Source organism: Danio rerio, chromosome 8, assembly GCF_049306965.1.
Source record: "Danio rerio strain Tuebingen ecotype United States chromosome 8, GRCz12tu, whole genome shotgun sequence".
Classification (NCBI taxonomy): Eukaryota; Metazoa; Chordata; class Actinopteri; order Cypriniformes; family Danionidae; genus Danio; species Danio rerio.
The window spans coordinates 48,734,908-48,806,996 of record NC_133183.1 but is presented as its reverse complement, the minus strand read 5'-3'; the positions used below and the strand labels follow the sequence as shown (position 1 = coordinate 48,806,996).

At 36.6% G+C, this 72,089-nt stretch overlaps 1 protein-coding gene and 1 long non-coding RNA gene across 4 annotated transcripts; one reads left to right on the top strand and one right to left on the bottom strand.

The window, feature by feature from the left end:
* Positions 1–36,818: 36,818 nt before the first annotated feature.
* On the top strand, positions 36,819–38,294 carry aplnra (apelin receptor a). The gene is given in 1 exon segment (NM_001075105.1): positions 36,819–38,294. A coding segment is annotated over 1 exon segment (1,089 nt). The 5' UTR covers positions 36,819–36,976; the 3' UTR covers positions 38,066–38,294.
* A 1,106-nt stretch (positions 38,295–39,400) lies between these two features.
* LOC141375899 (uncharacterized) lies at positions 39,401–66,896 on the bottom strand. Of its 3 annotated transcripts, XR_012384704.1 has the most exons (6): positions 66,677–66,853; positions 56,233–56,338; positions 53,125–53,210; positions 50,561–50,679; positions 45,836–46,094; positions 39,506–42,229 (listed from the first exon to the last, which is right to left on the bottom strand). It is a non-coding gene; the product is annotated as an uncharacterized lncRNA (long non-coding RNA). The 3 variants fall into 3 exon arrangements; XR_012384705.1 differs by lacking the exon at positions 50,561–50,679 and having other exon boundaries at positions 39,401–42,229; positions 66,677–66,896; XR_012384703.1 differs by lacking the exons at positions 50,561–50,679; positions 66,677–66,853 and adding an exon at positions 57,522–57,830 and having other exon boundaries at positions 39,401–42,229.
* Between the last annotated feature and the right edge of the window lie 5,193 nt (positions 66,897–72,089).

The following is a 72,089-nucleotide window of genomic DNA, read 5'->3' as shown; positions in this document are numbered from 1 at the left end:
TTTTCCTCAATATAAAGTAGCCTACACACAGTCTTGCATCCTCTCCTTGTAAGTTCAGACTTCACAAGTTTAATATGGAAAACATATTTCCGAGGACACGTCGGGTGAATCTTCGAAGGTAACAGTGTATTTTATAATCTCATTCACATCATCCTGGCTGCGTTGTTTTACTATCTTAACAATAAAATGGAAACATAAAAGGAACTGTCAAATTTCATTTTGATATTAACTTAACAAACAATAATGGTAAAGCGTTGTCTGGCTACATATTTATATGTCTGTCGTCTTAACTGTATGCATATTTATAACAAAACTATAACATTACTGACTCCTTTCATTTTTAGTAAAAAATACGAAACATACCCTTTTAATACCGTTTTATTAATCAATAATGGCCATTGCAAAAGTATAACGTACAATAAGTTTATTCAATCTAGGAAATAAAGGCAATCAATCAGTTGAATGTGCAGAATCAGTGAATGTGATTACATAATATGTTAACTTATCACTGTGCTCAACTAAAACACGTTACCTTAGAACAAGTAATACATTCAAGGCAAGGCAAGTTTATTTATATAGCACATTTCATAAACAGTGGCAATTCAAAGTGCTTTACATAAACTGGAATAAAAGAGACAAGTATGAGAAAAATAGAAACAAATATTAAAAATTATTTTAAAAAAATGATAAAAACCGAAAACAGGTTATAAAACAATGAAAAAGAAGAGAAAAACATAATAGTGCGATCTGTCGGAAGTAGCACAGTGCTCATACAGTAAAGGGGTGTAGTAGCTGAAAGATGATTCACCCTGCTTTGACTGAACTCTTAGAATTTCTAGTTTAAATGATCCTAAAGATCTGAGTGATCTGTTAGGTTTGTATTCAGTGAGCATATCTGTAATGTATTGAGGTCCTAGGCCATTTAGTGATTTATAGACCAGTAATAATACTTTGAAATCTATTCTGAATATGACTGGGAGCCAGTGTAAAGACCTGAGGACAGGTGTGATGTGCTCTGATTTTCTAGTTCTGGTCAGAATACTGGCCGCAGCATTCTGGATGAACTGTAACTGTCTGATTGTTTTTTTGGGAGGCCCGTGATGAGGCTGCTACAGTAATCCACCCTGCTGCTGATAAAAGCATGAACAAGTTTCTCTAAGTCTTCACTAGGAACAAAGCATCTGATTCTTACAATGTTTTTGAGATGATAGTATGCTGATTTACTAACTGCTTTGACATGACTACTGAAAAGACCAAAGTCGGGGAATAAGTCGTTAAATATAGACAAGATTAATTAAATTTCACGTTTAATATTATTAGTGAGATTAGATTCAGGGGTAGATTCTTGGTTAACTGTCAGGCGTGCGAAGCTCTCACCTGGGAACCTCAAAAGCACCTGCTGACTGCCTGGAGCTCAGACGCGCATATGCTGCAGCTCATGCCAGATTGTGTGTATGGTCATGTGATGTGCTTTTTCCGCAGTGTAGTGTGGACGGAGAACTGTTCAGAAATGCTGAGTGAAATACCAGTGTAAAAGTGGATCTTTGTTTTTCTAAAATGCTGTTTTAAATGTATTAGGGTAAACGGGGCCTTAGGGAGTAGGTAATTGGTTAAGGAGGCAAAGTGGGGCGTGGTCCTGCTGCCGAACTTTTGTAAACCATTTTAACTCCATCAGGGCTCAGGGCTCGACTGCCCGGTGACCCGGGGCCAGCGTGTGAGGCGCATGGGACAGTAGACAGGATTGTTACTGGCCTGATCCGTGGTGCCTTGTCACAAAAGTTCAATTTGCTTGCGACTATTTGTCAATTACGTATCAATACAGTTTTAGAATAGAGAAACAGATTGTGCTTTTAAGCCTTTAAATGCTATCAATGTTATGTTGTAAACACCATATTTCTTTTTGGTTTCTCTTATCTGATTGGATGTTGTGAGCATGTCGTTTTTTTGTAACCTGATAAAAACCAGCACAGCAAAGTGACAGCAACATCAAATTATGATGCAAAAAAATGTCTTGGAAGCAGACATTTATTTGGGTACAGTGCAACGATTTGCTCATTATACATTTATTAACATTTTAAAAATATTTAAATTCTATATTCAAATACATTTTTGACACAATATTAAAACTTGTGGCTAAGAAATATGATTTATTCGTTTTGAGTTAACTTTTTTTTTTTTTTTTTTGGTGGGGCCAGTGAAAATATTGGCAGGGCAAGTAAAAATCTGAACTGCTGGCCCAATCGGGCAAGTAGAAAAAATCCTTAGCGTTGAACCCTGGTCCATATTCATATCTATATAAATTAAATCTGTATCTAAACATCAAAAACGCGTTGACTAATAACACGTTTATGAATTAAATTTGATTACATAGCCAATATTTAAAGATAAATGGTTTCAAAAATGTTTTTTTTTAGCTGAAAATGGAATTGTGTACCAAATAGCTCACTAAAAAAGGATGTATTTACAATGATTTACATGATGTGTGTCTGTCTATGTGTGTGCATGTGTGTGTGTGTGTATGTGTATGTTGATAGATGTATTGCAGCTGTCAGCACTTAGAAGCTGCTTTACTATTGGTGTATGTTTGTGTGGAAATCTTTTTCCTTCCCTGACTGCTGTTCAGCATTTTAAAAGACTGAGTTTCTTCAAATCTGTCTTCTGGTGACCCCAGCCTCTATTGCTAATACTGACTGCTGCTCTGCGGGTCACTGCAATACATCTAAAGAAAGAAGCCGGAGCAAATATTTCCCACAGTGAGCGGTGTGGTGCTTGTTATTTGTGGTATATGAGAGTCACACATGGCTTTGACATTGGCTTTGAGCCATGCATGTGCCATCGTTAAAGGGCAGTTTGTCCGTGTAAACCAGCAGCAGGCAGACACAAACATGAGGGTCTGTCTAAAGTGCTCCAAATGAGGAACCTCTGCTTGTTTTAGAGCACCAAAGAGTCTAATTATAGCTTGTTAGAGACCACAGCTTGGCCTTCTGTAGTGTGGATACGCCAGTGCTCCCAAAACGTGTTCGTTTACTTAAGATGCTCTTAAAGGAGCACTCCACTTTTTATGGAAACAGGCTTATGTTACATCTCCCATAGTTATAGTATAGTTTTACTATGTTTAAATCCATTCAGGAGGCATGGTGGCTCAGTGGTTAACACTATTGCCTCACAGTAAGAAGGTTACTGGTTCAAGTCCTGGCTGGGCCAGTTTGCGATTATGTGTGCTCCGGTTTCCCCCACAGTCCAAAGACATCCGCTATAAGTGAACTGGGTAAACAAAATTGGCCATAGTGTGTGTATGAGTGTGCCTGGGTTCCCCAGTTAAGGCTGGACGGGCATCTACTTATGCTTGGTGGTTAAATAATGGCTCGTTTTCACTGAGTGGTGTGGTACAGTTCAGTTTGGTATGCTTTTATGGCCGTTTCCACTGTCAAAAGGCGTACCAAACTGAACTGTAACACTTTTTTTCAAAAAGGTACCCTTGGTAGTGGAAACGCAAGCCTGATAAAGTTGACCTGTACCAACCCTAACCAGACTGTAGCAGTCCATGAAAGCGAGTCATAAGGGACTAAGCTGATGGCCTGGCGCAAAAAGGCTGCCGTCGCATGATCCAGGTGAATGCTGCACACTGGTGGAGGATGAGGAGATTCCCCCTATGTGTGTAAAGCGCTTTGAGTGCCCAGAAAAGCACTATATAAATGTAAGGAATTATTATTATTAATTATTATTATTACTAAGATAAATTGATTAAGTTAACTTAACACTTTTGACAAATTTATGTGGATTGAACATAAAAAAATTACGTTGTCCCAATGAAATATCAAGAATTGTGTTGTTTCAGCTCATTTTAAATAAGTAGTTTGAACGAGCAATTAATTTTTTTTTTTTTTTTTTTTAGTGTAAATAAGCAATTGTTACTGGTCTAAATATTAAAACATCAATTTATCTGCTTACATTAAGCATAACATTAAGTGCCACTGTTTTAGGAGTTCCTAATTTTGGTCTCCTGGAATAGGTTTACATTAATCTAAGATTTAAAAACATTAAAACTCAACTACTCTATTCTGATTGATCAGATGTTCCAGTCTGTTGTGGTTAGTTGCCTGCTTACAATCAGAAATGAAACATCCATTACCATATCTGAATTTCAGCTTAGTAAATTTCCATTTGTAAACACAGTGATATGAACAGTAACAATGCTATTAGTTTTACCATATCAATCTGAGTTCAAGACCTTATCCTCTGAAAGTGATTGCAAAAAGAAATTGCTTTCAAAGCACAGAACATGCCATCTTTGTGAAATGAACTATTTCAAATACAACTATAGTGTTTGAGGCATATGTTGTTTGCTGCAGCCAATAAAGATCATACGCTTTCATTGTGCAAAATCTGTAAGCATGCATAACCAACATAACATGCATCACATGTCTGAATTAATAATGAATCAAAGTGAAATTTTGTTTGATTTTGCTGTTGTTACGTCCCGACCAGTCTAGGGTTGGTGGGAACAATAACAAGTGTAAAAAAAACAAAGAAATAAACTCAAATACTCAATTTAGGGTTTTCCCCTTCTCCTGTCCCAACTCACAATAATCACAACGCTGATCAAGTAGTAACAATATTTATTATTTTTTTAGACAACAAAGATAGAAGCATCTCTTCGGAAGGGAATCCAGGCCAAAATAATAAACAAAATAACAGCTAACTTGCGGGGAAATAATTCTAACTTACCTGCTCAAATAAAAGTACCCCAAATAAAATTACAGCAAACTTCCCTGTGACGTAACACTGTGAATCAATGTTAGTCATGCATACTCAACATGATTTATTAGAGATTTGTCAATATTAAATAATGTTTTAACTACATATGCTATCATGTGCCATGCTGAGAAGATATACAGGTCTTACAAAAGGTTGCAACCCATTCTCACCCCAAAGGCGTCAAAATCTGAAACATGGTCAAGCACCTTGCATAAGAACACCGAAGGCCAAGCAATGTTAAACTCACCGTTGAATGGAAGTCATGTTGATCGAAGTATGTTCTTATTTACAGTTGTCTTGACCCTGTTTACAGACGCTTTTTATGAACAAAACAAAAATCACATATTTTTAAATAAGAAAACTAATAATAGGCGTAAATCAGGTTTAAAAAATTGCGGTAACATCTATTGGTAATTATACAAGGCTTTGAGCATCTTCATATGACATCTCAGGGCAACCCATTGAAAGCAATGGAATTCCTTTTGCTGGAACAAATAAGCAGGCATCTTCATTCTCACATTGAGATCTCTTTCTCAGATAACTGACCAACAAAAAAATATATTAAAATTGAGATACAAAGATGTGCTTTCATTTTCTCAGTCTCACTCGCGGCAAGCATTAGTGTTTTTTGAGATTGAAATAAAAATAAGGGATGATGGGGTGGAGTGGTGCTGGAAATGTGTGTACCTTTAAAAAAATCCTGCAGGCACCCTTAGGTTCAGTCATGTACTATAATTCACTGCTGCATGTGGGTAAAGCAAACGCTGGTTGTGTGGGCCAGAAAAAACTTGTTATGTGGGTGGTAACTCAGTAAGCTTAAAAATGCCCCTCTTACCGCTAGGTTGCTATGTTAGTTTGCTATAAGTGCACATTTTTAAAACAAAGTAAAATACAATACCTTAGATGTTTTATGCAATGTTTTAATTTTAACCATAAAATAAATTTACAACTTTGTGTGGAACTTGTCCAGCGGAATCTGACTTTAACATTGATCAAACATAACTGAAAAAGTTAATTAAGTCAAAGTCCCTTTGAAGCAAGTCATTTCACTCGGCGACCATCTTTGAAACGCCTGTCGGGCACTATGCTCGGGCATTTTGTCTGAATGGAGAAACATTAAATTCTCCAAAACTGTTTGCCAAGCTTACAATTACATTACATATTTGTAACCACCAATAAAATTAAACAACTATCTCATAAGTTTCGTTTCTTAACCTTCAAATCAAACAAAATCTGCATATTTTCAGGTTGCCCAAGCTAACGCTCAGACGCACTCAAAAATAACAAGATCACGACACCAATCTCATTCTATACAACATTATCCTCTGAATAATGATCGTCTGATCGCACTGCTCTTTTGAAGTAATCCACAACTTGGTCTTGATGTTGAATTTCCTCCAGAAATGACAGCGACTCTTTGTTTACAAGTTTGTGGCCGTTTGATTAGTTGCTGTTATGTGATGTGCGTTTGACAGGATGGACTCAACCTTACGTTTGTTTCATACAGATTACTAAACCAAAAAACTTTTGTTTTCAAGTGTAATCGGTTCATTTAAAAGTCCAGATTTCAAGCTTTATGTGGATATATTTTTTATGTCTGTAAAGCAAGTGATCACTGAGATTTCAGTGCATTTGCTGACCACAGAAACTGTCGTAAAAGCACACAGCTGGTCTGAGCTCCTCCCCCAAGAAAACATCAGTCTATAGCAATTGATGATTGGCTCCTGTTCTAGTAAACAGGCTTAATTCGCCATATTGACCATTAAACTTTTCCCCATTCAAACTATACGAGTGACACGCCTTGTGTATTCTAGATTCTTTGATTAAGTCTAACAAGTGCAATTTAAACACATCTAGCATAAATATAACATAAAATATCTAGATCTATACAAGTGTGTGAGTTTTCATGAAAGAAAATTGCATCAAAACACAAGGTGGGTTTTCATTCTTACCTGAAGCAAATTTTTTCGAAGTTTCAAAGTGGTTAGAACAGTGGCCTTACAGCAAAAAGGTTGCTGGTTCGAGTCCCAGCTGAGCCAGTTGCCAATTAATGACTCAGTTAAGGAATAATTGATTCTACGTTGACTTTAATAAGTGCTTCTATCACTAGGGGTGGTATGGTGTTTAACAGCTAAAGAAAGAAAGAAGAAAAATGCAAGCTTACAAAGAGGAACAGGGATTAAAAAGCTGAGAAGGAAAAGCCCAGAGTGGCAGGAAGGAGATTTGTGTCAGTTCTTGATTGGCTCTGATTAAAGGACTGGCATAAAGACAAAGATGTTTGGAGAGAAAAAAAAACACGCGCACGAGCACATGAACACACAAACACAGCTACTGGATGTCAATGCCTGCACAGACTCACGGATTGTTTGTTGTGTTTTACTGACTGCTGACCGAGAGCCGGCAGCTCCAGGACAAACACACACGTGCAGAGAGACCCGACGACTGCCAATAATTCACATATTCGCACGCGCCTGCTAACAATAAGGGCTGAACCTGTCAAACTCCACAACAGGATGATGATTGTACTTTTAACTGGAGCAAAACAAAGGCTCATTAGAACTGTGAAAACACAATAACAAAACATGCTCATTTATCATGGGATGGATGTGTCAAAAATAAGATTGTACACTCAAAAAATACTTAGGTCAAACAAATAATTATGCATTCTGATTGCATATAAAAAATGTTTATCCATTTGGATTACATACGTTTCACATAATTGAACTATGTGATTGATATATGTTAGATAAACATAAATAAGAACAAATAAGAACAAGATTTATGCAATAACATCAGTCAATCCTGTTTTATCAATCAATCCCAATATGTTTTAAAGGCTTCTTATTCTCTCATTCATCTATTTTGCAGAGTGTTAGATTGTTTTAATTTTGCCCCTGAATATGTAGTAAACCAATCTCATAGAATTTAACTAAATGTATCTGGCTTTTTCTACAGCTAGTTATATTTATACCATATTTTAGCTGATTAAATCTAATAGTATTCAATTAATTCAAAGGAATCTGTCAACATACATTTAGAAAAGTGCTGCCATTAAATTACAATCCACAAGAGAGGGCAAATTGTTCAGCAGGATAGCGCTCCTTCTCATACTTCAGCCTCCACATCAAAGTTCCTGAAAGCAAAGAAGCTCAAGGTGCTCCAGGAATGGCCAGCCCAGTCACCAGACATGAATGGTATTGAGCATGTCTGGGGTAAGATAAAGAAGGAGGCATTGAAGTTGAATCTAAAGAATCTTGATGAACTCTGGGAGTCCTGCATGAACGCTTTCTTTGCCATTCCAGATGACTTTATTAATAAGTTATTTGAGTCATTGCAGAGATGTATGGATACAGTCGTCTAAGCTTATGGGAGTTATGCACAATATACATTATTTTTCCACTGCATCATGACTTTATATTCTTTACTGTACGATATTACTGTTAAGTGACAAGAGTTTTGTCTCAGCAAAGTCAGACCTTACTGACTTAATTAAATCATTAAAAATCAAGGCCTGATAATATTTTATATTGGTAACAGAGGCCTTTGACTTTCATATAAGCTACTTCTGATACATGATCAGCATGTATCAATTGAAAATGATCAACTAGAGGTCAAATTATTATTTGTTGTTCCTAAAACTTGGATAGGCAACAAGACTTTTGTCAGGTAGTGAATGTTTTTAATCCAAAAACTGAAATTTTGTGATCTGTCCATTTAAGACCATGTAAATTCAAAAAAGCTAAAAAAAAGAAGGACCAAATGTTTGCAAAAATGTCAGTGATTTGCCTCGATCCTTAACATAAAATACAATTTAAATTCAATAGAGTAAAATAATACTAAATCAAATAAGAGTGAGCAAATGAAGACAAAATATAATTTATTCACTATTTGCTTATTTAAATAAAATAATTAATAAAAAAATATGATTAAATAATAGAAAATAATAGAAAATAGAAAATTAAACGCAATGCCAAAAATTAAGAAACAAAAAAAGTTAAAACATAAATGCAAGGATAACCAGCTTAGTCTCACAAGGAAACATTACTGTTTTATGCATGGTCAGAAAGATGTTTAAAAATTAAAAACATCATATGAATTCATACAAAAACATGATTTTTTAAAATAAAACAAAAATCAAGATTAAAAGACTAAAATGTATGTTAACTGTTAGTAAAAGAGTATGTTTTTTAAAACTGAGAATGATGCGTAAAATGTTTAATAACATGGTTTACAGTGGTTTTGTGAATTATTTTCAAATAGTGAGGCAACAGCATTTGTATAGTACTAGGGGTTGGGATTTTAATATTTGTTTATTTAAATTTAGAAGTCTAGTGGGGAAAAAATGTTTTTATATACAGGTGCGATCATGTGGAACAAATTACCAAAATGGATCAAGGAAATTAAACACTTAAGAAGGTTCAAAAAAGCGATTAAGAGATGGTTGTTTGATGAGGATAATTAGTTTTAATGGTGGATGATGATGTTTTATTTTAAATGTTATTGTAATGTGAAAAGGGTTGCAGCTGGAAGGGCATCCGCTGCATAAAACATATGCTGGATTAGTTGGCGGTTCATTCCACTGTGGTGACCCCTGATTAATTGAATGAGTAAGCTGAAAAGAGAATGAATAAATGTATTTGTAAATCATTCTGTTCCTGTTTTAAAATGTGGAGGTACTGTTTGTTTTATGCTTTAACTGTTTTCTGCAGTCATACCTTGGTTTTTATTTATTTTTTTATTTTTTTACAGCGAGGACCACAATCGAAACAATCCCAGGGCTTTATTGTGTTGTTATCCTCAACAGTTTTATTAATGTATGGGATACTTGTATTTTTGTACAGTTTCTCTAAAATCTGTCAAATTAAAATTCTATTAAATTCAATTGAACATTTTTATTTCCAGCCACACAAATTTATTTTTAAGCACATTTATATTTCATTTACATTATTTATTTATGTATTTATTTATTATATAGAAGAAGAAGAAGAAGAAGAAGAAGAAGAAGAAGAAGAAAAAGAAGAAAACTGAAATGATACTTTTATTTAAATTAAAAACATAAAATCTTGAAAAAAAGGACACAAAAAAGGGGGTGAGTAAATGATGACTGGTGATGGGTTACTGATTGCTTTTTATTTGATTGATCTGTCCCTTTAAATATAGCCTAAAATAATGTAAAAGTGTAACTTTGGCTTCTTTTTTCCCAGGCTCGCAAAAATACATTTGCTCATTTTGTTCAGTCCAGATCATTTGGTCCATTTGTAGAGCAGGAGTTTGTCTAAAACACACAGCCCGCTTTACAGCTACAGTAAAGTCTCTATATAGAAACACAGCTCTGTGGTGAAACGGGGTATGAGATGTTTGAAATGCACCTGTCCCTCAAACCGCGACACCTCTGCCTCTCTCAGTGGGACACCACTCGGGGGGGTCCCAGAGAGCACATGCACATAAGCACACAATTAGTTCAAGAGGGCCTGCTCAATAACAGCCACATTTGGGTCACTGTAAACCATATGGCAAAGAGGTTTTGACAGAGTGTAAAAACAATCCTGGCCCGTAACAGAAACAGCCCTTCAGGGGCTCATGAATAGCACACACATACATATTTAGAAGATTTTCGGTGGGAACAGTCCAAAGCACCTCTCCCTCTTGGGGAAACTTGTCTGGCAAGTCAGAAAACTTAGGCTGGAAATATAAGGGAATGTTCTTGTTATTCTGTTTGCGTAAGGCCCGTGGTTTATTTCTGATGAATGCACGAGTCTATAACTCAATATATAACATATATTTTAAGCCGAGGTTTGCATGTTTTACCAATTACACTAACCCAACTGCTGAACTGTTTTGACATTTTATGATTCGTTCCTCATTTGCACGTATTTCATTGTCAGTGAGTTGTGCGAAGCAAATTATACATGTGACATTTGGTGAAATTATGACTCAGTATGTATGACTGGTATTCATTTATTTAGTAATATGCCGTCACCATTTTTCATATTTTTTATTTTTTATTTATTTTTTATTAAATATAGTCATGTTGTTTTATGGGTTAACTATTTTCAACTTTTATTAGGGCTGAACGATATTGGAAAAATCTAACATTGCAATTTTTTTTATTCTGCGATATATATGATTACAATTTCAGTAGATGACTTGAATAACTTTGGAAATTATTTATAATTTTGGATAGTTCTTTTTTTTCACTTTTCAAAGTTACAAACAGTACAATTTCTTATGGCTGAATGCTTTTAAAACCCCCCTTCAGTCACAGGCCTTACTTGTGAAATGATCAATTATAACCCAGGGGGATATCGATGCTGAAACAATATATTGTGCAGCCTTATCTATCTATCTATCTATCTATCTATCTATCTATCTATCTATCTATCTATCTATCTATCTATCTATCTATCTATCTATCTATCTATCTATCTATCTATCTATCTATCTATCTATCTATCTATCTATCTATCTATCTATCTATCTATCTATCTATCTATCTATCTATCTATCTATCTATCTATCTATCTATCTATCTATCTATCTATCTATCTATCTATCTATCTATCTATCTATCTATCTATCTATCTATCTATCTATCTATCTATCTATCTATCTATCTATCTATCTATCTATCTATCTATCTATCTATCTATCTATCTATCTATCTATCTATCTATCTATCTATCTATCTATCTATCTATCTATCTATCTATCTATCTATCTATCTATCTATCTATCTATCTATCTATCTATCTATCTATCTATCTATCTATCTATCTATCTATCTATCTATCTATCTATCTATCTATCTATCTATCTATCTATCTATCTATCTATCTATCTATCTATCTATCTATCTATCTATCTATCTATCTATCTATCTATCTATCTATCTATCTATCTATCTATCTATCTATCTATCTATCTATCTATCTATCTATCTATCTATCTATCTATCTATCCAGCTGAAGTCAGAATTAATAGCCCCCTGAATTATTAGCCCCCCTGTTTATTTTTCTTTCTGGAGAGAAAATTGTTTCAACACATTTCTAAACACATTTCTAATAGTTTTATTAACTCTTAAAAATATTTGACTAGATATTTTTCAAGACACTTCTATACAGCTTAAAGTGACATTTAAAGGCTTAACAAAAGTTTATTAGGTTAGCTTGGCAGGTTAGGGTAGTTAGGCAAATTATTCTGTAACGATGGTTTGTTCTGTAGACTATCAAAAACAAAATTACTTAAAGTGACTTAAAACAGCTTACATAACTTCTAAAATGAAGTTACAACATGATTAACTTAGTTTAATAAGTTACAATGAACTAAAATGCTGTCATGACTATTTGATCAGATATTTGTTTACAGTGTATTTGTTGACCCCTATTCTGAATACCACGTCTGAGGTGGTTAAATATTTCTTAAAAGATTATCAGTAAATTAAAAGTAGATGTTTTGGTCACAACTTAGTAGTAGGTACAATTATTAGTGTTAATAAAGCAGTAACTAAATGGCATTTGTCTCAATAAACTGCTAATTTGCTGCTCTTAGATAATTATTAATGTGGTTTGTGTATTAGATTAGGGATGTAGAATAATATTGCACTTCATAAGTACAGATAAACTGTCAGTATCTTACAGTTTTTCTCAGTCGCTTAGGAGCATTTCTCACAACACCAGTGCATTTCTGCACAACAGTTGCATGCATTGCATGCAGTTGATGCATTTCTCAAAGCAATTAGTACAAACTGCAAAACCTAGTTGATAACATGCAAAAGTGTCACTTGCTCAAAATGGATAGTTCATTCCTCATAGCAAGTATTCATGTCAATCAAAGTGTCAGTGTCATCAAAATGAAAAGTCCTGACACCATTGTTTATGAACAAAATAGTCAAATGACTTTATCCTGTTTCATTATGAGTTTACTCTGGACATTTTTTCACTGCAGATTTTGATGACACTTCCTGAAAATTCTCAAGACATCACTATATACTATTTGCCTAGCCATTTACTGTAAAAACTACTGTAAAGATAGACATCTCTGCATTTAGTAAGAGTAATCTACTGTAAGTACAAGACACTGAATATGTATGTTTCAAATTTTACTGCATTTGCTCTTTACAGTTCTAATTTATTCACAGCATTGTGCAAAATAATAAATACACCCTTATTTACAACTAACATTAACTCCCTTTGGGTAGAGCTGTGCACAACTGTAAACAATATTGCAGTACATATCGAAACTGAACAAACAACACACACAGGTCTGTAAATCATTCATCAAATTGTTCAATTTTTAAGACATTTTCAGGAGAAAAAAAAGATACATTTTTTTTTATAAAATTTGCTCAACAGATTTTGACAACTAGTTCAACATTTTTGTATGTAATGACTCAAATAATGAAATGAGGACTATTAGTTTTATATGGAATGACTATTCAGCTTTGACAAGTTTAGTTAATTTTGAGTCACATGACATAATGATTATGTTACAGTAATACCTAATAGTCTGAATTGGTACTTGAACTAAAGTGTTACTAATATTAAACTGAACATTGGACTTCTGATGAAGGTTCAAAATATATCTATATCAATGGGTGCACTATAGACATGATATGCACGTTCGTCAGAGGTCTAATATTTAGTGGTTCAGGCACAACTGCACCATTTGTTGAGAATGACATATTGGTGATATATGTTTTATAACACTGATCATTATAACAAGCAATAACTCCAGCCCAACATGATGACAGGCTCTTTTGCTACTTGTGAAAAATGGTCCTCACTACTCTGTTTACTCTAGAACCGTGCTCTGTCTTTTTCTCACACATATTTCGTCTTGTGGGTGAAACCACTGTGAGTGTGTGTTTGAGGTAAAGCTGTGTAAAGCTTTTGTTTTCTACAGGATTTGGGTCCAGATGTATTCGAATTCCTCTCAGGCCCCCAGGAAAGAGGTAACCAGATAGGTGGTAAGCTTTATCCCCTAGTTTTTTTTAAATGTGCAGTGGTGTGAATGCACATCGTGTGTGTGTGTGTGTGTGTGTGTGTGTGTGTGTGTGTGTGTGTGTGTGTGTGTGTGTGTGTGTGTGTGTGTGTGTGTGTGTGTGTGTGATTGAGTATTTCTGTTTTTCATTCTCCTGTAATCCTCCTCATTATCCATTCCTGCCTCTCATCACCTCTATCTTCCGCCTCTGTTTTTCCTCCAATCCTTGTTTTTTCTTGCCATGTTTTCCCGCCCGTTTCCTCCTCTCTCTCTTCGTCCTTCCAGCTCTTCCTGATCCACTGCCCAAGGGCTCCACATAAATGCTAGTTACACAAATAATGATTAAAGAAGCCACTTCCTGTTAATTCAGAGATGTGTTGCGTAGCAGCATGTGGAGAGTAAAAACAGCAGCACTGGCTCGTCTTTTGGTTCTTAAGCAGTTTAAATAGTGTGGTCTGCTTGTGGTCTGAGAGGCATTACGACCATTTAAAAAGCTCAGAAATCATACTTAACATAACAATTTTTTATACAATGTCTTCCAACAAATCCAGTAATAGAATTTACTTGTTAACACAGAATGTTGTGGAATTTGACAATATTTTTAGGCTATAGGGGAGAGCGGGCACGAAAGTAACAAAGCAATTGTCTCAAAGCTCTGACAACATTTGCTTTCCAGGCTATAACAGCACATTCAACATGCAACCCTTGATGGAGCTCCCAAATATCAGCTGATTACTAGACCATGTCCCACAGTTAGCTCCAAATTTCAGTTTTTAAGTGCAGAAACTAAATGATTGTAGCGTTTTTTTTTTCCTTGTTACAAGTTGTGTTTCTCTTTTCACATGTCATCGTAAATTCGGGAGGGAGGTATGGGATGTCTAGGTGAGGTGTCTGAATAACACAGTTAAGTAACTGTACTATGCTCTGGGTTTTGGGCAGCCGCCGCGATCGGAAACTATACCAAAGTCTGCGATCCAGGGGTGTTAAACTGTACCAAAAAGCTGAAGACCGGTTTAGGCGGGATTGGGGGTGGTGGAGGAATGAAGGGAGTTTTCTGGGAGAAATAACAAAAGGGGGGGTTCTGAAATACGGAAGACTCCCGGGAAATTGGAGTGATGGCAGGAATGTGTGTCACACTAATAATCAATTTACAGGTTACTTAGTGCAATAACACATCATTAGGTTTGAAAAGTCTGAGATTTTTAGTGTAAAATCAGGTTTAAATGTCAAGAGTTCCTGTGGGAATGAAAGTAACACTGTTATTTATGTCCCACTGCTAACAGCCATGCCTTATTTTTCACTTCCACATTAGTGTGCAGTATTTTGACTCATATGTTTTATAAGATTAATCCATATTGCCAATAATAATACAAAAATATTTAAAATTATAGAAAATTGCAACATTTTGACGGTAGTGAAATTTAAAATGAAAATGCTGTTTAATTTTTTATTTTATTTTTTTTGCAAAAAAAAAGAACAAAATATGTTGGTAGTTAACATTAACAAGATCACAGTCAGATATCTGTGAAATAAACAATTAAGCCAGTAAATCTAGAAAATATTGTTGTCCACCCCTGAGTTACTTTCGTCCCTGCTGATGGGATCAAACGTAACAATGTGCAACTTTTGTTTAAAGTGAAGTTAAATTGGAATTGTTCTAGATTGATACAAAATAACCTCTGATTTTGATGGAGCACTGTTGTGAGTTAGTGACCACAACAAAAATATGTTTCTCCTAAAAACTTTATCTTTCAAAAAAAGTTTTTTTATGGAAAATGTTACTTTTGTCCATGCTCTCCCATATACAAATAAGTAGCACTGTATACCTAATCAACAGTTTTTTATTTAACAGTTGGATGTGCCAAAACTTTCTTCAGTTAGAGAAAACAAAGAGAAAACTGAAGTAATTGCGTTTGGGAACAGAGATGTGGTTCTCAAGGTTGATTCGTACTTTGGCACTAAGGGTCAAACGACAAAAAATAAGGTCAAGAATCTTTGTGTGACTCTGGAGTCAGATCTGAGTTTCAATAGTCACGTCAAAGCAGTAAGTAAATCAGCATAATATTATCTCAAAAACATTGCAAGAGTCAGATGCTTTGTTTCCAGTGAAGACTTAGAGAAACTTTTTCATGCTTTTATCAGCAGCAGGGTGGATTACTGTAATGGACTCCTTACTGGCCTTCCCAAAAAGACAGTCAGACAGTTTCAGCTCATCCAGAACGCTGCGGCCAGGATTCTGACCAGAACCAAGAAATCAGAGCACATCACACCTGTCCTCAGTACCCTGGCTCCCAGTTTCGTTCAGAATAGATTTTAAAATATTATCACTTGTCTATAAATCACTAAATGCCCTAGGACCTCAATACATTACAGATATGCTCACTGAATACAAACCTAACAGATCACTCAGATCTTTAGGATCATATAAACTAGAAGTTCCAAGAGTTCAGTCAAAGCAGGGTGAATCAGCTTTCAGCAACTATGCCCCTCACTGCTGGAATCAGCTTCCAGAAATGATCAGATGTGCTCCAACATTAGTCACATTCAAATCAAGACTGAAAACACATCTGTTTAGCTGTGCCTTTACTGAATGAGCACTGTGCTGCGTCTGATAGACCGCACTATTATGCTTTTCTTTTCTTTTTTATTATCTTATAACCTCTTTTAGCACATTTTTATCTGTTTTATCTATTTTTTTATTCTTATTTTTATAACTATTATTTGTTTTATTTTCTTACACTTGTCTCTTTTATTCCTGTTTATGTAAAGCACCTTGAATTGCCACTGTGTATGAAATGTGCCACATAAATAAACTAGCCTTGCCTCGCATTAAATCATCATGAGGATTACTGTCCATGAAAACACACAAAAAATATGTTGTGAAAAACTATTTCTGTGTGCCTGTGTATTCACAGCTGATCTCACAACGAAACCTAACCATTTTGTGTATTGTCAACACAGTCTCACGGCAATACATAACATTTTGATTTAGTGGTTAATTTGTATGAATTTGTACGATCTCATTCATACAATTTAGTTTGATTTGTTTATCCCCCAATGACGGTTTGGTGTAAGGGTAGGGTTGGGTGTTATGCCTCCTTTTTAAAATCTTACATTTTCATAAGCTGAATTCTAAACTGTCACTAAACTGACAAAACGTAACCTAAAATAGTTACATTTCCTTGTGAGATCAGGCTGGTATTGTTGGTTAATTTGCACAAATTCATATGATTTTATGTCCCAAACACTAACCCTAGTTCTCATTAAGGATGAGCAAATGATGCTAAAATGTAGATTGTTCAAATGAATACGAATTACCCAATAAATTATTAATTGCCATGAGATTGCATTGGAATTTCTGATTGCAATGATAATTTTTGTTAATAAAAACACAAATGAATGCATGAATGAGTCTCATAGTGTTTTCAGGATCTGTTGCCTCTCTATACAGTATGTCAAACTCAGTTCCTGGAGGGCCGCAGCTCTGCACAGTTTAGTTCCAACCATAATGAAACACACCCGATCCAACTAATTGAGTCCTTCAGGCTTGTTTGAGACCTACAGGTATTGCCGGGGTCACATTAGAGCTTGTGTGGATGAAATTCTGTTGTATGACTCTGTGAAAAGCGGGGTGATTAAACAAAATGATTAGACATTTAAAAAAAGCAAGCAATCGGTCTATATTTCAAATTTCTGTCATGTTTTGATCTTCTATTGGTCTCACGCAGTCAAGTGATGCAATTTCTCAGGTCAGATTTGACCAATCTTGATCTTTCCTATGCAGCAAACTGTGAAACTTGTTGCACGAGCTTGTGTTTCCGGTCTGTCGCATTCGCATGCGTGTGAATAGAAGTCTATAGGTAGAAAAGTGTGTTGAAGCAGTGTTGGAAATAAAACGGTGCAGAGCTGCGGCACTCCAGGAACTAAGTTTGACACCTCTACTCGATATGAAGACATGTACTTACTGTATGAACTTTATGACGGCAACAACATTTTAGTTTTATGTGTGAAAAACTATTGTTATGTCATATACACGCATAATCTCAAATTTTATCGGATTCCAAGATTTCACACTTGAAAACTTTAGCTTCTTAAAAATTTAAGTTAAAACAAATTAAACTCTATAAGTCATTTCAATTTGAGATGAATCATTTTGTAAAAAAAATAAAAAATAAATGCTTAATTTTAAGTTTAAGGTAGGTATTTATTAATCATATCCTTATGTACAGTTTATATTTTATTAAAACTCTTTATACAATGTAAAAATATTATAAAAGTATTTAAATAAATGGATGGATGGATGGATGGATGGATGGATGGATGGATGGATGGATGGATGGATGGATGGATGGATGGATGGATGGATTGATAGATGGATGGAAAAAACTGAATACAGATAAAACCCTACTAAAAAGTTTCAGTTCCATTTGAGTTCCATGGTATGAAAAATAAAATAACAATATAAAATACAATAAAAGTCAATGGGAACTAAACTGGTTAGCATTGTGGACAATAAATATTGTATTTTATGTGTGGTAGACAAACAATGATGGTGGTTATAGGGTTCTGTTAGGCAAAAGAAAAGAGCATTAAAATTTTCTGAAGAAAAAAAATGTGTGTGTGTGTGTGTGTGGAGGGATACATCTGTGCGTTTTTGATTTTAATTGCAGCGCACATATAAATAAGGACCAAAGATAGCACTATGGCCTATTAAACTATTCGAAACACTTTATGTATTGATCATACATTATCAGGAAAATCTTCCATAAACACAATTCTAATTCATTTCGGAGGAGACCCCACCACACACATAATCATCCATTAGCCAGATCTCTGAGCTCTTCCTGCTTCATTAGCTGCTTTATCCATTAAGAGAACGAAGGGCAAAAAAGAGAGAGAGGAGAGTCAGAGGTCACTAAACCCTCAGAGCAAGCAGGGAAACACCTTGCAAATCCACATTGTTCCCCATTCCCATTTAGACAGAGGAAGAATGAGATGTTCAAGATGTAGAATGATATATAGTTTAATTGCTTAAAAAATATATATACTATACAATAGAAAGGCGTACCCAAGAGGATTGCTTTCATAACTCAGAAGACTAATGGTGTTATACATATTAATACTGTCAAATGATTAATCACATAACAATTTATATTTACATAATATATACCGTGTATATTCATGTACATATGGTGCTCAGCAAAATTTAGAACACACAATTTTGAAAATGAATATTTTTATAAATTTCTTAGTGGATATAGATGGTGTAGTTTAGTGCATTTAAACAAAACAGATATGTTTATTAAAATAATATTTTAGTCACCAAACATATTTAGAAATTGAAAGATTAAATTAGTACTGATAGTGCTATTAAATTCAAGCAAAATATTGCAAAAACAAAGTAAAACCTACAAAATTTCAACTACATTTTTTTTTCCCTTTTTTTAAATTGTTTTTCATATTTTTCTATAAGATATAAATTTTGGCTGTACTAGTTTTTGGACCATTGTCCTAAGTTATTTTGTTAGATAAGCTCCAGATTTGGCTTCAGTACTGACTAATCTAATGTATATGCACAAACACAATATTTTATAGCTTCCTATTAAAAATATGAATTTAAAAGAGAGATTTGTGAGGGGTGTACTTATATATGCTGAGCGCTGTGTGTATAAACACACACACATACTGTACGTAAAACATAAAAGATACATAAAATAAAAAATTAACAAATATCTAAATATGTATTAATATTTAAAATAACATATTTATTTGCATAAAAACAAACAATAAGAACAAAATTATATTTTGTTGATACAAACTTTGATTTATGAATATGATTAATCACGATAAATAGTTTGAAAGCACTAAAATACTAAGCACAGTTTGTGTATATATCTATACATGCCAAAACCCCACCACATACCTCATGTGGTCATATATATATATATATATATATATATATATATATATATATATATATATATATATATATATATATATATATATATATATATATATATATATATATACAGTGTAAAAGCTATAGAATCAAAATTATTTAATCATTTTGCTATATGTCACAAACTTCAGCAGGAAACAATATCAATGAATCAAATGTCACATTGATTTTAGGCAAATTCTCAATAAACAAGTGTTAATATAAAGTGCCTGATGTAAAAAAGTTGGAAACAAAATAAAGATCATTTTATTATTATTATTATTTGATTATAATTATGAGTCGTTCAGTGAACCATTCATAAAGACTATAGCTTTCTTCCTAAATGAGCTATCCATTTTAAACAAATTGGGTAAGTGATGATAATATTGGGTAAAAAATTGAATATTTACTCATTAGGCTCACTCATCACATTTCATCCCATATTGGCCGTATTTAACTCACATTCACCTCATATTAAATATAAGAATTTATATTCTTATATCCCCCCCCCAAAAAAAAGATAAACATTTAAAGGGGTGGTCCAGGGTGTATTTTTAAGGCTTGGCAGACTGATCTCACGAGGAAACTTAAGTATTTTACGTTTTGTCAGTATAGTGGCTAATTTATACAAATTCAAACAAGTTCAGTTGTACAAAAAGGTCTAATTTTTAGGGCATGGCACCCAACCCCACCCCTAACCCTAACCATCATTGGGTGATGAGCAAATCATACTAAATTGTACAAATTAGATCTTATGAATTCATATGAATTAGCCACTAAATCAAAAAGTTACAAATTGCCTTGAGATTGAGTTGGGCTTGGTTGTGCTTATAAGATGCAAAGCAATGTGTGCTCATGCTTCATTTGTAGAAAATCATGTTATTTTTTCATTACAGCTACTCAGCTAACATGCAAAAGACTGTCATATTTCCTAGTTCCTTTGAAAGCTTGCCCTAAAGAGGCTCTGATCGGTCAGCTAACAAAATATGCTGTGAAAAAATACTGTTGTGATTCCACAGATTCGTCGGTTGAAGGAGTTTTTTGCTGAATCCAGAACTGAATTGTGAGAGATTCTGGAAGCACTTCTTTGTCAAATGCTATATATATATATATATATATATATATATATATATATATATATATATATATATATATATATATATATATATATATATATATATATACATTAAGGGTGGAGCCGAACCCGAATAGCGTGTTTTTACGAATACTTGATTCGAACAAATACTTGAAAAATTATTTGTATTCGGGAGCAAAAAAATCACTATATCAAAAAGCAGCGTTTCCTCATGAGACCACAGTGCATGCCCGCATGAGTGAAGTGAGTGAGTGAGAGAGAGAGAGAGAGAGAGAGAGAGAGAGAGACGCGCTCAGTCAGTAGTGGGAGGGCGGGCGGAGATAAAAGGTGTCTGACACAAGCTTCTCCACAGCAACAGACAGAAAGCTTGGCTGAGCGAAAAAAATACTTCACTGCATCACTATTTTTGTTAAATAGATTTTTGTACCTTAATTGGGTTCCAAAGGCAGTTTATAAACTTGTAAGTTAGCGGAATTAAAGCGGGGTTTGTTCGGGATATTCTATTACGCTGCATTATTGACATCTGCAACCGGGTGCTCTGTTTACGCAACTTTAGCTCTGTTAGTGCGGTAATTTAGACAATAGACTGTTGACAGAGTAACGTTAACGTTTGTTTATAAAGGTTAAAACGATGCTTTTGCAGTTGTGTCGAATAGTATGCACTTATGGGAGTTATATGGTACGTCTAAATTACTGTCTTTTGCAGGCAGCAAGATATATGCTATAGGATAGTTAACCTTAGCATAGCTTCCCGTCACTTTTTATTAACTTGAAACTCCTCAAATACATTTGGGCACCATGAAAAAAATGAGACTGCTGCTGAGCCATTTCTTGGTCCTCCACCAGTCAAAAGAAAAAAAAAACCTTCATGTTCTGTGTGGAAGCATTTTACAGTCAGTGGTGCTGCAGATAAAACAAAGTGATACTGTATAATGTTTACAAAAGTGAAATCAGCAGAGGCATTAAACATCTGTCAACATCTTCTATCCATAATCATTCATTCATTTCTTTTCGGCTAAATCCCTTTATCAATCTGGGGTTGCCACAGTGGAATGAACCACCAATTTATCCAGCATATGTTTTACGCAGTGGCTGCCCTTCCAGCTGCTACCCATCACTGGGAAACATCCATACACTCTCTTTCACACACATACAATAGGGACAATTTAGCTTACCCAATTCACCTGTATTGCATGTGTTTGGACTGTGGGGGAAACCGGAGCACCCGGAGGAAACCCACGCCAACATGGGGAGAACCCAGTCGGGGCTCGAACAAGCAACCTTCTTGCTGTCAGGCGACAGTGCTACTCACTTCTATGTAATGTATTATCACATGCACTAAAAGCATCTTCTCCTGATACTGTCTGTGAACCCCCCACAAGCATCAATACCCTCAATCAGCACAGCTATGCTCTGCTAAATCCTCCACAAGCACCAAACCATCAACACAGCCACATTCTGCCCCAGCAAGTCAGTTTTAAACATAAAAAATAAAAAAATAAAAAAACCTTTTTGTGTCTTTTTTGTGGCAGGCAGATGACAAAAGCAGGGCTGTATCTTTTAGTATTATATAGAATACTTTTGTTCTGCCAGATCTCCCAGGCAGGGTTTTATTTAGATTTATTTATTTAATTTTATTTTTTGGAATTCTGTCCATTGGAAAAAAGTTCTTTCAGAAGAAGAACAGTTTTTTAAAGTATTATTTGTTTTTATTCTGTCTATTCAGTGTCCTTCAACAAGAACGGTGGTGGTGGGGTTCATAATATTCACAATGGTATTTTATTAGTTTTACGTAGTTTTACCATGGTTTAACCATGGATGAGATAATAGCTTCTATGTTATTATCTTTTCAATGACATTTCTTGTCACATGTTCAAAAACAACAGCCAATATTGCATATCTATAATTTATATAATGGGTATAATTAAACAATACTTTCACTATAACGTAGATTAAAAGTGTAATAGAAAAAATATATATTTTTGCGCCATTTTGAATTTTACTCGAATACAAATACAAATACTTTTCCCCCCTCAACAAATACAAATACAAATACAAATACCGGCTGCTTCGCACATCCCTAATATATATATATATATATATATATATATATATATATATATATATATATATATATATATATATATATATATATATATATGTGTGTGTGTTGGATGGCATTTTAGCTTTCTCTCTTACATAACAGAACTACAGCGTCTCTAGCCCTGCCCCTTTGCTGCATGGGGAGTGTGCGCGTGGTAAATGCACATAATTATCTCACTAGCCTGGATGTATTATTTTGTAGTCCTCAAACTTTGTTCATTGTAGGCTTAGCTAAGCTAACTCTGTAAATGAATTATGAATTGAACTTCGACCGTCTAACATTCAGGGATGTTGTTTATGTTCACACTGCTGCATTACACATCAACTAAAGTTAAAAGTACAATATCTTAGAGGACCACCCCTTTAATAAAGCATGCTTTAATAAAGGCGACAATTTGACCTGAAGTTACAGGGTGCAAATTTCTCCTTTATGGAAAAACTGCATTAGTGTATGTGTGCTTTCCAGCCTCTCACATGGAGTGTTTCTCTGTATAATGGTGTTATTAGCAGTACCACCCTGCACTGTACACATCAATATACAGTAGAAACCGGAGTCATCATTTAAATAGCTTCCTTCATAACAATAGTCTTATCTGATCCAGTGCTCCACATTTGCACAGGTGTGTCCATTTAAAAGGAAGTCTGCCTGCTCTGTATATGTGTGTGTGTGTGTGTGTGTGTGTGTGTGTGTGTGTGTGTGTGTGTGTGTGTGTGTGTGTGTGTGTGTGTGTGTGTGTGTTCATGCACCAGCATGTGTGTCCATTGAAGATGAGCTATTTATGAGCCACAAAATTTATGGACGATTCTCAGGAAATAGAGCCATTTGTGTCTTTTGTGCGTTTCTGTGACCTACAACTGATATATTTAGCAGGTTACTGCACTCATGCTCATGATGTGAACTCTTTAGGTGTATAGAGTGAAAAAATAAAGCATAATTTAACTGTTTTATATTAGGTACATGGAATAACATTGTCATTTTTGATGACTGCAATTATATTGGTGGTTCAATTTGATAACATTTTGGTATTAATGATCAAAAAGTAGGCGAAGCAGTGGCGCAGTAGTTAGTGCTGTCACCTCACAGCAAGAAGGTCGCTGGGTCGCTGGTTCGATCCCCTGCTTAGTTGGCGTTTCTGTGTGGAGTTTGCATATTCTCCCAGGGTTTCCTCCGGGTGGTCCGTTTTCCCCCACTGTCCAAAGACATGCGGTACAGGTGAATTGGGTAGGCTAAATTGTCCGTAGTGTATGAGAATGTGTGTGTGGATGTTTCCCAGAGATGGGTTGCGGCTGGAAGGGCATCCGCTGCAAAAAAACTTGCTGGATAAGTTGGTGGTTCATTCTGCTGTGGCAACCCCGAATTAATAAAGGGACTAAGCCGACAAGAAAATGAATGAATGAATGAATGAATGAACAAAATGTAAAAAATAAAATCAAGAATTGTAAAAAAAACTATAAGTTCAAATCTACATCACCCTCATTACCATCCACAGCACAGCCTAACATTTCTTGGTTATGTCTTAAGTTCTTGCAAATGAGAATTTAATTTCTGCAGTTTTGAGAGAATATGACATTTCTGAAATGCAAGGTCAGAACAGCGAGAAACAAAAGTCAGAATTCCATTGTTTAAAGTCAGACTAGCATGAAACTATACCAGAATTGCAAGAAATACTATACACATTCAACTGTGTTAAATAAAGTTGTAATTCTGAAAAAAACAATAATAATTGTGAGACATAAATGAAGAATTTTAATAAATTTTTCATTCATTCATTTTCTTTTTGGCTTAGTCCTTTTATTAATCCGGGGTCACCACAGCAGAATAAACCGCCAACCATTCCAGCACACATTCCACGCAGTGGAAAAATTCATACACACATCACGGCAATTTTAGCTTACCCAATTCACCTATACCACATGTTTTAGACTTGTGGGGAAAGGCATAGCACCCGGAGGAAACCCACGCAAACACGGAAAGAACATTTAAACTCCACACAGAAATGCCAAATGACCCAGCCGGGCCGAGAACCAGAACACCAAAACATCCCACATAAAAATCTGACATAAGGCAATGTATGCAAATTTAGAAAAAAGAAACTACAAATATGTTAGATATGATTTTACAGAAATATCTATAATTTTCATATATAGCCATATATCATATTTCTATATGGGATGGTATTCGTACTTTCCTATGACTTTGTAAGCTGGTTAGCTGTTTTTTTATCATTTTTTTAATAAGCAGGTTTCCCAATTTTGGTTCTTGCAACACATTCCAATTCAGGGCTAGTAATCAGGTAAATTGGTTAAATAATGATGTGATTCAACAAGTGATTGCAATTATGGTTTGGTATATAAGCAGCATCCAAGAAGCTTCTAGTCCTTTAGAAGCAAAGATAGTCTGAGGATCGCAAGTTTGCCAACAAATACATGGGAAAATTATTGAAATGTTCAAAAAACATTCCTCAAATAAAGATAAGAAGACATTTGGATATTTCACCTTGAACAGTGCGTAACATTATTAAAAGATTCGAGGAATCTGTACAACTGTGATCTCCGATTCCTCAGGCGCACTGCATCAAGAATCGCTATTCATATATAAGCGATATCACAACATAGGCTCAGGACTACTTTGGCAAACATTTGTCAATTACCACTGTATGCAGTTACATCCACAAATGCCAGTTAAAACAGTACTGTGGCAAAAGAAAGCCCTATGTTAACTGTGTCCAGAAGTGCCGTCGACTACTCTGGGCTTCTCTGGGACATCAGAGATGGACAATCCCACTGTAGAAACGTGTACTGTGGGTTTTTCAAGTATTTTTGGGGAGAAATTACCTCCGTGGGCTCTGGACCAAAGAAGAAAAGGATCATCCAAATTGTTACCAGCAACAAATCTAAAAGCCAGGGTCTGTCATGGTATAGTATTGTGTTAGTGCCCTTGGCAAAGGTAATCTGAACTTCTGTGATGGCACCATTAATGCAGAATAGTGCATAGAGATTTTGGAGCACAATATGCTGCCTTTTCCAGGGACACCCATATATATTTCAACAAGACAATGCAAAACCACATTTTTGGCTGCAGATACAGGTACTAGACTAGCCTGCCTGCAGTCCCGACTTGTCTCCAATAGAGAATGTGTGGTGCATTTTGAAGTGCAAAATGTGACAACGGAGGCCCTGTACTGTTGCCCTATCTTAAGATTTGTTTGCAGGAAGAATAGGACAAAGTTACACCTGAAACACTCCATCACTTGGTGTCTTCAGTCTCTAAAAGTCTTTGAAGTTTTGTAAAAAAAGAATGGCAACATTACAAAGTGGTGAATGCTTTACTGTTTCAACTTTTTTTTTAAATGTGTGGCAAAAAACTAAATTGGATAAAGTGTTTATTTAGAAAAACAAAAAAAATCCTGAGGAACACCTTAAATAATGTTTGTTGTATTGTCTGCAATGAAAATACAAGCCAAAGTCAATTTAGAAATCATTACTTTCTTGTTCTGTTTGCATTTTCCATACTGTCCCAACTTTTTTTCTGATTTGGGGTTGTGTACTGATTATAACAAATGTTACAGAAATATAAATGATTACTAAAAAGCTAAACAAAATCAGCCTCTAAACAAGGTCCATGTGGCGCTTTCATTATGATAAGATTTAAGGCTAAGATTATGCAAAAGAACCCCCATTTTAAAACTCCCCTGGCTGTGTCCAGGTGAGCACCCATGTTATCAGACTCATCAGAGAGGGCCGTCTCAGGGTAAAGAGTCAAAGAGTCAGGCGGCTGCCCGCAGGCGCCATATTTCAAGCATGTCTTCAATAATGAGCTGGGCTGGACCGACCCAGAGCCGCAGAATTCGCATCTTACTTAAAAAGAGGTGGAAAAAAACACATTCATTGACAACTTGTCGGCATCCTCCGCGATGTGATTAGCGAGTACACATGAGGGAGAGAGAAGAAGTGAATAGACACATGTTTTCAAGAATTTCAAAGAGTCACGGTACTTAAATCAGAAGAGAATGCTAACTGGCTAAGCTAAAAGGTAAACAAACCTTCATGATTGCCTCTTAAATCTCAATGAATTCGCTTCACAGGCTTAAATCAACAGAAAGATTGTGATCTATGTGTGTGTGTGTGTGTGTGTGTGTGTGTGTGTGTGTGTGAGTGTGTGTGTGAGTGTGTGTGTATATTTGTGTGTGAGTGTGTGCGCGAAAGGACTGCAGTGGGGTGTTGAGTGGCACATGGGTGTGATATCGTCTGAGGAGTTTTCTTGGTGTTTAGCACTCCCATATGAACACTTGGAATGGTGCTATTAAAACAGAGTGATCCAAACTACCAATACACAACATATGAGGCAATATTGCTTCAGTTCAAGAGGACAGCCTGTTGAAAGTCTCTGTCGTTCTTCTTCATGGCCTGAAGCACCACATATAAGCACAGAAAGACACACACACACATACACACACACACACAGCTTGTGTGATTTGTGGGTTTTGAAGTTCCACAAATCAAGCTGTGAGATCAGATCTGACGTGTTAGGAGCCTGACAGCTGTATACTTCAAACAGGCCCCAAATTACAGCTCACACCCCTCAAGTAGCTTCACCTCTGTTGGCTTTTAGGCCCATCAGGCCACTTGACCTGTGTGTGAATGAGTGTGAGTGTGTGTATGTGCATTCAGATGTTTGTTTGTGATAGTTTGCACCTTTTTTAAAGCTGATCTGCAACAATATTGATTGTCAAAAGCGGTATATAGCTAAACTTGAATTGAATTATGTTGCCCTCAGTTAAGTTGAGTTGAGTTGAATTGAGTTTAATTGAATTGAGGGCAACATGGTGGCACAGTGGGAAGCGATGTCGCCTCACAGCAAGAAGGTCACTGGTTTGAGCCCCAGCTGGTCCAGTTGGCATTTATGTGTGGAGTTTGCATGTTCTCCGTGTTTGCGTGGGTTTCTACTGGGTTCTCCTGTTTTCCCCCACAGTCCAAAGACATGCGGTACAGGTGAAATAAATTAACTAAATTGCCCGTTGTGTATGTGTGTGTGTGAATGTGAGTGTATGGGGGTTTCCCAGTACTGAGTTGCAGCTGGAAGGGCAACCGCTGTATAAAACATATGATGGGTAAGTTGGCAGTTCATTCCGCTGTGGTGACCCTTGATGAATAAAGAGACTAAGCCGAATGAAAACGAATGAATGAATGAATTTCTGAATGAAAGAATGAATTGAATTGAGTTCAGCTGAGTTGAGTTTAATTGAGTTAAGTTGAGTTGAGTTGAGTTGAGTTTAGTTTAGTTTAGTTTAGTTTAGTTTAGTTTACTTTACTTTAGTTTAGTATAGTTGAATTGAATTGAATTTGAGTTGAGTTGAATTAAATTTGAGTTGAGTTTATTTGAATTGTGTTAAGTTGAATTGAATTGAGTTAAGTTTAATTGAATTTGAATTGAGTTGAGCTGAGTTGAGTTTAATTGAATGGAGTTTAATTGAATTTGAGTTAAGTTGAGCTAAGTTTAATTGAATTGAGTTTTATTGAATTGATTTATGTGTAATTAAATTGAGTTAAGTTAATTTAAGTTCAATTTAATTTAATTTAATTTAATTGAGTTTAATTGAATTTATTTAAGTTGAGTTTAATTGAGTTAAAGTGAATTGTATTGAATTTATTTGAGTTGAATTAAGTTGAGTTGATTTCAACTTAACTGAATTGAGTTGAGTTGAACTGAATTGAGTTTAATTGAGTTGAGTTTAATTGAACTGAGTTGAGTTGAGTTGAGTTGAGTTGAGTTGAGTTGAGTTGAGGTGAGGTGAGGTGAGTTGAGTTGAATTGAATTAAGTTGAGTTGAGTTCAATTGAATTGAGTTTTATTGAATTGAGTTATGTTTAATTAAATTGAGTTAATTTGAGTTGAGTTGAGTTGAATAGAATTGAATTGATTTGAGTTTAATTGAATTAAATTGAGTTGAGTTGAATTGAGTTGAGTTGAACTGAAATGAGTTTAATTGAGTTGAGGAGAATTAAATTGAGTTGAGTATAATTGAGTAGAGTTTAATTGACCTGAGTTAAGTTGAGTATAATTGTATTGAACTTATTCAAGTTAAGTTTAATTGAATTTAGCTTAACTGGATTGAGTTGAGTTGAGTTGAATTGAATTTATTTTAATTGTATTGAATTTAATTAAATTGTCCTCACATGTATAGCAACACCAGTCAATTTTGACCTTGTTGTGAATTTTGTTTTGGTCCCCATAAGAAAAGCAGCTCATAAATCACACAGAACTACATTTGAAGCTGTAAAAAATGCAGCTTGTTTCCTGTGAGGTCTGGGTTTAGTGGTTTTGTTGGATAGGGGGGTCAAATATACAGTTTGTACATTATAAATATCATTATATGTATGGGAAGTCCCTATAAGGATAGCTGTACAAGTGTGTGTCTGTGTGTGTGAACTGGTTTTGGGGGATTATGAGGACGCAAATTTGTATGACATGGGTATGAAAAAGGTATTACAGTGTTGTGGTGGTTTATGAGGACATGCCTTGTGTCCTTGTAATTCAAAACTGTAAAAAGTCATAATTAGCCGGGACTTTTTACCTTCGAAATTTCCCACAGGTTTCCTGTAAGAGTAAGGTAAGGTTGTAGGTCTGTGTGTGTAACTTTGAGATTTGTGAAATGGAGGACAACTATAAAGTCTCAATCACACTACAAGCAACTCGCAGCAGCAACAAGCGACCATTCATATCAACAAAGAGTAAGCGACTTCCTGCGACATCTGTCTGTGTAAGCAACAGCGACCATTGGCGACCAGGTGGGCATGACGACTGACGCGACCAAGTAGAGAATTCGTCAACACTATGCAAATGAAGAACGACTTTGTTAATGGACAGCCAATAGGAGCATTAGTAGCGCTAACATGATCTTCTCTTAGCTTGCTCGGCTATTCTCTATGCTGTAGACCTACACACCCCTGGTTTTGCAGCAGGTCGCCACCCAGAGTGACAGGCAGCTACAAAGTCGCTGCTAGTGTGAATGAGGCATAACCTGTTATTTAGTGCTGATTCCGTTAGCTGGACAAGGGCAAAAAACAACAACACAGCTGCTATGAGATCACTCACACACACACACTCAGTTAGAGCCAAAGCTGCTTTTACTTGTGTGGTCTTACTCACACAAGAACTTCACAGCTGATTGAAAAATAAAAAGGAACACAAACTGACTTTTCATCAATGAACATTCAATCTTATATAAACATCATTATATTTGCATTTTTACACTTCTTAAGCCCTTGAAATTAAATTAAAATTAATCTAATATTTGAAACAGCATAATTTATGTTTAAAGCTAGAAATAAATTACTTCCGAAATGCATACAAACGTTTTTTGAAGACAGACAAGGGGGATGTAGTCTGAGAGAAGAACAAAATCTTAGGAGGTTGAAAATTAAGGACAGCTTTAAAACGTTTGTGTTTGTCTGTATGAGGTGTGAAATTATGGAACAGTCTAGATTTTCAAACAATGTCAAATTAATTAATTTAAAAAGTTGTTTAAATATATACTATTAAATAAATATAATGATTAATAGAGGTGATTAAAAAAGAATTAAATGAGAAAGGGATGATAAAATTTCAATTAATGCCTGTTTGCAGTACCATATAAGTACCATATATTTTTTGGGTCTGTTATTAAATGTAAATCTGTAAATGGAATCAAACATATGATATGTCAAAGATGCCAAAAGGATAAAATATGTCTAATGCAAAGCTCATATGTCTCATGTAAAAAGAAGAGATAAGTAAAAGAAGAAAGAAGTTTAAGTAATAGGGCAATGATGTGTGTAGTAATGGGGTGGCAAAAAAATAAGCTTGTGCTTCTTGCGGCTCCATTTTCGACCATGCTGAAATGTATTTTTTGTTAAAGAGTTTTTATGTATGATATTTCTGTTTGAAAAAAATCTAATCAAATCAAGTAAATTATTTTATTACTGATAAAGTGTTAAAATTAACAGCTCTGAATTAGCCTCTGACCTCTTACACCCCCTCCCTCCCCAATCTGAACGACTACCCTGCTATCAGCGTGATAAAATGTCCATGAGTAAATCATGGCTTTCACTAACAAAAAAAAAAAAGTTTGATTTGCTGCAACAAAGGGCTTTTTGATGAAGATCTCAATTTCATCTGCCTAATCTGCCAATTAGAGGTGTGTGTTTGCGAGGTGAGTGTTTGAAAGTTGTCTGGCTAATCTGACCATCTGTTTCTTATCAGTCATTCTTTTATTTTTTAAATGTGTGGATTTATTTATTTATCTAAGGGATCTATTAGAGCAGCAGGCAGCCACATCTCTCCGCAGTCAATCAGATAGCAGTGTGTGCAGTGGCGTAGCGCAAAATGCGGAGGCCCCCCTGCAGGGATCGCTGACGGGGCCCCCTGATGAAGGGGGGGGGGGATACGTCATACGTCAATTTGCATATCACTTACGTCATAACGTTCTACCGTTTCTGTTTAACAGCCTATGGTTAATAAAGGGGTATTTATAATTGCACTACACTTTATATAAGCATGTTTATTTAACTACATTTATTGCTGTTTGAATACAGTATATCATTATATATGTGTAACGTTAGTGAATGTGCAGTAATCTCTCATATGAAATAAACTCAGACAAGTTCAGAAACTGTCACTAAAATATCTGTGATTGTGAACAAGAAAAGAATAAACGGTCCAAATAAATTGTTTAAATAAAGGAGAAGTAGATCGGTTTGACTGTACAAGGGAAATACCTTCACACTGCCTGTGCTAAATCATTTGTCGTCGGTACGCAGAGGGGTGATCTGCTCTCGGGCTGCAGGTGGGAGAGGCTGCTGTTGAGGACTGACTGGGCCGCCTGTCAGTGCTGTGAGGCGGGGGAGGGGTCGGCGGCATCACACGCAGCTCGTTGAGAAGAGTAGGGACGGTACAGTATGGAAAAATGACAGTCTAAAAAAATCTCCAATAACACATAAAAAACTCGCTAGGGGGGTCTGAAAAGTCGCTAAATCTAGTGACAAAGTCGCTAAGTTGGCAACATTGGCGGCAAGCAATCAGAATGAAGAAGTCCACCGCTTGAGAGGTGTTCAGAGAACACAGACGTGTGAACTTTGGTTCCGACCACAGTTGTTCCCAACAGTTTATTGAAAATCGCGACGACGCGGGGCCCCCTAATCACGCGGGGCCCCCCCGCGGTGCGTGCCCTGCGGGCCCGTCCGCTACGCCACTGAGTGTGTGTGCGTGTCTCCGAGTGTGAGTGTGTCTCTATTTCGACATCCACTAGAGGGCGAAGTCTCGTTTGAGGGCCTGCCAACTTGATTTAAGCAGGAAACTGTCTGTTGTTTTTTGCCAGGCTGTCTGCTGTGGGTGTGTGTGGAGTGTTTTAGTTTCTCCCGATATGAAGCACTGAGGTCCAACAAAAACAACATACAGAGGAAGGGGTGAGGGGCAGACTGGGGCAGGGCAAAGGATTACGGGGGCATGGAGAGCAACTCGGTTGCCTCTTTGCACAGCAGGAGCTGGTCAATGACCTTGTGTAAAACCTTAAACTGATACAGTAAATTATGGCTAAAAGTAATAATTCAACAAAATAAAGTGATAACTGCAAATTATGAATCACAAACATGAACTTTTTAATAGTTATTTCATGTTTAGGCACAGAATGCATCACTTAACAGGTGTTTTGGTTAAAGATCCATAGAGGATCTGATTAACTGATATGTTATTAAGTATCATTTTTAAATGAATTATCATTATTTATACTTATTATGACATGCATTAGTTGATATTTGTTTCCTAATAACTAAATAGTACATTTAATTTTCAATTGACTCAGCCAGAACATTTTTGTTGTTGCTAAAACTATGGTCAGGGATGATTCATAAAATGCAAGTCAATAGCTACACTGTAAAAAAAAAAAAAAAAAAACGGTAATTTTACACTTTATTTCCGACAGCTGGGGTGATGGAAAAAAACGTAAAACTACAGCCGTTAATTTACAAAAATTTACTGTAAAATAACAGAGGTTGAATTACAGGAATCTACCAGAAATTTAAATTTAAAGAAATTTCTGTAACTTAATGTATGTTATTTTATGGTAAATTTCTGTAATTTAATGTCTGTTATTTTATAATAGATTACTGTAATTTAATTTCCATTATTTTATAACAAATTACTTCAATTTAATGTCAGCTATTTTATAATAAATTACTGTAATTTAATCTCCATTATGTTATGGTAAATTTATGTAATTTAATGTCTGTTATTTTACGTTTGTAAAATTACAGATTTGTTTTACAGTGTACTAAAGCTTTGAGAGGTAAACAAAATCATTTACAGATTAAAATATATAATTACCGTATAACTCCTAATGATACATTGAGATCTCATAAAGCAAAGTCATCGGTCTGTTAGAATTTTGCCTTTATTTTATTATGTTTACTCCACATCCTAAACAAACTGAATGAGAATATATTTAGCCTGTTTTTATTATGATTATGATTATGATTATTATTATTATTATTATTATTATTTGACTCTCAAAGTGCTAGTAGATGTTATCTTGCATTTTTGAATCACCAACTGTGTTGAGAAAATTTACTAGGGATGCGCCGATGTGGAACCTTTTTGAGGCCCCTAGCCATTTTATTAGCCAATATTTATGAATACACTTTTTTTTACTTTTTTTCTGCATGATTGCAAAACAAAAGGCAAATACATGTAGAGAACAACTTACTTTATTTCAAATCACTTTAAAAGTTTGAACTGATCTCTGAACTTTATTAATGAACTAAACTTTTCTGTGGCCAACTTATATTTATAAATCTACAGCAGTCAATCAGTCTATCAATCTATTAAAATTAATGCATAAATAAGAAAAACAAGTCACTGAACAAAAATTACAATCAAAATACCTGAAAAACCAGTGCAAATAATACATCATTTATTAACTTAAAGATATCTGCATAATTTTGTTATTGGAATGATCACAATAACATTTATAAAACACATTTATCAGTCGATATTGATATGTCCACTGATATGTGCAAGTTACATATAAAAGTAAAATTATACAATCTTCAAATCAAATCAAATAATACATTACAATAACAAATTAACACATTTTGTTCCTTTTTTTATGAGTGACATAAAATTATACTACTTTGATTATCTTCTTTAATGTCCCTTGCCCTTAACGTAACAGGATTTTTAGGCGAACTAACCCTTTAAGTTTCTGTTGAGTATGTTGTTCTTGTTAAGTATTGAAAGCAAAATCCCCAAATGTAAAAGAAAGAAAGAAAGAAAGAAAGAAAGTAAGAAAGAAAGAAAGAAAGAAAGAAAGAAAGAAAGAAAGAAAGAAAGAAAGAAAGAGAAAGAATTAGCTCATTTATTCATTCATTTTCTTTGGCTTAGTCCCTTTATTCATCAGGGGTCGCCACAGCGGAATGAACCACCAACTTATCCAGCTTATGTTTTACACAGCGGATGCCCTTTCAGCCACAACCCAGTACTGGGAAACACCCATCTATTCTCATATTCACACACTCATACACTACGGCCAATTTAGTTTATTCAATTAACCTGTGCATGTCTTTGGACTGTGGAGAAAACCGAATCACCCAGAGGAAACCCATGCAAACACAGGGAACATGCAAACTCCACACAGAAAAGCCAACTGACCCCCTAAGACTTGAACCAGTGACCTTCTTGCTGTGAGGTGACAGTGCTAACCACTGAGCCACATTGTATAACCTCAGTAACATCCAATTATTCAAACATATGCTTTGTCATAAGTGGCATTAGTCACACTTCATATCTAATCTGAAGCATTTAAACAAATTCATTAGTTCTACTCTACATGTCTCTGCTGTCATTGCATTAGTCCTCTATGTCAGACTATTAGCATAGTGTTCTATAACTCAGTTTATTCCTGCAACTGTGTAGTGTTTGATTAAAAGATAGTGAGAGCTCCATAAGTGAATGAGAAGATCTGCAGATGATCTCATCAGAGTTGTGGAGAGTGACACTGATAGGTTTTTAGTGATGGATTTACACACTGATCCTGCTCAATTTGATTGCACGTTCATTTAAAGAGAGCAGTGTGTGAAATGAGATTTGTATGTGTAAACAGTGATGCATAAACTGCTGACTTTCACAGAAAGCTCTCGGGAATTTGACGGATAATGCAGATGTAGGGGGAAAGGTTAGGTGTAGCCCTATAGTTTTCCTGTTTGTTTTGAATGCGAATTGCTGTCCATTCACTTTTGGCTATTTCGCTTTAACTGTCATTTTTAGGTGCAGCAAATTGGGTGTAACGCGTGAACAGCGCGCCCTAAAGAAACTCGTTAATGTCAAATGCGTCGTTTCCTTTTGTTTTTTGTTTATTTTGCGAGCTTGCGTCTTCTTTTATCATGCAAATAAATGCCAGAAAGTGAGAATTAAATTCACACTTTTACAAATTCTTTGGGTGACGTGTAATTTAATCACTAAGACACCCGAAAGGCTTCATGCAGTAGCAAATAATTACGATCAAATTATGTAGCAAACAATTATAGGGCTTAAATTAATTGGATTTTGTGATTCATCCTTTAAACTCAAATTAAAAGTGTCCATTAGCCTTAGTTTCTTGGTGAGAGGTTGCAGCTGGAAGGGCATCCTCTGCATAAAACATATGGTGGACAAGTTGGCGGTTCATTATGCTGTGGTGACTCCAGATTAATAAAGGGACTAAGCTGAAAAGAAAATGAATGAACGATTAGCCTTAAATAATAATAGTAATAAGTTTTAAATTAACTATCAGCATAGATAGATAGATAGATAGATAGATAGATAGATAGATAGATAGATAGATAGATAGATAGATAGATAGATAGATAGATAGATAGATAGATAGATTAAATTAATGAAGTAGAATCTATATACAATTTTATTAATAAATAATTAAAATGTTTTATTTTAAAAAAATTAAGATTATGATAATGTCTGCAGGTAAATATCTTATTAAAGTAGCTGCATTGATGTGTTGTAGTGGAAATCGAGTGTTTGAAGTGACTGAATGTCACCTTCATGTAATGTTTGAGTGAGAGGAAATCACAGAGCAATGCCTTTTACATGATCATTTGGTCACAGCTCTGGTTTCACTGGGGACCTGTTTGAAACCTGTTTAGGCTTGCCGTGTTGAGTTTGAGATTGGTTCAGTTTAGTGCCATACAATGAGATCTGCCGTGCATTTGGCAGTAAAAAAACAGACTAAATATTAAAAAAAACCTGTTATTAAATATTTAAGACGTTAAAAAACATAGGCGTCTTTCACTCTATATATGAGTGCTATCAATAGTTAACCCCCTCGCTGCAAGTATATAAAATGTAAAGGAAGCAATTAAAAGCGTAACATTTTAGTGGGTGGACAGGGAAAATGCTACATAAAAACACATTCATTATTTATTTATTCAACAAGAATGTTTAGGTCCGCATGACGTGAATGAACAAATGTTTAGTGGAAAAGTTAACATCCATTCAACTTCTGCGACTGTGACTTTTCCCCCTCTGTTTTATTTTAAAAGTCTCGTAAATGAGACGTGACGCAAAAACATTTTTTTGTCAGACGATTTAAGCTAAATCTAACTTGAAAGACGAGCGAGCCATTACTTTTTCATTAAGAAGAAAAACAAGAGTTAGGCTGACTTTGTTGACACACACTCGCTCCTGCCGACTGCGTGGCCCGGGGGGGCCGGTGAGCCGTAGTGGGTGGGAGAGAGAGACTGTGTGTGTGTGTGTGTGTGTGTGTGTGTGTGTGTGTGTGTGTGTGTGTGTGTGTGTGTGTGTGTGTGTGTGTGTGTGTATGGGGGCTGAGGTTTAGTGGAGATAAGGGGTCCGATATATGGGTCCAGAGGGAGGGGTGAGAAGTCTGGAGTTTAAAAAGACAGGACGCTTCACTCACACACACAGACGCGCTTCAGCTTCCAGTGAGATAAACTTTACCACAGACTCTTGTATCAGACAGAAGAATCCAAACATTTTCAGTGAACTCTATAAAAACTGCTGCCAGAGATTGGGATAAACTGCTCAAGAAGGACTCAAAGCCAACGCGCCCTTTCCAAATGGAGCCAACGCCGGAATACACCGAGACATACGATTACTACGATACTGGCTATAATGACTCTGGGTGTGACTACTCGGAGTGGGAGCCGTCTTACTCTCTCATTCCCGTGCTCTACATGCTCATTTTTATCCTCGGTTTGTCCGGGAACGGCGTGGTTATCTTCACCGTGTGGCGCGCGAAATCCAAAAGGCGCGCGGCAGATGTTTATATCGGCAACCTGGCGCTCGCGGACCTGACGTTCGTCATCACGCTGCCGCTGTGGGCTGTGTACACCGCGCTGGGCTACCACTGGCCATTTGGCGTGGCTCTCTGCAAGATCAGCAGCTACGTGGTGCTGGTCAACATGTACGCCAGCGTCTTCTGCCTGACCTGTCTGAGTTTTGACCGCTACCTCGCCATCGTCCACTCTCTGTCCAGCGGCCGGCTCAGATCCCGTGCCACCATGCTGGCATCGCTGGGTGCCATCTGGTTCCTCTCATGCCTGCTGGCGGTTCCCACGCTCCTCTTCCGCACTACAGTAGACGACACTGGGAGCAACCGCACCACCTGTGCCATGGACTTCAGCTTGGTCACTCTCAATCAGGATCACGAATCCCTCTGGATTGCAGGACTGAGCCTTTCCTCCTCCGCTCTCGGGTTTCTTCTGCCTTTCCTGGCCATGACCGTCTGCTACTGCTTCATCGGCTGCACAGTCACCCGCCACTTCAGCCACCTGCGCAAGGAAGACCAGAAAAAGCGGCGTCTCCTCAAAATCATCACCACACTAGTGGTGGTCTTCGCTTTCTGCTGGACGCCTTTTCATGTGCTGAAGAGTATGGATGCGCTGTCCTACCTGGACCTGGCGCCCAACTCCTGCGGGTTCCTCCACTTTTTGCTTCTGGCTCATCCATACGCCACATGCCTGGCGTACGTCAACAGCTGCCTCAATCCGTTCCTCTACGCCTTCTTCGACCTGCGGTTTCGTTCGCAGTGCCTGTGTCTGCTGAATCTGAAGAAGGCTATGCATGGGCACATGAGCTCCATGTCCTCCACCCTCAGCGCCCAGACTCAGAAGTCAGAGGTGCAGTCGCTGGCCACCAAAGTGTGATTAAGAAGAATCAAAAGCATGAAGACAAAACTCTGGGGGTGAAAAGTGACGGCTGGTCCGTCCACGTGGACGTATATTACTTTATGCTTGTAAATAACACTCATAGTTTGGTGTACTCTACTGTATTGATCGATGAGTGGATGCGAGTATGAATTTATGTTCGCTGACGTCTATTTTTTGGCTTTGACACTCAAAAACGCACACACAAAACTATCCAAGCAAAAAAAAAGAGAGGTCAAAAAGTAAAGAACTAAACTTAGTGGTGCTGCCCTGAGGATGAACTTGCTTGTGCTGCTGTAAGAGTGTGTGATTGTATTGAAGCCTGTATACACTGGTGTAGAAATGCAAATTGTACAGTATTTTCATACTATTTTTCTTGTTAATTCAGCAATGCGTTCAGTATTTGTAGCACTTGTTAAGAGGAGATATAAAAATTATAATTTTTGTTAACAAACTCCTTGATGTGAATGTGTGTTATTTGCTGAGTGAGTGAATGGATGATTGAGTGTGTTTGAGTGTGTTTGAGTGTGTGTGTGTGTGTGTGTGTGTGTGTGTGTGTGTGTGTGTGTGTGTGTGTGTGTGTGTGTGTGTGTGTGTGTGTTACAGTGTGAAGGTGATGCTGCTTGATTAGATACAGTAGTTTAAAGCGCAGACAGAGAGTCAGGGCATTTGAGGGGGTGTTTGGGTGGGCAGACAGACAGATGGCTGGTGACAAATGTCTCGGGGGGAATAGAAAAAAAACGGAGGAAGGGAACAAAATTTGGGGGGTGTAAATGATATATTCATGAAATGATGTTATATTTTTTGAAACTTCTGTAACTAACTACTGCTACTGAATTAAATATGCTCATTGAATACAAGACTGTCTTAGCGTCATTAAACATGATTATGCATTGGTGCACATAATGCAGTTCACATTTATACATGTTTTAAAGTGCTTGAATATTTTTCCGAACCAGAAGTTAATATCCTAAAAATATTTTCAAAAAAACTGTACCTGTAGATCATATATTACTGAAATAAAAAGCCATGTTTATGACTGTTTGCTAACACACTTAAAGGGATAGTTCTCCCCAAATTGAAATACTATTTGTTCATCATCAAGTGGCTTCAAACATTTATGAGTTTCTTTATTCTTTTGAAAACCAAAGAAGATTTAGAAAACTGAAAACCTGTAACTGTCAACTTCAGTATTTATTTATTTATTTTTTTTTAATGGATGTCAATGGTTACAGGTTTCCAACATTCTTTGAAATATCTTCTTTTCTGTTCAACAGAAGAAAGTCCAACAGGTTTGGAACAAGTAAAAGGTAAATGATGACAGAATTTTCGGTTATGGGTGAACTATTCATTTAAGTGCATTTTATTACCAAATTAAAGGTTTTCCCTTTAAAATACATCTTAAATCTTTGCACTCAAATAATAAAACATTTAAAACAACATACATAGCATGCACGTTTTATTTCTAGCATAATTTAAACAAAAATCTAAGTCCTTTATAGCCTTATTTTAAAGACAATATTGAAATTAGATATATAAGAATGTACTTAAATCCTAATTTTGTGGATTAAAAGGCAATCCCGAATTTAAATCCCGAATGTTTTCATATAAACAGAAATCATAATACATTTTAATTTACATGTAAACTAATGTGTAACTAAATGAGTGTGTGGGGCAGATCACAATTCTGTACACTGTAAAAAAAACTACTGTAAATATGAGACTAAATTTACAAGCACTCTGTAAATAAATGCTTGCTGTGTCACATTACAGTTGTAATTATTAGTATATAGTGTGCTTTTAAATGTTTCAGTCTTACATAGCGCCCAAAATTTCCAGTAAGTTACTAAAATTTTTTACAGTACAATGTGCTTGTAATAGTGCAGTCCTACCGGCATCCAAAATTGACAGTAAATTACTGTAAAATGTATATTGTTTTTTTTTTAAAGTGTACTTATGTACAGTTGAATTCAGAATTATTAGCCCCCTTGAATTATTAGCCACCCTGTTTACCCCCCCCCCCCATTTTCTGTTTAACAAAGATAATATTTTTTCAACACATTTCTAAACATAATAGTTTTAATAACTCATTTTTAATAACTGATTTATTTTATTTTTGCCATGATGACTGTAAATAATATTTGACAACATAGTTTTCAAGACACTTCTATACAGCTTGAAGTGACATTTAAAGGCTTTACTAGGTTAATTAGATTATCTAGGCAGGTTAAGATAATTAGGCAAGTTATGGTATAAGCTTTTTTTTTTTAAATAGTCTATAGAACAAACTATCCTTAAAGGGGCTAATAATTTTAACCTTCAAATTATTATTATTTTTTCAAATGTAAAACTGCTTTTATTTTAGCCAAAATAAAAAAAAGACTTTCTCCAGAAGACAAAATATTATCAGACATACTGTGAAACTTTCCTTGCTCTGTTAAACATCATTTGTAAAATATTTCAAAAAGAAAAAAAATTCAAAAGGGGGGCTTCACACCCACAGATAATATAAGAATATAAGTACAAGTATTTGGCGCCCTGTTCGGTGAGAGAGTTCTGAGCTTCAAAAAAGACTCCCAAACTCGGTCTTCTCCTTTGTCTATAAAGAGGGCCTGAGCCCAGAGTCGAACCTTCCACTCTATAAAGTAAGTCAAGCACAAAATTATTCATAATAATGTACTCATTCCAGCCAAAATAAAAAAAAAACTACATAGGAAATGCTGTGAAAATTTCCTTGCTCTGTTAAACATCACTTGGGAAATATTTGAACAAAAGAACAAAAATTTCACAGAAGGGATACCAGTTTTGCCTTCAACTGTGTGTATATATTAAATAAAGTACAGGAAATCATTAAAATGAATAGAAAATGACATAGAAGAATGGAAAAAATACAATAAATAAATAAATAAATAAATAGAGAAATGGAAAACATGCATATAGCCTATGTGTATATATTAAATAAAGTACAGGAAATGATTAAAATTAATGGAAAATGACATAGAAAAATGGAAAAAATACAATAAATAAATAAATAAATAGAGAAAAGGAAAACACGGATATAGCATTTACAGCAAAGATTGTACAGCACTCTACAGCCCTTTGGTAAAGATTTGTTGTTCCTATAAAAAGTGCTTTATAAACACACAATGATTTAATTCCATGTTAAAGTGAATTTCTTCTCTCAAACATTTCTAGCTATCTAAATTAATGCTTGCATGCATAAAATCAACAGTAAAGACTCATAGAATTCCTCTGGAAACCAGCACTGTTAACAATTCTCTCTTAATGGTAGCAGTTCGCCAGTAACTTACTGTAAATCAGTTACAGCAAAAATACCATATTTACATTTACAGCCCAATTCTTGCTGTATATGTATTTAAAGTATATATATACTGTCAAATATACTGTATTTTCACAATGCAACTATAATACAGTAACATGCAGCATAACTGTATAGTGAATTACAGTTCATATTACAGTTAAATACTGTGTAATTTACAAAAACAGTTAGACTTATTAGAAAATCTGAAAGTTTGATGAGCATCCTGCAGATTTCAAATCTGATAGAGAGAAAAAACAAAACTATTTCTGAATTGAAATGGAATGAATGAAACTACAGTAACGGGTGTGGTGGTGGTGGTGGTGGTGGTGGTAGTGTGGCTTTAAAGACCAGTCTTACAGGACTGAAACACACACACATACACACACAACATGGGGTCTAATAATGGTGACTAATTAACAGTGACATTGTGAGGCCCCTATGATTATAAAAGAATGAATCGTGATGCTCACATATTTGTTCGAAGCTATGTGTAGCTGTTATGAGACAAGAGAAAGATTAGTATTGAAAAGAACCGTTAGACAAGGGGCAGAACGACGCTACATGCACACAGTGACATCAAGCAATAACAACATACTGTAGCTGACATGACCAGTGTGATCCGGTTACTTTATAGATCAAATCCAGCAGAGAAACATGCGAATGGACAGAATAACAGTAAATAAAGAAGTCGAGGGTTCACCGAAGCCATTCGTGATATAGTGAGATCCTAAGAAAAATATCGCCAGATTGTTTTTGGCAGACTGTCTGATATACGCACTGTCTGGAAGAGAGATACGATGAGGTAATCTCATTAACTGGATAAACCAGACCAATGAAGTCATCTAAAAAAAAAAAAAAAGAAAGAAAATAACTAAAAGCACAACGCACACTTCGGCCACACAAAATACAGCTATTTCACATTCATTATTTTCGTTGACAGTTTACTGTAATTGGAATAGCAGAAAGCAAATACTTATTAGCTACAACTGCATTTAATCATATGACTGATACGTTTGTCCACACATGGATTTAGAAACAAGGGATGTAACAATATTTCATAGTTGTATATAAGTCTAAGCTATTTTTACTTGCTTTTAACAAAAGTGAAATTCAGAGAAGTTACACTATGAGTTGTAACTTTAGAGTATATTTTTTAAAGAAAAGACTTTCTACTTTAAACCCACACACTTTTGCTGCTTGTTTAAACTTCTTATTTAATATGAGTTGAACCAACACAATTCTTTTTTTTTGGGGGGGGGCAACTTAATAATTTTATGTTCAATCCACCTAAATTAGTCAAAACAATTAAGTTAACCTAATAAATTTGTGTTAGGGCAACATGAAGGAATTGTGTGGAACCCAGTGTTTTTTACAGTGTATACTCTGTGAAATATGCTGGGTTCCACACAGTCAATTTGTGTTGGGACAACATGAGACAATTAAAGGGCACCTATGGTGAAAATTGTACTTTTCAAGCTGTTTGGACAGACATATGAGTAGGTATAGTGTTTAGACTATCATATTGGGGTGATATAAACACACCCAGTCCTTTTTTTCCATTTCATAACATAAAAACGGTGGACCAATTGGAACCGTTTTTAGACCAACCGCAACTTGACTTAGGAGTGTGGTCCCCCCGCCCACCGAATTGATAGACAGCTGCGTATTAACATGTCTCCGTAGTAATGTATATAATTATATCAACAAGACAGGACGTGCGCAAAGCAACCAGGAATAAAAGGTTTGATTTAGTGGCTGATTCGTAGAAATTTGTACAATCTAATTCGTACAATTTAGTATGATTTGCTCATCACCTAATGACGGTTGGGGTTAGGGGTGGGGTTGGTTGCTACATTTTAAATTTTACAATTTAAATTGTAAATTTTTGTATGACTCAACTTGTACAAAACAAACGTAAAATACGTTTCCTCTTGAGATCAGGCTGGTTTGCTCGGACCATCATATGTGATCAAGAGTGTGTTTTACAGGTTTAAAATGTTTTAAAACAGTGCATGCGTGTAATGAATTGCAGTGATTTACTTCAGATTTACTTCATCGGTACAGCCACATGTCAGAACAATTATAAAAGACGACGCTTCAATCCCGGTTTGTGGACGTTAAATCAGGTTTAATTTGTACATTAACATAACAGGTATGCATACAGCAGTGGATGTTAACCTGTATCCTGTCACATTTGCATGCAAAAACAGTGTAAAGCTAAACGTGCGTGCTGTCTGTGTGTGTGTGTGCGTCCGCGCGCTGTGTGTGTGTGTGTATCTGTGTGTGTGGGTGAACTTTGTAATGACATTGTGTGTGACTCATCATTGCAACTCCACAACAAATGCATCGAATACTCATTGGTAAAGTTCTTACAAACGTTACGTGAGATCTTCTTCCTTTATGTCTGTCTGTTGTCTGAAGCAGCTGAGGGAGGAGATTTAGGCACTAACAGCACATGGGAACGGTGGGCGTGGGGGACTAGTGTTTAAGGTGCAGTACAAAAAAAAATAATAACTGACACTAAGAGGTATAAAATAGAAACTTATAAAAGGTATAATAAAAAATCTGATGGGTGTTTTGAGCTGAAACTTTACAGACACATTCTGGAGACACAAAAGACTTATATTAAATCTGGAAAAAAGGGTAACCTATGTGCCCTTTAAGTTAACTAATTAGATTTCACAAATTTAAATGGATTGAAACAATTAAGTTGTCTCTCCCTTAAAAAGCTCAAGTATTGTGTTGTTTCAGCTCGTTTTAAATAAATATTTTGAACAAACAGCAAATGTCATATTTTGAGTGTACAGTTATGGGGTATATGGACACAGACTTTTAATTTCAGCCAGCCAGCCTCAGCGCTTCCAATGAACTGTTTTTCCATTATAAAATTGACATGTTTAGGGTCTGATTTTTTTCTTCATTGCCTGATATACTATATAGATATACAATATGAAGTGGGTCTCAGACAGGACAAAAAGCATTGCATTAAATAAAAAATGTTCCCGTCATGTCTTTAAAATATGACCTCAGTATTTTCTGTGCTCACCTTTCATCTCATTTTACACTTGAACAACTAAATAAATACTTAAGTCTGTTTAACTGTATGTATTTTAATCACATTACAACATCGATTCTGTAAAAGCAACCTTTTGAAGTTGAAAATAGTCACATTAAGCTTTCACCTGAAATGTATCATTGGCTGAAAAACACTAGGTATGCATATACCCCATTGCAATCCAATTACAATTTTAAACATAAAGTAGATGTGTACGTTTCTGTCAGCTGGAATTGCCGTATTTCAACACTGAAGATTGTTCAAAATTTAAAATTAACATAAAAAATGTCAAATAAAAGTTTAATGATTTTGAAAACGACAAAGATATTTGTTAGACATCATGGTGGATTGTTTTACCCATTTACTTTTTTTTTAGTTTTTAAAAAAAGTTATTTAAAACAATTAAGTGGACCTGTTAAAATCTCTTTTGTAAAATTAATTAGAATTATGAACACTGAAATGCCATTTTAAGGAAAAACAGTTCAATGCATGACACAATCTGTTTTGCAAATTAAAACACCATAGCATACAAAACAATTAGTTAAATCGAAATGTTTATATGTTAGAGGTTCTCACTCTCTATCAAATCTAATGGGAATCTCATGTTTCAGGGCGTTTGTGCCAAGCACAACAAACCAAGCTTTCCAAAAGATCTTTCAATAAAAAAGGACCATGCTCATTTCATCCTGCCAATCACAACACACTTTTCTTCACTCCTTCGACAAGTGTTCCGGCACCCCGTCATCACCCAAACTGCACCTTTATTTTTTTAATTAGGTCCAGTGGGGAAAGAATGCTCACTTGTTGTTGATCCTGGAACAAGTTTTTAAACAAGCAATCAGATTTTAGGCACAAGTTTCCAATTTACGTTAATTTTAGGTTTAGAATTAGGGTTATTTGCTTTCACCTCATTATTTATTTATTTGCATTCAGTCATTTGTGATCCTGGACCACACAACCTCATGCTGTACGGGTATGTTTTTGCTATAGCCAATGTCATCGATTTTTGTATGATGTCAAAAACCATTAGATTGTTAAATAAAGTAAAGAACATCTTCCATAGAAACACTTTGCAAATTTCCTTTTGTAAATATATAAAAACATATTTTTGATTAATGATATGCATTGTTAAGAACTTAACTTAAACAACTTTTAACCCTCAGATTTTCAAATAGTTGTATCACAGCCAAATATTGTCCTATTCTAACAAACCATACATCAATGCAAAGCTTATTTATTTTACTTTTATATGATGTATCTCAATATTTAAAAGCAATCCCTTGTGAATGGTTTAGTGGCCCATTTAGGAGATGCCTTTATTTAAAGTGACTTACAAACAACGTAGGTATCTAGCAATTCATCACAAATGCCTCTCTTTTATAGCAATGTTTACCTATTATTTCCCTCTGAGTTTAGGAGTCCATCCATCCATTTTCCACCGCTTATCCAGAGTCGGGTCATGGGGGCAGCAGTCTCAGCAGGGAACCCCAGACTTCCCTCTCCCCAGACACTTCCTTCTGCTCCTTCAGGGGATTTCAAGTTGTTTCCAGGCAAGCCAAGAGACGTAGTCCCTCCAGCATGTCCTAGGTTATCCCCAGGGCCCTTCCCAGTGGTACAAGCATGGAACACCTCCACAGGCATCAAGGAGGCAGCTAAAACATATTTCAGTTAAGCAAGCTCATTTCGGTCACTTGTATCATTTTCTTTAAGAATAACAAATGAGTTTTTTTTAGGATCAACAAAATATTTAAAAAAAAGTCCAGATCTGGACCCTCCGAGAATTCAATTCTATTTTCAAATTTAAAGAGCTCCAATTGTGTTGTGCGATGTGTAGATTTACTACTTTGAAAATCATGTGTTAAACCTTTTTTTAAATATTTTTTTATCGTCCAAAATGAAACCAAAGTATGGTTTTCCTCCGTGATGCTGTTGTCATGACATCCAGTCTGTGTATGATGTTTTGTTATAATCGTGCGATGCTCTTTGCCGCATTGACTGTTTAAATGGGGGAGGATGTCAGATTCTGGAAAAGAAAAGTTGAACAAGGACGTTTTAAGAGATGATTTGGTACTGTATGTGTTCATTGTGCTCCAATTCAACACAAAATTGCTGTTTGATTCAATGAAGAGGAAATACTCTATGAAACAAAAGATAAGTCAGCTGATAAAATACACAGTGTCATTTCACACATCACACTGCTCTCTATTTTGCACAATGCATGATACTTTTAAACTACGTTATGGTGCTTTTTTCATTCATTCATTCATTCATTCATTTTCTTGTCGGCTTAGTCCCTTTACTAATCCGAGGTTGCCATAGCGGAATGAATCGCCAACATATCCAGCAAGTTTTTACGTAGCGGATGCCCTTCCAGCCACAACCCATCTCTGGGAAACATCCACACACACATTCACACACTATGGACAATTTAGCCTACCCAATTCACCTGTACCACATGTCTTTGGACTGTGGGGGAAACCAGAGCACCCGGAGGAAACCCACATGAACGCAGGGAGAACATTTAAACTCCACACAGAAACGCCAACTGAGCCAACTGACCCAGCGACCTTCTTGCTGTGAGGCGACAGCACTACCTACTGCGCCACTGCTTCGCCCTATGTTTCTTTTTTATTATTAAAAATCATTGATATATTAAGTGAAACTTGTAATTTTTCCAATTTTTTTGCTTGTTTTAATTTATTTAATAATTAAAAAAGGCTTTTTTAAATGGTTGATCCATGTATGCGCATGTTCCTTAAATTCAATCTACACCCTTGACACTGATGAAAACTTTAGGATTAGGACTTTTGAAATAGGCCTTTGAGTACCCCTGTACTAGAACACAGACAAATATCACAAAAACTAGCAAAAACCGTGTTAAATAACAGAATCACACATGCATTTGATGGTTTTTACAGTGACTGGAGAATGTTTGAAATAGCCTGCCTGTGAAAGCAGCAGCAGGTGCTGAGCTGCTGCAGATCTGGAGTGTGTATTCAGTTATAAACCATTAACCTTGTCACATAGTAAGATTATGATATATGCATGTGTCTCAGCTGCTAACCTTCATAATGAAGAGCAGGCATGCATACCCTCTGTCATCACTCCTCAAGCTCACTAACATCCCCCAGTGCCCGACAGGTGTGTTTCCTCACTAGCAATAGCAGCCACTAGGGCGTAGTGTGTCATGCCTTCATACTCACACCGAACAACTGTCTAAATGCACTGCAATGGACTAATCTCAGGAGACTTGGGTGAACTTTATCTGACTATTCTCATTCCTAAAAAAAAGGACTGCAATGCAATCCAAGGTCATTATATTTAGGTGGGTCAATGTTTAATCTTTGTTCCGTCAAGTTCATTTTTTTTATTTTTCTTTCAGCTTAGTCCAATACCAGCAGGCACAGGACATCAACATGACGTCAGATTTACTTTGTACCCCAACATTGTGGGAACTTTGCATTTTGTTTGGCAATGAAAGTCAGGTTGACGTCAGAACCCAACATCAAGCTAATGTTAATTACTATACTATATCCAACCTAAAATCAACTAAATATCAACATTTAATGTTGTTATAGCTTGACATTGTGTGGACTTTACCACTATGATGTCTATTAGACGTTGGATTTTGGTTGCCATACCTGACAAATAAATGTCGGTATTTGATGTCAATATGATGTTGGTTTACCATTGGATTTTGGTCACTTTTCAACATAACATAAAATCAACCAAATATCAACATTGTTATTGGACGTCAAAAGAACATTGTCCTTAGATTCTGGCTAGAAATTGAATTTTGGTCAACTGACGTCACAAAATAAATCTGACGACAAAACCTAAATGCCAACTGGACCAGCCGGGACTTGAAACAGTGACCATCATGCTGTGAGGTGACAGTGCTATTACTGAGCTACTGTGCCACCCCTGTTGCATCAAGTAATGAATGACATTTTCTTACCACATAATACAAAACATAGATGACACATCTCAGAACCTAATTTATAAAATTTATTTGACTAAACTGAATTGAATAACTGAACAGAACTAAATTAACCTTGCTGCTTAAAAGCTGCTCCATTATGATGCATGGTCCATGGTTTTATTCTAACTTTCCTGATTGATTTAGAGCACACATAGCTTTTTGGAAAGAAGTTATTTTTCAGTCTCTTGGGCCTTGTTTTAAGATGTTTCTCTAGTGTCTCTATGAGGGAAATTGTTTCAAATGTGAGTGACCAGGATGGGAGTAGTCTGTGATTTGAGATTTTAAGGTCTCTGGAGGAGGTATCTTATGTTTGCAATCTCCTCCAGAAAACAGCCAACAGCCAAAGTTTGTGCTGTTTATCACTCTCTTGATTGCCTTTTTGCCTGCTGATGAGCATCCGGCATACCATACAGTTACACAGTAGACCAGGATGCTTTCAATAGTTTAGGGAAGAATAATTATTTCTCATTTCATGATTACCCTGTCTGTCATAAACAATCTGAGAGAATCTCATGACCAATTCTCACAAGTTTCATTTCTCTCCGATTTGTTTCAGATCACTAGTAGTAGTGTGACCCAATGAAGACCAGGCAGGAGTGCTGGAATTTTTTTGTTCATGTGTAAATTGAAAGACAATTATGTAGGCGACGCAGTGGCACAGAAGGTAGTCTGTTGCCTCACAGCAAGAGGGTCGCTGGTTCGAGCCTCGACTGGGTCAGTTGCCGTTTCTGTGTGGAGTTTGTATGTTCTCCCTGCGTTTGTGTGGGTTTCCTCTCGGTGCTCCGGTTTCCCTCACAGTCCAAAGACATGTGGTACAGGTGAATTGGGTAAGCTAAATTGTCCGTAGTGTATGAGTGTGAATGTGTGTGTATGGATGTTTCCCAGAGATGGGTTGCAGCTGGAATGGCATCTGCTGCATAAAAACATGTGCTGGATAAATTGGCGGTTTATTCCGCTGTGGCGACCCCGGATAAATAAAGGGACTAAGCTGAAAAGAAAATGAATAAATAAATGAATGGTCTAATGTAATTATTTATTTATTAATTTATTTATTTAAATAGCATTAATGTTAAATATTCAAAATACAGATTTTGTACTGGTAATGTAAGACTAAAATAAATGACAGTAAAGCAATGTTATTATACTGTAAAATTAATTTGCGGTAAAGGTATTTTTGCCATAAACAGAAATTGCTGAGCAATACTACTGTAAAACACATCGAAAGAAGCTACTGTAAAATTATGGTAGATTGCTGGCAACCATGCTGCCAGTAAGTTACTGCAAAAATTCAATAAAAAGTCTAACAGTGTAGAACTTGTAAAGTAGCTTCTCGCTTTGACATCTCTTTTTTCTAGGAGCCTCAGGAAGGGTAAGTGCTGCTGGGCCGCTGCTGAGCAGTAGTTGTGGTGTGTGAGCTGAGGTTGTTGGATATGTGAGTTCTCTGCAATTTGGAACTGTTTTCATAGTTTCCATTGAAAGTGGCGGAGGCTCTGCTTTGCACTTCCTAAAATTAGATCTTTGGTCTTTGTGATGATCAGGGTGAGATTATTGTTCTTGTCCAACTTGTGGACCTCTGCTTGAAAAGCAGACTCATCACACCAGAGCGTGGTGACATCTGCAAATTTAATTTGGGGATAGTGGGGTGGGAGAGAGTACAGTCATAGGTATAAAGTACGTACAAAAGGGGGCTCAGCACAAAGCCCTGAGGGGTGCAGGTGTTGAGACTGAGGATGGAGGAAAATGGGTCTTAAGTCTGATAGTTTGGGGCTTGTGGGTGAGGTGGTCTCTTTTCAAATAGCAAATGTTAGAGGAGAGGCCGATGTCCAGCATATAATCAACAAAGAGCATCATCACACATAGCTCCTGCTGTGCTTCAGGTGGTTGTTTACCAGTGGTTTTTAGATTTACCTATTATGACTTGAAAATTGCTGGGTTGATGTAACCCAAATGTGGTCAAATATGGACAGATCCAACTTTGGGTTAATTTTTCAATTTAATTTAAGTGAAGTTTATTTCTCAACTAATTTCGAGAGGATCTCATGCTGATGATTGAACGCTGCCGGTTCCACATTAGCAAATGCATGATTCACTAATCGGATGATTCCTAACTCATTATAAATCACCAGATTTCCTTACCTCATTCATCTTTGACTTGAAGAATCCACCCGTCCACCCCAACTCCTCCTTTCTTTTCCTCGATTGGGCGGCACGGAGGTTTCCCCTGGATTCTTCGGTTTCCTCCCACAGTCCAAAAACTTGCGACATAGGTAAATTGACCAAACCATATTAGCAATATAAACAAGCTCTTAATAAGCAGTACATCTCTCTGTAGCAATCTTTAATTTGTCATTAGCCATAGCAGGGGAGTTCTCAAAACCTTCCTGAGCTCAAACTATTTTCTCGTCCTGCAAATGGGAGGGAGCCCTAGGCTTAAAGATCTTATGAGCTCAGGGCTCTTTCCCGGGACATTATGCCAAACAAGCTCTATGTTCAATAATCAGTGTGACCTCTTGAAATTAGATGTTTTACCCCAAAGTTGGATTTGTCCACATTTGTCCCAACATTGGGTACGACAACCCAGCATTTTTTAGCAAAGTATGTATAGTGTGTGAGTGGCAGTCCAGGTATAGTACAGTCATGATGTGGGAGTTAGTATGTAGACTCAGTCAAACAAATCTAACCCAACCCTCGCCTTCTGAGTAGCATTATAGAGCTGGACGGCCCTCGGGACAAAGACCTCTTCAATTTATCCGTTGAGCATGTCAGAGACAGTCTCCTGGCACTGCACATGCTTCTCTGTTCTGGGAATGTACTGTGAAGGGTGTGATGGTCATTGCTCATTATTAATAGTAGCCTGTTCATGGTCCTCAAAGGGTGTGCTTTGCCGGTTGATTGCTGAACCCCCTTTTGCCTTAAGAAATGCCTTAATTCTTCATGGCCTATAGGTTCAACAAGGAGCTGGAAACATTCCTTAGATATTTTTGGTCTATACTGATCCATACTGACAGCATCACACAGTTGCTGCACATTTGTCTGCCTGACACTTGTGATGCAAATCTCTCATGGCCCTACATCCTAAAAGTGCTCTATTGGAATCCTTTTTAGTAGGCCATATGTTCAAGAAACCAGAAAACTGTGTTATTCTGCAAGAAGTTTTCATTACTAGGTGTCATAAAGAGGTGGACATGATTGCAACAATGCTTAGGTTGTCTGTGGAGGTGTTTAAATGAGGCACAGTTAGTATAAAGTGATCAAAAAACTTTCCTGCACTATTACACTAGCACCAGTAGCCTGATCTATCAATACAAGGCAGAGTAGATCCATACTATTCTATACTTATATTTCCACCTGGGGATCATCATTTCCAGATCCTTAGAGACTATGCAGTGCCATTGATGCAATCCAAAACCTGTGAGGAGATGATTCCAAGGTATCCATAATTCTGGACCAGGTCTTATCCCGAGCTGATGCTGTGGTCATCATGGAGGAATGGAGTGCATGAGACTGATCCTGCATTGATCCGGTGGGCCAGCATGACCTCCCACTGGTGCCCTAGTCACACCTGCAGCTTCTCCAAGATGGACGTCCAGCTTCTCTAGCCTCTGGCCCCTAGACTGCAGCTCCACACAGGAAGTTCGGCCAGAAGAACAATGGTCATGCCCAACAGAGCCAAGTCTCTCGAGGTTTCTTTTTCCCTTCACTTTGTCAATTGGTAAAGTTTTTTATCCTCGCCACTGTGACCACTGGCTTGCTTGGATCGGGACTTGTGGAGCTGTGCTTTGGTGGATTTGCTCTATACAGTGTTTGAACTTTCAGCAGTGAAATTTAAACCACACTGGACTAAACTAAACTGAACTTCATCTCTGAAATCTGGACTTTACTAGAACTACAGTACGTTAAACTGCTCTGACACAATTTACATTGGAAAAGCACTATATAAATAAACATGAATTGAATTGAACATTCTGTTATTTATACTAAATTCTGACTCCAAATTATGAAGGTTGCGGAAGGAATAGAGACTTATCAGACTAGGCAACCTGTTCGTTTTCAAATTTTGTTCAGCCCATGTGAATTGTGTCCTCTGTTGTAGTATCCTACTGTAATAATTTGGCCAAAGTCTCACTAGTGTGCTCTTCTTTTGCTGCTGTAGCTCATCTGCTTCAAGGTTAAATGTGTGGTGTGTTCAGAGATGCTCTTCCAGAGAGATTGGTTTTAGTGTGGATATTTGAGTTAATATCAGCTGAATTGGTCTGGCCATTCACCTCCGATATCTGAAATCAACAGTGCATTTTATCTCAAGAAAATCCAGCACAGGCAGCTCAAAGAAACCGAAAAGCCTTCATCTAAAAACTGTTGCAACTGAGCTTGATTCTAATGAAATTACGGTCAGATTGCAAGGGGTGGTGCAGACCTTTTCTAATCTGATCAAGAGGACACATAAACACTTGCTCCGAGTGAAAGCCTTAAATGTAAAACTGCTGTGCATGTGCAGTGATGTAGAAATGATGTCATGACATGTGACGCTTTATGTTAGATAACACATACCTTTTTTTTAAAGCAGACATGTGTGGGGTTCACAGGTGCATAACTGAATTCAGAAAATAATACTGAAGTTATACAAACAAACTAAACTCTGACTTGGACAGTGGTTATCACTATTGCCTCACAGCAAGAGCATCTCTGGTTCTAGTCCTTACCAAGCCAGCTGATGTTTCTGTGCGGAGTTTACACATTCTCCCTTTGCTCACGTGGGTTTCCCTCGGGTTCCCTGGTTTCCTCCCACCTTTCAAAAAATATGCAACCTCAGTTAATAGACTAATTCAAATCAGCACCGTAGACATGCTTCTAGTAAATAGTTATCTCTTAAGAGCAATCACTATCTGTTTATTAGCTACTATGGCAGGGGAGTTCTCGAGATCTTCCTGAGCTCAAACTCCCCTCTTGCCTTGCAAATGGGAGGGAGCCCCAGACTCAAGGATCTTATGCCCAGATAGCATACAAATGTGGGCCACTTTAGGCAGTTATGTAGCACTGGTGGTATTCCTTCAGCCCAGACAAAATGAACGTGAGCCTGAAGTGGCCCACTTGTACGATGACAAATGGGGGACAAAGATTCAAATTCATATATAGGCAATTTAAGGCAAAGATTTGGCACTTATGGCAAAATGTAATCTGAATGTGAGCCTAATGTAGCCTAACGTGGAAAATGACAAAATTGGCCCAAATGATAGAGGACAAATGTGGGTCACAGTTGGCAAAAATGTGGCATAGTCATTTAAGGGTAATCTGGGTCTAAAGTGGCTCACACGTGTTGGTGCAAATGTGGCCCAGTTATCTTAAGACATATGTGGGCCACTTTTGGTGAATATTTGGCACAGTAAGCTCTGGCTATTGTGGCCGTGAGCCTAATGTGGCCCAGAGAAAATATGGCAAATGTAGCCCTGTTATTTTAAAACATATGTGTGCCACTTTTGGCAAATATTTGGCACAGTAAACTCTGGCTAATGCAGCTGTTAGCCCATAGTGGCCCAGAGAAGATATGGCAAATGTGGCCCAGTTATCTTAAAATATATGTGGGCCACTTTTCGTGAATATTTGGCACAGTTAGCTATGGCTAATGTGGATTTGAGTCTATAGTGGCCCAGAGAAGATATGACAAATGTGGCCCAGTTATCCTAAAACAAATGTGGGCCACTTTTGGCAAATATTTGGCACAGTTAGCTCTGGCTAATGTGGCTGTGAGCCTAAAGCGACCCAGAGAAGATATGGCAAATGAGGCCTAGTTATCTTAAAATATATGTGGACCACATAGACTAAAGTCACCATCATGGAGAAAAGTGTTTGCTTAAGTTGGTCCCATAGCCCTGAACCTCTTAACATAAATTTTCTTTTGGGCTGCTGTAAGAACTTTGCTTGAAAAGTTTATTCATTACAGCAAATGAGCCAAGTAAAAAAATATCAAAAACAATAAAATTAAATGAGGCACAATCTGTGATGAATTAATATAATTTACTGATGTTAACCAATGTTTAATCCATTATTAGAAGTAACATAATAACATGCGTGCATGTGCCACATAATTATGAAGGTTTATAAGCAAACAAAAATTCTATGGATCAACTTCCGCTCACAGAGATATCAATAATCAGTGTATGAACTTCAGCAATGGTGACAATTAACAAAATGACCAAAACATCACAAACAGGATACTAAAAGAGGCAAAATCAACAACATCAACATAAACAGCAGAATCAACAGCAAATAATGAAAACTGGAGCATCAATGGGCTATAGTATGTATTCATACTGCAATGCATGCTGGGATTTTTGTACTTTGCCACACCCAGTAAGTGTAAGGTGTAGGCCAGATCTGGGCCAGAATAAATGCAAACTGTGGCCCAGAATAGAGTAAGTTCTGGTTCATTTGGTTGAATTTTGGCTGATATGTGATATTGCTTTGGCTTATTTGTGGCCCAGATCTGACAAACAAGAGCAGACTGCCCTAGAGCCATCATTCCTTTCAGTATATGGTCCAGATAATAGTGTCTGGTGTGGGCCGGATATGGGCCTTAATAAAAGCAAACTGTGGCCCAGAATAGGGTCAGTTCTGGTTCATTTGGTTAAATTCTGGCTGATATGTGATTTTGCTATGGCTTAATTGTGGCCCAGATCTGGCATACAGGAGCGGACCGCCCAAATGCCATCATTCCATGCGGTATGTGGGCAGGATGTAAGTGTCTGGTGTAGACCGGATTTGAGCAACATGAATTTTGCTAGCTGGGTGAGCTCAGGGCTCCCTTCCAGGACAGCATGTCAAACAAGCTAAGTGAACTCTTGAACTAGTATGGAAGTATGTGATTTCGGACTCAGCCTTAGTGTATTATTCATATTGCTTTTTTAAAGAGTCATGTATAGTTATAAAATTCATTGTTAATATAAATATTAATATATAATATAATATAGTTTTTTTCAAAATTCAATTCTCTCTCTCTCTCTCTCTCTCTCTCTTAGTTTTCTAACATACTTTCTTCCTCTTGATTAAACAAACTACTTATGTAAGTTTTTATTTCATGTTTACATCCTTGCTTTTTGATAATGCTGCCGTAAAATGTTATTGCCCAGCCTAATCCTGCTGTCAAACCAAGTCTTCTCTTGTGTTTAAGGATAAACAGACGCCAGCAGCTTTCATCATGTACCTGCACACACTCAGAAACGTAACGACAGACACAAAGAGTGTGTAAGTTGCTAATACAATGTGTCAGGCCTCACTAAACACCAGACTTAACAATGGAGCCTCTCATTTATCTAAACACAGAGGCCATCTTTGAGCAGAGGTTTGCTGAATGACACAAACTCATGAGAGAAAAACACACACAATGACAGAACAGTATTGGGGTCAGACGGAGCACAGATCTCTTTGAGAACGTGTATCACATTAGCTTCTGGATTCTCCTCGCGTGTGAATGTTATGCAACTGTCAATAAGACATATGAGGGTGATGTCTACACTGGGAATTCCTGCTTTTTCTTTTGTGGTTTTCCCAGATCAATCACATTATGATGTTTGGCATCAGATCAAGTCTAAACTAAGCCAGATGGGTCTTTTTCCCCCCCATCTTTTTGATATCGTAGATTCATTATTTGTGTTCAGTCAGAATCATCTGTTTGGCCTCCCCGTTGTGACACATTCTTGTCTGAGGGTGAAGTTTGACCTTCTTTCCGCTCTGAAACACGCTTGTTTGCTGTCATAGCTTTTTTCCGTTCATAAAAGCATAATCTTGGAACTGCTGTGAAACTTTTTACCTACTTTTCTCTCATCTCCTCTCGTTCCCTCTTTGTTCACCCCTGTGGTTTGGACTCTTTTGATGTTTAATGTGGTTTCTCCTCCTCCTCGGTTTAAGCAGTAATGAATGCTGGGAGAAAAAAAGAAAGCATTAGCCTATGGATAAACACAGAGGAGACATTCACTAGAAGTGTGGGTCAAAGAAAAGAAGCATAAAATTGTGAGATACATCTCTAAATTGTATTTATTTGTTCATCCTTTTTTTCTGACAAAAAAAAGGCAAAATATATAATAATATACAGTTGAGGTCAGAATTTTTAGCCCCCTTTTGTTTTTTTTCTTTTTTTATATTTTCCAAATGATGTTTAACAGAGCAAGTTAATTTTTACAGTATGTCTGATAATATTTTTTCTTCTGGAGAAAGTCTTATTTGATTTATTTCAGGTCAAAATTAGGTCAGGTCTTTAAGGTCAAAATTATTAGCCCCTTTCAGCAATTTTTTTTCTATAATCTACAGAACAAACCATCATTATACAATAACTTGCCTAATTACCCTAACCTGCCTAGTTAACCTGATTAACCTAGTTAGGCCTTTAAAAGTCACTTTTAGCTGTATAGAAGTGTCTTGAAAAATATCTAGCCAAATATTATGTACTGTCATAATCTCAAAGATAAAATAAATCAGTTATTAGACATGAGTTATTAAAACTATTATGATTAGAAATGTGATTAAAAAAATCTCTCTGTTAAACAGAAATTTCGGGAAAAAATAAACAGGGGGGCTAATAATAATGACTTTAAGTATATGCTACTTTTACCTTGATTTCTCGTTGACACCGTCTTAAATTCAATTCAGTGCAACGATAAATTATATATTTATATAAATAGTCAGGTATTAAGAACAAAAATCATTTAATTAGATAGGACGAACATACTTTTTAAATACTTAAAGAATCCCAAGAGATATGGATAAGCAAAATGGTATTTCAGCGAAGTGTATATATACAGTTGAAGTCAAAATGATTAGCAATCCAATATGACATTTTTTATTATTTTTGTGCTGATTAATGGAGAGATTTTTCAAAACATTTTTAACTCATTGGTTTGACTAATTTCTTATAATTAGTTACTTTTGCCTTTGTCATGCTGACAATACATCATTTTTCACCAGATTTTTGCTAGATAATTTTTTACTTTTTGATTTAGTGGCTAATTTGTATTAATTTGTACATTTTAGAATGATTTGCTTATCCCCTGTTGTGGCAATTTTCTCTAAGGAGGTTCTCTCAGTGGTCAAGAAGACAAATTCTTACCCAGAGTGTCTTTTAAAGTTTTATTCTTTGCAAAGAAGGCCACACAATCAGCAACGCAGGTTGTATATTCTCTCAGAGTGCATTCTCTTTTTATCTACAGTAGTTTGTAATCCCCACAAGGTCATCAGTGATATACAGGAAGTATCACAGTTACATCAGCGCTCAACTTCAAATTTGACCATCTCCTGTACATTTCAGTCTATTTACATTTACCTCCCATCCTGAACATATAGTTTGTTAAATTACCATGTACTTACCTAGATCTTGTCTGATAATAAACAGATGTTGAAGTGGTCACACTTGGTCTAACTTAAACAGCACATTCATGTAAGAATAAAAAAAAAAACAGACCTTAATAATTCGTATGAGTATATAAAATGAATATAACATAAATAAAATGAATTTCCACCACATCCCCCAAAAACGGTAGGGTTAGGGGTAGGTTTTGGAAACACACCTCTTAAATTTTGTACATTTTCATATGGATTCACTCGTATGAATTCATACGAATTAGCCACTTTTCTGACAACACATAAAATATTTTTATCTCCTCATGGATCAAGCTGATTATGAGAGGCAGAATCATCACCTTTACTATTAGATTGTTCAATTTATTCTTAGAATTTAAATGAAATAATGTAAACATCAGGCAGGTAGATTCATTCATTCATTTTCTTTTTGGCTTAGTCGCTTTATTACTCTGGGGTTGCCACAGCGGAATGAACCGCCTAGACATGTAGACAAATATAAAAATTTGGGTGTAGACAACGAGTCTAGGTAAATGAGTCTGTCTGTGAGTCTAAAAACAAAGTTTATAAAACAGATTAAAATCTGTTCAAAGAAAGTAGGAAAGCTTCTTGAGAAATTATATGACAGTTTGTATTCCAAGAATCCCTAGCTGGCTGGCAAGGAACATAATTTCTTACCCTAGTCATGTGTTGAATCGTGAATTTATACTATTAAAGTCTAACCGTTGATTAAAGAGAAACTAAAATAGTCATTTGTACAATCATTCTGAATAAAATTCATGTAAAATTATAATTCAGTTATTTATTCATTCTCTTTTCGGCTTAGTCACTTTATTAATCAGGGGTCGCCACAGCGGAATGAACCGCCAACTTATCCAGCACATGTTTTACGCAGCGGATGCCCTTTCGCTACAGCTTAAAAGTGACATTTAAAGGCTTAACTAATTAGGTTTATTAGGCAGGTTAGGGTAATTAGGCAAGTTATTGTATAATTATGGTTTGTTCTGTAGACTATCAAAAAAATATTTAGCTGAAAGGGGCTAATAATTTTGACCTTAAAATGGTTTTAAAAAAATTTAAAACTGCTTTTATTCTAGCCAAAAAAAAAATAAAAATAAGACTTTCTCCAGAAATAAAAAAAACAATATTGTCAGACATACTGTGAAAATTTCCTTGCTCTGTTAAACATCATTTGGGAAATATTAAAAACAGAACTTCAATTCAATTGGCTTCAATTGTACATAATCAAAAATCTTTTTTTTTATTATTTATTTTTTTTTTTTTGAGTGCACATAAAAAGTAACATTCAAGTCCAATCCACATAAACATTTTATCTTTACACTAGTGGCTGTTATCTTTCATTCATAAAATCATATTTGGAACCAGATGCTGTCTATTGTAGTATCTAAGCTTGTACGGCAAGTCAGACCTGCCCCATGATATTTCTCTGGGTGAGATAGATTTTTAGACAGCGTTAATTTAAGTGCTATTCAGACAAATCCTGCAACCAAAGACTGATTTGGACGATATCCATATTAATGGAGAGGAGCAGCAATACACACAGCCGATGTTGATGATCCTGCTGCACAAAGTAAAGTGTGTTGTTGAATGAGTGGTCACACCCAGAGACGACCAAACCTGTCCTGTCAATTCAGATCGCACAAAGACTGAAGTGGCCCCCCCATTCAAAACCCACAAAAGACAACTAAACTTGTTTTCATTGACGTTCATTCAAGTTCAGTGGAGATTTCCCAAGCAGAGTCTCATTGTGTGTGTTTGTATGTCTGTATGTGTGGATTATAAAAGGTAATGTATAGAACCATAAAGCAGAATAATAATACTTCAGCCAGTTCCTTTTGTGTTTCGCAGAAAGAAAGAAAAACAAATGTATATTGGACTGAAGTGACGTAAACTGAGACCGGATGATTGTAATATTACAATCAGTATATTTTATTCAGCAGCATTACTGAACATTAACAAAAAGAAATGGCATGGAATTTCTTAGTCAGACAAGATACAAGAAAGTAAAAGAAGACAAAGTAAATTAGGGAACAAAGAAACTTAATAAAAATAAAAGTGGCAAGGTTTTCGTGAAGGTTTCAGTACAGCAATTCAGAAAATGTTTTCAGCACTGAGAAAAATATGACCATTTGAAATTTGAAGAAATTTTTATGTATTTTCAGAAAAAAAGGAAAAGCAAGGTTTGCAGTCTGTTTGTTTAAAATAAGTAAAATAGTTATTTTTTTGCAGTATACCATTAAAACAGAATCTGTACTTTTTTTTACTGTAGATATACTTTTAAAACCAACCCAATATCATGGCAATTCATACCTTTTTGAATTAGTGGCTAATTTGAATGAATTTGTATGATCTAATTTGTACAATTTAGTATGATTTGCTCATCATCCAATGATGGTTGGGGTTAGGGGTGGGGTTGGATGCCATGCCTTATTTTTAAAATCTTACATTTTCATAAGACTGAACTTGTACGAACTCATACGAATTAGCCACTAAACTGACAAAAAGTAAAATACTTACGTTTCCTCGTGAGATCTGGCTAATTAAAACACAGAATATTTTCACTTTTTTACTGTTGATATTCCCTTAAAAACACAGAAAATAACAGTTTTAATATAAAAACCCCTAAATTCTTATAAAATGTTTCTTTTTTTTACAGTAGTTTAACAGTCAAAAAACTGACATTTTTTTGGACAAACTGACAAACTTTATGGAAAACAGTTTGTGTAAAGATCTGCCAGTACATTTTCCCATTTTTTTATGGATTTTTTTAAGAGTGCAGAGAAGTTGTCATATTTGGAAAATATGCAGTGATCAAATATAAAAGCCATGAGCAAATTTTATTTAACTTTAATAATTTTTTTGACTATATCTTATGTATTTAATAAAGTAAAACCTGTTGATGAAATAATGATAAGAAATACAAAGGAGGGTAACACTTTATTTTGATGGTCCATTTGAGTATTAGTAGACTGCTTAATATCTGCTGATACTGCTCCTTCAACAGACATTTAACTGACTATAAGAAACTTTGAAAGTACATGTCAATTTACACTAACCCAAACCCCAACCTAACAGTCTACTAATAATCTAACAAAACAAAAACCAAACCGTCAATAACTGTCTGGTTTAGCTCAGCTACCAATTCTGACCTTCGAAGACTACTTCTAAAAGTTCAGACTGCTGAGCAAATCACTTGTACAACCAGGGCCGGAGTGGGACTCCTTTTCAGCCCTGGAGTTTCAAGCCTCAGACCGGCCCACCTCAGTTCACGACTGACTATATTAAAATAAGGTCATTTCCAAATCAGTTTCTAATGACACTATCACGTCTTTTTTTGAGAAAACAGCTGCTTTAGAACTTCAAATGTTCAACAACCCTAACAGTATTATATGTCTTAACAATAAATAAAAATAAATAACTTTGACAAGGATTGAACCCGGGTCAGTGACGTCGTAACCTAACGTGCTAACAACTGGACCAAAATCTATACATAGAATTGTAACTCATCTGGCTCATTAACCTGCAGGCTGTATCATGCTCACGAAGCTGTGAGAAAATAGATAAAAAGAGTAGAGCTGCGGTAAAATAATGAATAAAAAGGCTGTGGTCAAGTAAATAAATAAATAAATTTTAAAAATGTGACTGCTGAGAGCAACAGATTTTGGAGCTGGGGAAACCGGCGCTCACGGCCAAAAAACAGACCGACCCACCGGGAATTCTCCCGGTCCTCCCGATTAGCCAATCCGGGCCTGTGTACAACCCTCTACCCTACAGAGCACTGTGCACCAGAACAGCCCGACACAGAAACATTTTCTTCCATCAGGCAATCCATCTCATGAACATTCATTCATTCATTTTCTTGTCAGCTTAGTCCCTTTATTAATCTGGGGTCGCCACAGCAGAATAAACCCCCAATTTATCCAGCAAGTTTTACGCAGCGGATGCCCTTCTAGCTGCAACCCATCTCTGAGAAACATCCACACACACTTTCACACACACACTACGGACAATTTAGCCTACCCAATTTACCTGTACCGTATGTCTTTGGACTGTGGGGGAAACCGGAACACCCGAAGGAAACCCACGTGAAAGCAGCGAGAACATGCAAACTCTACACAGAAACGCCAACTGAGCCAAGGTTCGAACCAGCGACCTTCTTGCTGTGAGGCAACAGCACTACCTACTGCGCCACTGCCTCGCCCCATCTCATGAACACTTTATGCACAAAAGTTACAATATTGTATCTGCAGGTTTTAAAACCCAGGAGGTACATTTTGATTTCCCATGGTACAAATCATGTCCTTAAAGGTAAAAACTGCAATGGTACAAATGTGTGTCTTTAGGTAAAATTCTGTCCCATAAAAAAGTACTGCCCCAGTGACAAGGGTTTGTACCTTCTTTGGTACAACATAGCATAATTTTTTTTCTGAGATTGTTTCAGGTAATAAAGCTCTTTCTGATTCTGATATTGCTATATTTCTCTAATCAGTAAACTGCTGATGAATTCATTATGAACTAGTGGGTAACAATACTGACAATTCTAAATATATTTATCAAAGTTTTTGAAATTCAAAGATCATTGTATAAAATATTTGTAAAGCTTAAAGCTGACCTAACGTCAAAATGTGATTTGATTTTTGATTTTTTTTTTTTTTTTGGTCCCTAAAAAATAACTGTGAAAATAAAAATCTGGAAAAAAGTATATGCTATGATTGTTACAATCCTAAAAAAAATCCTAAGGAATTTTTATTTATCTCCTATGGGTAAAAAAGGGTAAAAGATCTGAACTTAAAATAATAATCAATGAAAGCAAGTAATTTAAATATATATAATATATATTTATACAAGTAATTTTATTATATATATATATTACATATATATATATATATGATTAAAAAGTAGAACACCGAAACAAACAAATGACCCGTTACTGTACAGCATTATATGTCTATACGGGCCTGTGTATTTCCATTCATTATATTTGGTTACTCACTGACCAACTGTTGGCATCGTGCATCGAGTGGTCTCGCCACTAAAGGAGGAACCCAGTGCAGTGAGCGCAACCATCCATAATATAAAACCACAGAAATTCTCCGGTAATAACTCGATATGACATGTAACATCCTCGTTTTGATAGACGTCTTCAAACATTCAGCCCAAATGCTCCAGAGAGACCTAAGACATTTTAATTTTTCCCTGTGATTTTTAACAGGTAATTCACCTTTATTTAAGGATGTTGCATATTATTCGGTGACCTTAATTAAAAGGAAAGTGTTAAGTGTTTCAGCACATAAGAGCAAATAATATATAGCCTATATTTTGTTATGCTCAGCAGCTATCCTCTAATAAAGCTCTAGATTTAAAATTTCATTTTTAAATTTTACCACGTCATATAGAAGCATAAACACTTGTTTGAGGACACAGAAGTTTTCCCCAATCTGTTTGTAAAGTGGCGCTGCGCAGGACTGGATGATAGAAAAGGATGTAGTTTCTGCTTTTCACAAAACATTGCTCTGTTTGCACGATTTGATTAATATCATTGTATCTAAATACTGTATAAATAATGTTTCAAAACTCCTCCGGTGTTTATTGTTTTTAGAAAATATCTAAAATCTTTTTTTTTCGGATAGGCCTTTCTAAAACGAAAATTCATTATGGCTTTAAAACGGTTTAATTTATGTGTTTTATATACCTACATTGTTATAGCTAGCTTTTGTTTTTTTATATGGGTTTATTTATTTAATGTGGTTTTTTTATTATATTCGATATTTGTTATTCTTTAAAGGGCACATTTTAAAATTATTATTATGTATTAAAAAAGTGTTAATTTGGGGGCGTGTACACAGCTCGCTGTTTTAGGGGTGTGTTGCTTCACATGAAAATCAGTTTCAAATTCCCGCCCAACGTAACAAAGGGGCGGAGCCAAGAGCTCCCCTGCTCTGTGTTTGGCAACAGACAGGCAGAGAGAAGCAGCATGAGTGAGAGGACCAGCATTCAGCCGTACATGTATGCCTCAGACACAGACCAAGCAGAGAGTAAACAATCATTTGTGTCTTTGTATAGTTTTACAGCCAACAGTAAGCTAGATTAAAGTTCCGAGCTTGTACACAGAGACTAATAACCACGCACACTGAATTAACTTTGACTGAGGCACCGGATGACCCGCTTAGAGCCGAGACACGGCATGCCAGACACAGACATTCGCATGTTATTAAAAATCAAACTATTCAGATGGAGCTCTGTGGCGCGGCAGAAACATGAAGTGTCCCGAATCCTGGCTTGGCACCGCGGACAGCCACCCACTTGAAGCGTTGTTGTGTGTACCCTGATAGAAACCTATGCTTAGATTTCTAGCGTTGCCGATCGGCACTTCTTGTGTGCGACCTGCAGGGAAGTTTTTTTTTTTTTTTCAATGGAGCGACATTCACGTGCGCTCGCACTTTCAGCTGCACCTGGTTAAGATCACACTCACAGGAAGCTTCTGTGCATACCTGTCAACATTGGGATGTGAAAATAAGGGATATGCCCACCATAATAAGGGATTCCTCACGTTTAAGAGCAAGGGGTGACCCCTGGTGGTTTGGCGGTATGGGTTGCGTATAGGGAGGCTTGGCTGTTCAGAGAAAGACTGAAAATATGGGAGAAATACGGGAAAATACCTTTACGGTATAATACCGTGATAGAACTGTAAAATACAGGAGAATCCCGGGAAAAAGGGGAGGATTGACAGGTATGCTTCTGTGACCTCGAGAAATGCAAGCGGCTGAAGTTTAAAGGGCCATGAAACCCCCTCGTTTCAGCAGGGTGTTTTCACACCTCTACTTTGGAAAAAGTCAGAAAAGTGGGCGTGTCCAGCTCTGTTTAGGGGGGAGTGTTGGAGGAAGAAAAGCGGCTTGGTATGGGAGTGTCTATTTGGGCGCGCTGAATTTCAGAGTCAAAACACACACCCACAGCGGACAATGTGACTGTGTTTACATGGACATCTGTAGTCGAATTATTTGCCAAATTATTAAATGGTGGACTTTAACTGCAGTTTGGCTCTTTCATTCAGGGAATTCATTAATGTCCCTCCCGATAAACGAGATTTTTGATTCGAGGCGCTGCTCTAAGCGTGTATTTTTCATGCAATGTTTGATACCGCACGGCGAATGAGAGAAAAAAAACTCAGCATTTCCCGGAAACTTAGATGCACACGGCAGGTAGCGTCAGAAAGCCGCGTGTGTTATTCCGGTCACAAAATCCAACACGAGGTTATAGTTTGGTTGTAACTGTTAGTGCTAACTATTGCACTCGGTGCAATAGTTTGTTTGATACGAATAAAATACGAACTGAATAAACAAAGAGCACTGGTCGCCCACTTACCAAATCTGTAGAGACAGGACAATCACCAGCAACTAGAGCCGCGTCTTTATTTAGAGGAGACTACAATCTGGATCTCAGCGTTTGCAGATGAGAACAGCTCTCAGGTAAACAATAATCCTCCTTAGACACGTAAGTTATTGTTGTCGAGCGTCGCGTACACTGTTAATCCACACGTGACTCTGAGCTCTCACAGAGAGAAAATGAAAACGAAACTTAACTGCAGCAAACTATAAAAGCAACACTTTACGCTTGTTTTGCCAACACAACGTGGCTTCTTTGCCGTCTACACTGTGACATTAATGAATATTAATGAGGTTGCACAATAGAGCGCGCTGATTGGTTTGAACCAAGCTTTACTCATGCATTAATGCAACACACTGTAAGACGTAATAAGACTCACTCTGGCACAGACGTCCAGTCTGCACGCTGGAATATACGCTATTATGTCATGGCCGTGACGCAGCTTCAAAAATTCGTTTCAAACAGGAAGAACGAATTTGCTTGAAATAACGCAAAAACAACCAATTTACACTTTTTAGTGAAATATAGGTGTCCTAATAGTGTTTTTAGCAGTGTGGGACACATATACGACTGTCAACAGCTCAAAAAATGTGTGACCCTTTAAGATAGACGCAATGAAAAGTACACTAGTTTGCAAACCTACCTACAAACAAAATAAGTTACAAATAATAATTCTGATCATGTGGTGAATGCTGATCTTGTGTTGAGTTCAATGAGCCTTACATCTAAAAATAGAGCAAGGGTGTTTCTTTAGTGACATCGCTTTGACTCACATGCTGAAAATGGACATGAAACAACAAACTGAAGTTTAGACGATGCGTGCCTGTCAATCAATATTGGTGGGCGGGGGAACCGCACTCCTACATCAAGTTGTGACCATAGACTGTAAAATATATGGACATAGTATCCGTGACGTCACCCATATGTTTCTAAAGAGCGCAAAAGAAGCCACAAGTAGGCGCGACTAACTGTTGCCATTTTGTTCGTGCGTCATCACACCCACGGCAGGATACCAGACAAGGGCAAAGAGGGTGAGAGTGAGCACAGCTAAAGACACCTGCTGGCATTTTGCTTGGACCTGGCTCAGACACACTTTACTTTGGGAGAACGCTTAAAACTTTATCACCTGTGACTCGTTTGTATTCTGACCACTTGTGCTTTGTTGTATGCAATATCAATAAAGTGTTTAGACTTTTAAAAACACTGGTGTAACACATTTAGTCACTAAACATTGGTCTAATGACGTTTTTCAACAGGAGGAAAACGCGAATTACTTCCAAACACTTCAGATATAGTCTGTGTTAGTTAATGTAAGACTATTGATGAAATCCAGCATAACACTGTATGACAACGCTTCATATGACTGTTCTAGAGCCTACAGCTAATCAATTCGTCAGATTCTAAAGTGCATTACAGCTCTAAATATAAATATAAACAATAAATGATCTTAAATAAAACAAATACATGTATAGAGATGGTATATAAGTATATAACTTTACTCACATGAGAAACGGAGGCCACGTGAATGATTTAAGAGCACAATTAAGTGCACTCAGCATGCCATGCCATCTAATAAGTGTAGGAAACAAGTCCAAAAGGCAGTTGACTGTGTAAAGCCACAAAAAACAACACAGAAATACAATGAATATGCTGAGTTCAGTGGCTAATCTGCAGGATTACAGGAGGTAACGTGACGGCGACCAACGAGACCTAGCTGTCACTCAAGTGGCCACTCCCTTAATTATGCAAACTTAATATAAAGGAAACGGATGAGTTATAAAAAAATTCACCCCCCTCACAGTTGTCATGAAGGGTAATATTAGCTGTATTAACCAAAATCTTTTTTTGTACCAGGCTGTAAACACCTTTTTTTCTGCTGTAAAGTTGACCATTCTAACAGTGGGCTCAATTGAAATTTGCTCTATTTTGGAGCCAGGAGCAGCCAGGACTAGCGGAATTTTGGATCAATTGCAGTTTTAGTTACTTCCGTATTGACTTCCTGAGGGATAGCGGGAGGTTGCCGCTTGGTTGTGACTGTTTGTCTTCTTATCACCCCAATATGAGGGTCTATACACTATACCTACACACGTTTGTCTAAACAGCTTGAAAAGTAGATTTTTCACCATAAGTGCCCTTTAAATGATTTCAATATAGCTTATGCTATTTTATCAAGATATGACACTATTGTTTTGAGCCTAAAAAAGTGGACACGTCATTTGTAAAGTTGTAAAGGCTTTCTGTTGTATTCCTATTTTGTATTATCTCCAAAAGAAATAAAAAAAGAAAAAAGCTTTTGCCCGGTCTCACACAGGCATCTAAACGCGCACGTATCACGCACAAACCCCTTTTAAACTTGACAAAAACTCTCGACAACCTTTTTTTCTGGCTGCTGTGTCTTTAAAATGGTGTATAGATTATTATGCATTATTGAAACATCAAGCAGGACGCAGCAACTAAGGAAATGTCCTTATTTTATGCAACAGCCGTACATTTAAAAGGGAAACATAAGAGCGATCATAAGCAAAAAGACCCCTAGCCTCTAAGGTCTTTTATGGAATAGCCTATCTTAAACTGACCAGCTATGTTTTCTTTCCCTTGTTTATTTATTTGCTTGCCGCATGTACTTGTGTGCGATCGGAAAACTAGTGTGATGATGGCATGCCATCTTTACCAAACTCGGGCAAAGTCTGCCTCTCCTTTCACTCCACCTCAAAGCCCCAGCTGGCCCTCTTTGGCCCAAGGTATTTGGCGGGACGAAAAAGGCAGGCCGCTGGCCCCGAGGAAGTCCTGTTTTGGCCCGATAAGGCCCTGGAAGTGACAGTGAAACCACGACTGGCCTTTGCTCGCTCGCTTTAGGCACGAAAGTGAAAACGTGGCTAATAATTTACTTTTTCAAGTTTGTTTTTACATATATTTGGATATGTGCATGATTTTTTGAGGATCTTTTGGTCTACTTCACTTTGTCAGGCAGGTCTTACATTGCGAACAGGTGTTACAGTAATAAGACCTGGGTGTGGCTAGAATAATTGAACTTAGGTGTGATCAACCAGAGTTACGTTTTGACACTTTTGTATATAGTTTTTGATTTAGTTTTTGGAAAACTGGATGTAGTTTTGGAAATCAGTAAGGGGCAAACACTTTTTCACACCACTGCATATATATATATATATATATATATATATATATATATATATATATATATATATATATATATCAAAAAATCTGTGTTAGTGGTGTCTTTTTTCTCTCAAAAAACAGCTTCCATTAATGATGTTTTCTAGTCTGAGTGTGTGATAAGACCAGAAGTCACTACGTCTCTGATTGCCCTGAGAACCGAGAGGTCTTCCTCTCACATTGTGTGATTTAATGGATTAAACATGCAATTTCCCCAGGATGCAACATGATTTGACCATTTAAGGTTTTTGTGCAAGAACTGCACACACGGCACAACTGCAACACTTTTTCATAATGCTACCATACACTTACAATGCAGTCTTATAAAATAAACGATTAAACAGAAAGGTGCACGAACCACAGTTTGTCTTTGGCTTCATCCGATGGTGATTTTGGCGGGAGGATGTGCTGTGTTTATATGAGTGTGTCTGTATGATGGCCCAGCTGGACTGGCAGTGAGTGCAGAATCGTTTAGTTCTCTAACGGGCAGCCAGGGATGGACAAACCGCACAATGCCATCCTCTCACGGGCACCTAAACGGCCTCTTTGTAGCTCAGGAGGAAGGATGAGTCGCTTCTGCATCCAGATCCGGCTCTGCAGACTCTCATACAGGTGCTGAAACAGACGAAATCTGTGCTGTTGCATTTCTCTTCGTTTTGTACTCTTGCTTGTTTATCAGCAAATTGGGTCAATGCTTTTATTAAACCTACAAAAGGAGGTTTTCACACTGGTGCACAGAACAGACTTTTGTTGGTTTTACATTAAGACTGGGCAACGGAAATGTTCTGTGTTTTAAAGAGATCGTTCAACCCAAAATTAAAATTTGCCGTTAATCAATCCAAGATGTAGATAATTTTTTCTCTCTCTCTCTCTCTCTCTCTCTCTCTCTCTCTCTCTCTGACAGAATATTGAAGATTTTAGCTGACAGAGAGGTTGTTTGTGAAATATAAAACTCAATTTGACTGCTACCGACAATTTGAGAGTACAAAAATCATAAACAAGCTAATCAAAATACCTGTAGCTCCTGAAGATACACTGAGGTTTGATGAAGTAGAGATATTGGTAAATAAATACATTTTTATTCTTTTTCAAAATTTTCTCAATTGCTGTTTGATAGATTATTTTTACCACATTTTAAACATAATACTTTTTATGACGAGTTTTCTAATAACTATTTTTTTTTTTTTTTTTAGGATTTGGTAGGATGACAGTACATTGTATTTTACTACTTATTTTACAAGGTATTAGTATTAAGTTTAAAGTTCAATTTAAAGACTCGCTGGAGAACATTCACACGAACTACAATCCTGCCTTAAAATGAACTACAGATCCAGTTATGCAACACACACACACCTGCTCCAAGTCGCCATTGATTACACTCTCACAGTTGATGGTGCTTAATGACTGACTACACACACATATATATCACTTTGAGACTCTTATTACTGAGTTTTGTAAACTGATTGTAAACATTATCCACGGTTTCTCTTGCCTTTCATGTTTAGACCTTGCTTTGTTTTTTTCGTTGTATGCTGTCTGCCTTAAGACCTATATCAACTACAACTCTGGATTGGCTACACAATCCTGTTTGTTCCTGTGTTGACCATTGCATGCCTAACCATTCTGTTTAATTAAACCTGCACAAGGATCCTTCCTCTGTTGTCAAGTGTCCACTGTCACATTACAGTTAACTAGGCAAGTTAAGTTAATTAGCACTCACATACTTTTTAAAGTTTTATTTTTTTACTTATTTGTTACTAGACCCACACAGAATCTGAATGCAAAACACAAATAAAAAAGAAAGTAGTGATTTCCAAATTGACCTTGACTTGTATTTCATTGCAGACAATACAACAAACATTATTAAATGTGTTCCTCATAATATTTATTGTTTTTCAAAATAAACACATACTCCAATTTTAGGGATTGCAACCAAGTGTGCCGCAAGCCTACGTTTGAGTGAAGGTTTCGGCCGTTAGATCGCCCCCTGGGGGCTGGCTGCAGTACAAGTCATAAAGCCCGCCTCCTCCGTGTTAATGAAGGAGACTTGAGCCCAAATAAAAAAATTTATTACACTTGCAATAAAATGTCCCGAAAGATAGTTCTGGTCGATTAAGGCACTGGTTATTGTGCTGAAATAGGTGCAGATCTTCATTTTTGTAAACAGTTTGTTTTTAGCAGTAATTTAATGCTGGGCGTGTCATCGTGATTGACAGCTGTGATTGACAGTTTCTCAAAGCGCGGCGTCTGAGCTTCGGCAGGAGACTGAAGTAGACTGAAATGTTATTATTCGATTTCTGTGTTATTTTACCATGACAAAATGAGTTCAGCAGTAAACTATAGTTTCTGACATACATGATCCTGGTGGAACACTGTTTATTCGCTAAGTTCAGGGCTTTTTTCGGGCTTTATTAGTTTGCTGATACACGCCTAGCCACCCAGATAGCAAAACACAGTTCCGGCTAGATTCTCGCCTGCCGGAGACTTATCTCTTAGAGCTCAAACTGACTAATGTTACCTCTGCTGGACCTACTCCGGATGCCTGGACTCACTGCCCGATTCCAGTCCGAGTCAATCGAGCCAGATGCGGCGGCCGAGCGAGCAGGCGCTGCCGCATGCGAGCCGGAATCAGCCCGCGACGCCGCGAGTAAGTTGTGCGCTGCGGCCTGGAGCTGGCGCGATTGAATATATAAAACCCTCATATTTGTTAACGTTATTACATCCATTTGTGTTGATATGACAGCAAACGCATGCTGAGAAGTTCGGGGGGCGTAGTTGATTTTACATAAAGCGTTTGATTGGAAGCTCGACTCTGCTCATTTTCGCGGCTCCTCCTCTGGCTCCATCAGACAGTCCTTCTGCGCATGTCTGGCTCCAATTTCAGCAGTCTTTTGCGACAGTTTGTGCCCGTCAAGCAGGCGTTTTGCCCTCAAGGCGTTCAATGGGAAAAAGGGCTGTCGCGTCGTCCATATTTTTTACAGTCATTGATTGCAACACACTTGAAAAAAAGTTGAAACAGTAAAGCATTTACCACTTTGTAATGTTGCCATTGCTTTTGACAACACTTAAAATACATCTAGGAACTGAAGACACCAAGTGATGAAGTGTTTAAATTCTTCATACAAACAAGTCATAAGGTCGGCAAAATATGAGGTCTTCATTGTCATATTTTGTGCTTTAAAATGCACCACATATTCTCTATTGGAGACAGGTCGGGACAGCAGGCAGACCACTCAAGTGCCTGTATCCTCTTTCTCCGCATGGGACTTGTAATAAGTTCAGAATGTGGTTTTGCCTTGTCTTGGTAAAATACGCATGGGCGTCTCTGGAATAGAAGGCAGCAAATTGTGCTCCAAAATATTTAGGTACTTTTCAGCATTAATGGTGTCACAGAAGTTATCTTTGTCAAGGGCACTGGACACAACCTCATACCATGACACACCCTGGCTTTTGGACTTGTTACTGGCAACTATCTGGATAATCCTTTTCTTCTTTGGTCCGGAGCACACAGCATCCATTTCTCCCAATAAATAATACTGATAATAATAAATAAATAATACTGATTCTTCTGACCACAGTACACGTTTACACTGTGTAATGGTCCATCCCAGTTGCCTCAGAGTCCAGAGAAGTTGACGTCGCTTTTGGCCACTGTTAATATAGGGCTTGATTTTGGCACAATATGGATTTCATTGTAATTTGTGGATGTATCTTTTTAATATGGTACTTGACAAAGGTTTGC